The sequence below is a fragment of the Melanerpes formicivorus genome, unplaced genomic scaffold (assembly GCF_026170545.1).
Source record: "Melanerpes formicivorus ecotype bairdi unplaced genomic scaffold, bMelFor1.0.p_v2 SCAF_241, whole genome shotgun sequence".
Lineage (NCBI taxonomy): Eukaryota > Metazoa > Chordata > Aves > Piciformes > Picidae > Melanerpes > Melanerpes formicivorus.
Genome location: NW_027142593.1, coordinates 218,314 through 287,704, shown reverse-complemented (window position 1 = coordinate 287,704; position 69,391 = coordinate 218,314). Strand labels below are relative to the sequence as shown.

Below are 69,391 nucleotides of genomic sequence, written 5' to 3'. Positions count from 1 at the left end.
GGCTGGGCTGGGGCTGGGCGTGGGCTGGGGCTGGGCTGGGGCTGCGGCTGGGCTGTGGGCAGGGATAGGGCTGGGGCTGGGCTGTGGCTGGGGCCGGGGCTGTGACTGGGACTGGGGCAGGGCTGGGGCTGGGCTGGGGCTGGGGGCTGGGATGGGGTAGGACTGGGGCTGGGGCAGGGGCTGGGGCTGGGGACAGGGCTAGGGCCGGAGCTGGGGCAGGGCTGGGGCTGGGCATGGGCTGGGTTCGGGGCATGGTTGGGGCTGGGTCCATGCGTGGTTCTGGGCTGAGGGCAGGGCTGGGCTAGGGCTGGGGCTGGGGCATGGATGGGGCTGGGGCTGGGCTGGGTCCGGGGCTGAGGCTGGGGGTGGGGCTGGGGCTGGGGCTCGGTCCAGGGCTGGGGATGGGGCAGGGATGGGGCAGGACTAGGGCTGGTGCAGGGGCTGGGCTGGGGACGAGGGTGGGGCTGGGGCAGGGGCTGGGGCTGGTGACAGGGCTGGGGGCGGGCTGGGGCTGGGCTAAGGGCAGGGCTGGGCTAGGGCTGTGGCTGGGGCCAGGGCTGGGGCTGTGGACAGGGCTGGGGCTAGGGCTGAGTTAGGGGTAGGGCTGGGGCTGTGCTGGGGCCGGGGCTGGAACCAAGGATTGGGCAGGGATGGGGCTGGGGCTGGGGCTGGGGCTGGGTCCAGGGCTGGGGCTGGGGCTGGGCTGGGGCCGAGGGCGGGGCTGGGACTGGGGCTGGGGCTGGGGCTGGGCTGGGCTGGGGCTGAGGGCAGGGCTGGGCTGGGTTGAGGGCAGGGCTATGCTAGGGGTGGGGCTGGGGCAGGACTGGGGCTGGGGCTGCGTCTGGGGCTGGGTCTGGGTCCAGGGCTGGGGCTGGGCTGCGGCTGGGGATGGGCTGGGGCAGGGCTAGGGCTGGGGGTGAGGCTGGGGTGGGGCTGGGGCTCGTCCCGGGCAGGGGCTGTGCTGGGGCTGGGCGTGGGCTGGGGCTGGGCTGGGGCTGCGGCTGGGCTGTGGGCAGGGATAGGGCTGGGGCTGGGCTGTGGCTGGGGCCGGGGCTGTGACTGGGACTGGGGCAGGGCTGGGGCTGGGCTGGGGCTGGGGGCTGGGATGGGGCAGGACTGGGGCTGGGGCAGGGGCTGGGGCTGGGGACAGGGCTAGGGCCGGAGCTGGGGCAGGGCTGGGGCTGGGCATGGGCTGGGTTCGGGGCATGGTTGGGGCTGGGTCCATGCGTGGTTCTGGGCTGAGGGCAGGGCTGGGCTAGGGCTGGGGCTGGGGCATGGATGGGGCTGGGGCTGGGCTGGGTCCGGGGCTGAGGCTGGGGGTGGGGCTGGGTCCAGGGCTGGGGCTGGGCTGGGGCCGAGGGCAGGGCTGGGGCTGGGGCTGGGGCTGGGTCCAGGGCTGGGGCTGGGCTGGGGCCGAGGGCGGGGCTGGGGCTGGGGCTGGGGCTGAGGGCAGGGCTGGGGCTGGGGCTGGGGCAGGGCTGGGGCTGGGTTGAGGGCAGGGCTATGCTAGGGGTGGGGCTGGGGCAGGACTGGGGCTGGGGCTGCGTCTGGGGCTGGGTCTGGGTCCAGGGCTGGGGCTGGGCTGCGGCTGGGGATGGGCTGGGGCAGGGCTAGGGCTGGGGGTGAGGCTGGGGTGGGGCTGGGGCTCGTCCCAGGCAGGGGCTGGGCTGGGGCTGGGCTTGGGCTGGGCTGGGGCCGGGGCTGGGCTGGGGCTGGGGCTGAGTCCAGGGCTGGGGCTGGGCTGGGGCCGAGGGCGGGGCTGGGGCTGGGGCTGGGGCTGGGGCTGGGGCTGAGGGCAGGGCTGGGCTGGGGCTGGGGCAGGGCTGGGGCTGGGGCTGGAGCTGGGCATGGGCAGGGCTGGGGCCGGGGCTGGGCTGGGGCTGGGGCTGGGTCCAGGGCTGGGGCTGGGCTGGGGCCGAGGGCGGGGCTGGGGCTGGGGCTGGGGCTGGGGCTGAGGGCAGGGCTGGGCTGGGGCTGGGGCAGGGCTGGGGCTGGGTTGAGGGCAGGGCTATGCTAGGGGTGGGGCTGGGGCAGGACTGGGGCTGGGGCTGCGTCTGGGGCTGGGTCTGGGTCCAGGGCTGGGGCTGGGCTGCGGCTGGGGATGGGCTGGGGCAGGGCTAGGGCTGGGGGTGAGGCTGGGGTGGGCTGGGGCTCGTCCCGGGCAGGGGCTGGGCTGGGGCTGGGCGTGGGCTGGGGCTGGGCTGGGGCTGCGGCTGGGCTGTGGGCAGGGATAGGGCTGGGGCTGGGCTGTGGCTGGGGCCGGGGCTGTGACTGGGACTGGGGCAGGGCTAGGGCTGGGCTGGGGCTGGGGGCTGGGATGGGGCAGGACTGGGGCTGGCGCAGGGGCTGGGGCTGGGGACAGGGCTAGGGCCGGAGCTGGGGCAGGGCTGGGGCTGGGCATGGGCTGGGTTCGGGGCATGGTTGGGGCTGGGTCCATGCGTGGTTCTGGGCTGAGGGCAGGGCTGGGCTAGGGCTGGGGCTGGGGTATGGATGGGGCTGGGGCTGGGCTGGGTCCGGGGCTGAGGCTGGGGGTGGGGCTGGGGCTGGGGCTCGGTCCAGGGCTGGGGATGGGGCAGGGATGGGGCAGGACTAGGGCTGGTGCAGGGGCTGGGCTGGGGACGAGGGTGGGGCTGGGGCAGGGGCTGGGGCTGGTGACAGGGCTGGGGGCGGGCTGGGGCTGGGCTAAGGGCAGGGCTGGGCTAGGGCTGTGGCTGGGGCAGGGCTGGGGCTGTGGACAGGGCTGGGGCTAGGGCTGAGTTAGGGGTAGGGCTGGGGCTGTGCTGGGGCCGGGGCTGGAACCAAGGCTTGGGCAGGGATGGGGCTGGGGCTGGGGCTGGGGCTGGGGACAGGGCTGGGGCCGGGGCTGAGGCAGGGCTGGAGCAGGGCTGAGGCTGGGGCTGGGCTGAGGGCAGGGCTTGGGAAGGGCTGGGAATGGGGGCTGTGATGGGGCAGGGCTGTGCTGGGCTGGGGCTGGGTTCGGGGTAGGGCTGGGCCTGGTACCAGGGCTAGGGCTGGACTGAGGGCAGGGCTGGGCTAGGCCTGGGGCTGGGGCAGGGCTAGGTTAGGGCTGGGCTGGGGCCAGGGCTGGGGCTGGGACTGGGGCTGGGACTGGGGCAGGGCTGGGGCTGGGCTGGGGCTGGGCTGGGGCAGGGATAGGGCGGGGGCTGGGCTGGGGCTGGGGCCGGGGCTGTGGCCGCGGCTGGGGCAGGGCTGGTGCCGGGCTGGGGCTGGGGCTGGGCTGAGGGCAGGGCTGGCGCATGGCTGGGGTTTGGGGCGGAGATGGGCAGGACTGGGGCTGGAGCAGGGGCCAGGGATGGTGACAGGGCTAGGGCAGGACCTGTGGCAGGGCTGGGTCCGGGCTGGGTCTGGGTTCGGGGCAGGGCTGGGCTGTGGCTTGGGCTGGGCTGGGGCAGGGCTCGGGCTGGGGCTGGGTCCAGGGCTGGGGCTGGGCTGTGGCTTGGGCTGGGCAGGGGCAGGGCTGGGGCTGGGGCTGGGCTGGGGCTGAGGGCAGGGCTGGGCTGGGGCTGGGGCTGGGGCTGGGGCAGGGCTGGGTCTGGGGCAGGGGCCGAGTCTGGGGACAGGGCTGGGGCTGGGATGTGGCTGGGGATGGGCTGGGGCAGGTCTAGGGCTGGGGCTGAGGCTGGGGTGGGGCTGGGGCTGGGTCCCGGGCAGGGGCTGGGCTGGGGCTGGGGCTGGGCCTGGGCTGGGGCAGGGCTGGGGTTGGGGCTGGGCTGGGGGCCGGGATAGGGCTGGGGCTGGGCTGTGGCTGGGGCCGGGGCTGTGGCTGGGACTGGGGCAGGGCTGGGGCTGGGCTGGGGACAGGGCTGGGCTGAGGGCAGGGTTGGGGCACGGCTGGGGCTGGGGGCTGGGATGGGGCAGGACTGGGGCTGGGGCAGGGGCTGGGGCTGGGGACAGGGCTAGGGCCGGAGCTGGGGCAGGTCAGGGCTGGGCTGGGGCTGGGTTCGGGGCAGGGCTGGGGTTGGGTCCAGGCGTGGGTCTGGGCTGATATGGCCGGTTGACCCTGTCCCCTTAAGAAAGGGAATACGGTGGACGGAAGTTGGTAAACGGAAGGAATAGTCTAAACTAATTTCATTGGAAGAGTGGGGGGAAGCACCTTCTGAACTGGGAGTGAACTGGGAATGAACTGGGCACTCTGGTACTTCTATCTTCAGTCTTGCTTCCGCCTCTTCTTTGTGCTGCAGCTTTTTCTGTGCTGGGCTTTCTGCCAAGGCTTCGGCCTTGAAGCCGATAAGATACTAGGCCTGTATTAACTCCTTTCCAATTAACACAAACTGCTTTTAACTTTTTTTCCTCTCTTTTCTTTCTCTTTCTATCCCACTCTGGGGAAAGGGGGGGGGAGAGAGGGGAGAGCGGAGGTGGGGAACCCCCTCTCTGCCGAGGGGGGTCACTCTCATTTCTGTGTTACTCTGTTGTATATTTTTGTATATATTGTCGATATTGTAAATTTGTAAATATTTCCCTGCAAATCCTACACTGCTTTGTAAATATAGCTCCAACGCTTTGCTAATTCAGCTTGTGAGTTTTTTTTTCCCTTTCCCTTCAATTTTTTTTCCCTTTTACCTTACAAGGGGGAAGGGAGGAGGCTTCTCGGCCTTACCCTTCCACCCCACCACATTTTTTTTTTAATTGGCGCCCAACTTGGGGCAGATAATTAGTTCAATTTATTATTTGATTGATTTAGTGTTTTCCAGCTGAATTAGCAAACATGAAGGTATTGTGGTTTGTGGAGCAATTATTCTTTTCAATTTTTGGGGCTCTGATTTACAGGTATTGTTTGGGTTTGATTTTGGATTACCTGGGTAAATATTTGGTGTGGACAATTTATATGTGGATTATGTATAGAGTTAAATTATGGTATGGAAAATGTATTAATATCTTATGGCCAGTGAGATACAGGAATGTTACCTCCACCACTCTCCCAATTGAGATAAAGGGTTTTAAGATTCCGCCTGAGGAGACAGTAACTTTAGGTGATGCCTGGGATCCAAAAGTGATTTATCTCATGTCTATAATTCTGCTGCTGGTGATAATTATCGTGTATCTCCTGATTTCTTTGCGGCGAGAGAGAAAGGTGTCCAGAGCTTGTTTTGTTATTAAAACTAGATCAAAAAGAAAACGCCGTGGCTCTCGATCAGTCCCAGAATCATCTAGTGACGAGAACTGTGGAGAACCCGTGTCAGTCAAAAAGAAGGCTAAAAAGTTAATTGGTAAGGCAGCTCTAAATGACTTTGCTGATTCTGGCAAGCAGCCAAGGGCATCGGCTGGTATCAACATGGCGCCTACTCCTTCTCCCACTTCTCCTCCTTCTTCTTCTCCGTCGGCCATTAACGGAGCAACATCACTTCCACCTACTCCCTCGGTGGGACCGGAAGTCACTGCCCCCGCAGCTGATTTATCTCAGGACCCGTCAGCTTCCATTAAGGTGGCTGTAAATTCAAACACAGCTCCAGTTAAGGTGGCTCCTTTAAAGACTAGAAGTGGAAAGGCCCAAGATGGAGAAGAAGAGGTGGAGACTGATCCTGGTGAGGGGCCCTCTACTCTAAAAGATCCTGCTCAGGAGGAAGAGAAGGTTTGTTTTAAAGATCTAGCTAACCTAGTGAGATCAAAGCAGGATAGAGATGAAGTTAGGAAAGCAGTTGGCAAAGGTGGTTCTCAGCTTAAAGAGATCCTTAGGAGAATGACAGCAGGATTATACGGGCAAAGAATTCAGGGAGACGAGGAGGAAGATGATATTTCGGACTGTTCTTCACCACGGGAGGAAATGAGAAATGTCCGTAAAGATTTCAGCAGGGCAGATAAGGAGCCAGTTCTAGCTTGGCTTAGTAGGTGTTATGATACAGGTGCTTCAGCTCTAACAGTTGGAGACAAGTCAGCAGCTCAGTTAGGAACTCTCTCAAGGAATAATGGAATAGATAGATATCTAGGCGAAGCTCTCGGTAAGGTTAATCTGTGGATACGCCTTTTAATAGCGGTTGCCCTGAGATACCCTTCCCGAGATGATCTTCCATGGAATCCTAAACCCTGGACTACCATAGATGAGGGAATTAAGCGCTTGAGAGAATTTGCTGTTAGAGAGCTACTCTATGGTGAACATGAAACTCTGAATCCTGATGACATTCCTGTGGGTATTGGTCTTGCTAAAAAGATCATCAAGCTTGCTCCTTCTAATTATGCAAACATTCTGGCAAGCAGAATTGTGTCAAGAAGTTATGGTGGAGCTTCTCCTACGGTTGGCCAATTCAGTGATCAAATGAGACAATTGGAGGATAGCATGACACGTGGTTCTTTGGTTTCGGCCATTAAAACTATGTCTGGTGATATTCAAAATTGCATAAGAGAGTTAAAAGATTCCATATACCAATTGGCACAGAAGGATAATTTCAATTCTTCCTCCAGGTGGGTACAAGTCTCATCTGTGAGGAATACACATCCTCCAAGGAGGTAATTCCAAAACAGGTCATTCCAAAACAGACCACCAAGGCAATCACGTAGAACTATTTGGATAACTCTGCGTGATCAGTTTGGTGAGAACATGAACCGCTGGGATGACCAACCAACTGCTAATCTTTTCAGGAGACTGAGGGAATTGCAAAGTGGCAGAACCCGAGGTAGCAATACCAGAAGGGTAGCTGTTACTTCCACAGTTCCCCAGAACGACTCTTATGGCTCCAACAGTGGCTCCAGTTATAACACGCAAAGTTATAACCCTGCAAACTATGCGCAATGCACATGTGCGCATGTTCCCCATAACTAGGGGTGCCCTGCCTCCCGCCAGGGGGAGGAGAGGGATAACAGAGATAACAGAATCTATTGGGATGTGTACATCCAGTGGCCTGGCACTTCACAATTTCGGAAGTACAGGGCTTTGGTTGACACAGGAGCTCAGTGCACCATAATACCATCAAATTATCAGGGATCGGAGTGTATAACTATTCTGGGAGTCACTGGTGGATCTCAAGAGTTAAGTAAGGTAGAGGTTAATATAAGTTTAACTGGTAAACAATGGAGGAAGCATACAGTTGTGACCGGACCTGACGCACCTTGTATTTTGGGAATTGATTTTCTGAGAGAAGGGCGTTTCAAAGACCCTAGAGGTTACAAATGGGCTTTTGGAGTAGCTTCAATAGAAATTGATGGACAAAAATTGAAGCTGTCTGCTAGACCTGAACTTTCTGTTGAATCTGCAGTTGTGGGACAACATAAGATACAGGACATTAAATTGCCGGTTGCTTCTCAGACTGTGCATCATAGACAATACAGAACCAACCGTGACTCTTTGTTGCCCATTCAGAATCTGATTCGTCAGTTGGAGAGTCAGAAAGTCGTCAGCAAAACTCATTCACCTTTCAACAGTCCAGTGTGGCCTGTGCGGAAGCAGAATGGAGACTGACATCTGACGGTAGACTACCGAGCCCTAAATGAAGTGACACCACCTATGAGTGCAGCAGTACCAGACATGATGGAGCTACAGTATGAGCTGGAATCCAAAGAGGCCAAATGGTATGCTACCATAGACATTGCTAATGCATTTTTCTCTATTCCTATAGCAGAGGAATGCAGGCCTCAATTTGCTTTCACCTGGAGAGGAATCCAGTACACTTTCAACAGGCTGCCAATGGGCTGGATCCACAGCTCAAGCATCTGTCATGCAGTAATCCACAATGCTCTGGAGAAAGGCGGTGCTCCAGAACACATCCAGTTCATCGATGATATCATCATCTGGGGTAAAACTGCTGAGGAAGTCTTCGAGAAAGGTAACAAAATCATTGACATTCTTCTGAATGCAGGTTTTGCCATCAAGCGAGACAAGGTGAAAGGACCTACCACAGAGATTCAGTTTCTGGGAGTGCGGTGGCAGGATGGACGCCGACACATTCCAGTGGATGTGGTAAATAGTCTCTACCATGGCAAGTCCCACAAACAAGCAAGAGACCCTACGTTTCTTGGGGATAGTGGGATTTTGGAGACTTCACATTCCTGGATACAGTCAGATTGTGAAACCTCTGTATGATGTGACTCGAAAGAGAAACCATTTCCACTGGGGACCTGAACAACAAGCAGCCTTTGACCAGATAAAGCAAGAGGTAGTTCAAGCAATGGGTCTGGGACCTGTCCGAGATGGTCCAGACATCTCCAGGTGAGACACGTGGACGACCTCTTGGTTTCTGGAGTCGAGGTTACAGAGGTTCAGAGGCTAATTATACTCCAACAGAGAAAGAAATTTTAGCTGCCTATGAAGGAGTAAAAGCATCTTCTGAAGTGATTGGAACTGAATCACAACTTCTCTTAGCTCCCAGATTACCAGTTTTGAATTGGATGTTCAAAGGCAAAGGCTCCACACCACATCATGCCACAGACTCAACCTGGTCTAAGTGGATGGCTCTGATAACACAGAGAGCTCGAATGGGAAATCTTGAAAGACTTAGTCTAGTGGAGGTGATCTCATGTTGGCCTGAAGGTATCAACTGTGCTAAACCTCCAGAGGAGAAAGTAACTCGTGCTGAGGAAGCTCCTCCTTACAATGACCTTTCTGATGATGCTTTGTTCACAGACGGTTCCTGTCGTCTTGTTGGGAACAAGCAAAGGTGGAAGTCTGCAGTGTGGAGTCCAACACGCCGAGTTGCAGAGGCGAAAGATGGAGAGGGAGAATCCAGTCAGTTCACAGAGGTAAAAGCTGTCCAGCTAGCTCTTGACGTAGCTGAACGTGAGAGATGGCCAAAGCTTTATCTCTACACCGACTCATGGATGGTAGCCAATGCTCTATGGGGTTGGCTAAAGAACTGGAAGAAGAGTGGTTGGCAGAGGAAAGGAAAACCCATTTGGGCAGCCAACCTGTGGCAGGACATTGCTGATCGAATCGAGAGAATTCCAGTGAAAGTGAGACACATCGATGCTCACATTCCTAAGAGCAAAGCTACTGAGGAACAGCAACACAACCATCAGGCAGATCTAGCTGCAAGAGTTTCTCAAGTAGACATGGACTCTAATCTTGATCTCGACTGGAAACACCGAGGTGAGATATTCTTAGCTCAGTGGGCTCATGATTCGTCAGGACATCAAGGCAGAGATGCAACATACCAATGGGCTCGTGACAGATCCATAGACATTTCCGTGGATGCTATCACACAAGTCATCCATGACTGTGACATTTGTGCTGCTATTAAGCAGGCAAAACGACTTAAGCCCTTGTGGTATGGTGACAGATGGTCCAAGTACAAGTATGGTGAAGCTTGGCAGATTGACTACATCACTCTACCACGTTCTCGTTCTGGTAAGCAATATGTGCTTACTATGGTAGAGGCAAGCACTGGATGGTTGGAAACTTATCCAGTTCCACATGCAACTGCACGCAACACCATTCTCGGTCTGGAGAGACAGATCCTGTGGAGACACGGAACTCCAGAGAGGATTGAGTCAGACAACGGAACTCATTTCAAGAACAACCTTGTAAAGAACTGAGCAAAAGAGCACGGTATTGAGTGGATATTCCATATTCCCTACTATGCACCAGCTTCAGGGAAGATTGAATGCTACAATGGTTTGTTGAAGACCACTCTTAAAGCCATGGGGGGTGGGTCTTTGAAAAACTGGGAAAAACATTTAGCACAAGCAACCTGGCTGGTAAATAGTAGAGGTTCAGTGAACCGAGCTGGACCTGCACATTCAGATTTGCTACAGAAAGTGGAAGGTGATAGAGTTCCTGTTGTTAGAGAAAAGAATCTGTTAGGTAAAACTGTTTGGGTATTTTCACCCTCAGGAGAGGCTAAACCTGTCCGAGGGGTGGTTTCAGCTGAAGGTCCGGGTCACACTTATTGGGTAATGCAAGAGAATGGTGAAATTCAGTGTATTCCACAGAGAAATTTAACTTTAGCTGAAAGAGGTTAATTTTGAACTGCTGTACAGCTACATCGCGTCCAAAGAAAGAAATCAACGAGGAATCTACGGTGCACGAACCCTGAGATCCCTGAGAGCCCTGAGTCAACTAAGAGACCCTGAGAATCCCTGTTTCCCTTTTCTTTGCTTCGTCGGCAAAGAAATGAACTGTTTTCCATTTTTCTCATTTTCTGATTTTCTTGGACTTTTGAATCATCTACATCTGAGCATAGCTGGAAGGGACTATGAACTTTACTCACGAACTGTAAATATCGTTGTGGATTGGATGGACAGTATGAACGGCCAATGAAATTGTTTAGAAGGGGTGGACTGTCACCGTTTGAGGCTGTGCCTTTAAGAAAGGGAATATGGTGGACGGAAGTTGATAAACGAAAAGAAGGATCTAAACTAATTTCATTGGTAGAGTGGGAGGAAGCACCTTCTGAACTGGGAGTGCAGGAGGGTATCCTGGGCATTCCGGCACTTTATCTTGAGTCTTCCTTCTGCTTCTCCTTCGGGCAGCAGCTTGCAGCTCCTGGGATTTCGGCCAAGGCTTTGGCCTTGAAAACTGATAAGGCCTGTATTAACTGCTTTCCAATTAACACACAACTGCTTATAATTTTTTTCTTCTTTTCTCTTTCTCTATCTTTCTAACCTGCTCTGGGGAAAAGGGGGAGAGAGGGGAGAGCGGAGGTGGGGAAACCGCCTCAGTGGAGGGGGGAACTCTCATTTCTGTGCTACTCTCTTGTATATCCTTGTATATATTGTAAAGATTGTAAATTTGTATATATTTCCCTGCATATCCTATATCGCTTTGTAAATATACAGCTCCACTGCTTTGCTAATTCAGCTGTGAGTTTTTTTCCCTTTCCCTTCAATTTCCTTTCCCTTTACTTTACAGGGGGGAGGGAGGAGGCTTCTTGGTCTTACCTTTCCAACACTACGACAGGTAATTATGGGACTGAGCTGATCTATTCCTCATGCAGCTCAGGGACAGGGGTTACAGTGAGGCTCAGAGAAGTGTGCCCTAACTTGTCACTGCATTTCCCTCCTTGCACAGGTCTCCATGGCCAGAGGCAGCAGATGTCCAACAGCAGCTCCATCACCCACTTTCTCCTCCTGCCATTCCCAGGCACAAGGCAGCTGCAGCTCCTGCACTTCTGCCTCTTCCTGGCCATCTACCTGGCTGCCCTGCTGGGCAATGGCCTCATCATCACCACCATAGCCTGGGACCACCACCTCCACACCCCCATGTACTTCTTCCTCCTCAACCTCGCCCTCACTGACCTGGGTGCCATCTCCACCACTGTCCCCAAATCCATGACCAATTCCTTGAGGGACACCAAGGACATCTCCTATGCAGGATGTGTTCTCCAGATTTTCTTTTTCATATTCCTAATTGGAGCAGAGATTTCTCTCCTCACCATCATGTCCTACGATTGCTACATTGCCATCTGCAGACCCCTGCACTATGAGACCCTCCTGGGCAGCAGATTTTGTGTCCACGTGGCAGCAGCTGCCTGGGCCTGTGGGGCTCTCAATGCTCTGTTGCACACAGCTAATACATTTTCCCTGCCCCTCTGCCAGGGCAATGCTGTGGATCAGTTCTTCTGTGAAATCCCTCAGATCCTCAAGCTCTCCTGCTCCACATCCTACCTCAGGGAACTTTGGCTTATTTTGGTCAGTGCCTCTTTAGGTTTTCTGTGTTTTGTGTTGATTGTGGTGTCCTATGTGCAGATCTTCAGGGCAGTGCTGAGGATCCCCTCTCAGCAGGGACGCCACAAAGCTTTTGCCACCTGCCTCCCTCACCTGGCTGTGGTCTCCTTGTTTACAAGCACTGGCATCTTTGCCTGCTTCAAGCCCTCCTCCATCTCCTCCCCTTCCCTGGACCTGGTGGCGTCAGTTTTATACTCAGTGGTGCCTCCAGCAGTGAACCCTCTCATCTACAGCTTGAGGAACCAGGAGCTCAAGGCTGCCCTGAGCAAACTGATCCTTGGATACTCTCGGAAGCAATAAACTCCTTGTCTTCTCCTGCAGAGCAGTTCTGATGTCACTCTGCAGGCCCAGCCTCCCTGATCAAGTTCTGGTTGTTGCTGGTGCTGCTCCCCTTGTGAGAATGTTTTTCCCACACAAATGTCTTTCTTCAGACCACTTCTGGTTCAGTGTTGTCCTGCCTGGTGTGACCCAGAGGCTGCAGACATCAGGAGCTGTGCTCCCTGTGTGTTCAACACAATAAAGGACCCTGCAGGGAGTTGTTTCTCTGAGTTCCTTCCTGCAAGGTTTCTGTGGAGCTCCAGGGCAGTGCCTATGTGCAGAGGTGCAGGGGCAGAGTCCCAGCACAGCAGCAGTGCCAGGGAGGCCCAGAGCTTGGGCTGTCCTCAGCTGCTCTTTCTTCCCTTCCACCCTCTCCTGCTTAGCCTCTGTGCTGGGGTATGACCTGAGTGCTCTGGCAGCTTGGGCACTGTGCTGTTGCTTTGAGGAAGTGTTGGGACTGAAGTCAGTCCATGGCTGCTTGTGGGACAGAGCTGTGCTCTAGAGCAGCACTGCCATCAGAACAGGAGGTCTCCTCATATCTTCATCCCCCAACTCCCTCCCATTACAGACTGCACCTACTCAGAGTCCAAACTGGATACCCTGATCCCTGTCCAGTAGAGACTCAGCCAAAACATGGTTCCTGTAACCCCTCCCAGGAAGACTGGGCCCCATCCCAGTACAACCTGAGCCCCCTGGCCACATCCCAGTACAGTCTGGGACTCAGCCCAGTACATACTGGATTCTTTTAAACCCTCCCACCACACGCTGGGCTCTGTCACAGTCACAACTCCATACCCTAATCACACCTGAGTCCAGTCCGGGCCATCTCCCAGTTCAAACTGGGTCCCATTAACATCTCCAAGTACAGCCCAGGCCTTGTTCCAGTACAAACTGATTCCACTCATCCCATTATATGCTGTTTAATATTTTTATCAGTGCTATAGACAGAGGGATGGAGACATCATCAGCAAGTGTGCTGATGACACCAAGATGAGTGGTGCTCTTGACATGACACAGGGAAGGGACAGCATTTGAGAGGGCCCTAGACAAGTTGAAGGGGTGATGCCCAGTTGATCCTCATGAGGTTCAAGAAGAGGAAGAGCAGGGCCCTGCAGCTGGGCTGGAACAATCCTCACTATCAATACAGGCTGGGGGAGGAGGTGATAGAAAGCAGCACTGACATGACTTGGGGGTGCTGGTGGGGGAGAAGCTGGCCAGGAGCAGGCAGTGTGAGCTTGCATCCCAGAAGGCCAAGGGCAGCCTGGGCTGCATCCAGAGCATGGCCAGAGATGGAGAGAGGAGATCCTGGCACTACTCTGCTCTGGTGAGACCTCCCCTGGAGCACTGCATCCAGCTCTGGTCTCAACACAGGAAGGACATGGAGCTGATGGAGATGGTCCAGAGGAGGGTCACAAAAATGACCAGTGGCTTGAAGCAGCTCTGCTATGGGGACAGGCTGAGGGAGTTGGGGTTGATCAGACTGAAGAAGAGAAGGCTCTGGGGAGACCTGGAAGCTTCTTTCCAGTGCCTGAAGTGTACTGGATAGAGAGAGACTGTTTGCAAATCCTGCAGGGCCAGCTCCAGAGGCAGTGGCTTCAAACTAGAGCAGAACAGATTGAGATTGGATGAAGAACAAGTTCTGCACCGTGACGGTGGTGGAACACTGCAACAGGTTGCCCACGGAGGTGTTTGAGGCCCCATCCCTGCAGATATTCAGGGTGAGGCTCAACAGGGCTCTGGGCAACCTGACCTAGTTGAGGATGTCCCTTTCTGTCTGCAAGGGGTTGGACTGGATGACTTTTGGAGGTCCCTTCCAACCCAGACCATTCTATGATTCTATGATCTCAATACAGATTTGGCCTCAATGAAGTAAAACTGGATCCCCTCACCCCCTCCCAGTACTGCCTGGATCTCTCCCAGTGCAAAGTGGATGCTCTGAACCCCTCCCCAGACTGAACTCCCTCTCTGTAGCAATCATAGCAATAAGTGGTGTGAGTAATCTGGCAGTATAGGTTTAGAGCCTGACATGGTGGTAGGCCATGCTCAGCATAAGCACAGAAGTAACTAGCAGTTTAGCAAAACAGTGCTGTGCCTGCAGCATATAACTAAAGCAGGGCACTGGTAGCTATAAACACAGAGAGTTATCTGGGAATAACAGGATAAACATCTGCATAAACAGCCTCGCGTGTCATTAGTAGTTTGACCAATAATCTATAACAGTATGATGTGTGGAACCAATGAAGCTATGCCAACGATGCTCTCTGAATCTGTATAAGCTGTAGAGGTTCCCTTAATAAACGAACAATACTTGATCATATTGGTCATCCATATTGACTCCATCCTCTGTCACTGACATCTGGCGCCTGAACTCATGATGGGATCCTTGGACTGTGATGCTGCTCAACTCAGCATAAGTGGTACGTTCCGAGTTATACGGAAAGCCGCTCAAACCAGCACTGCCCCGGTGCTGAGAAAATAAGCAGCACGCGCTCAGAAAAGGAAGCGAATCTCACCAGGATCTGGTGAAGTAGCCGGGGAGGGTACAGGGACCCACTCCGCAAACAAGAAGAGACTGTGCTAAAAGCCCTCCAAGTTATCCTCTTCATGAGAGGTATTACTTATGATTCTGGGATTTTAAAAGGGCTATTAGCCTGGGCCCGGGATCATGATTTTATCCCCAGAGCAACTGAAGCTTTCACTTCCGAAGCATGGGACAAAATTGGAGCCCAGCTGTGGGATGAGGTGCCTAAAGGCTCAAAAAGTAGCTTTTTGCTATAGCACCGTGTGGCACATTGTCACATACACTGCAATCTATAAAAGCAGAGCAGTCTACTCTCGATTCAGCTGCTGTGATGTTGGTTCTAACCCAGATGAAAAAGGGAGATTCGGAAGGCTCTGCACCCTCCGGCCCCCCTCCCTCCCTGCATCATCTGCCGCTTCATCAGCATCCTTGTCACCATTCCTATTTCAATCACCTGCTATCCCTCCTCCTACACGAATCACAGCTCCCCTATTACCGTCGTGTTCCAAGAAAAAATCTCTTGCCGCTGCATCAGTAGCGACAGAGGCAAATTCTGACCTGCCTGAGGAGATGTTAACAGAAAAAAAGGAGGCCACAACGCATGAAAATTCAACGCAAGAAGATGTCACGCCCTCCATCTTGGCAAACACACTGCATTCACCACACATCAGAGCTGCTGTTTGTCCCAAGCAGAATAAAAGCAATTAAAAGGCAGTGAAACCTGTGGTTCAGTGTCTTCAATCCCCTCCATCAATATCTTCCTCTAATACTGACAGCAACGGTTCAGATTCAGAAGATGAATACAACTACCCTAAGAAATCTAACAGCACCGACTCTGTTTTGCACTTCCGCTTAGGAAAAATGGAGTGCTTGGAGGCTCATGATTATGGCATCTTTATGCCCTGACCCCTCTCACGAGCCCTGGCAGCCCCAGTGGCCCCGACCAAGGCAGCCTGGACCAACACACCACTGACACCGGCAGCACAGACCACGGTGGTGGTCCCCCCAGCGGTGGCCCCCACAGCGGTGACCTCCACAGCAGTAGCCCCCCCAGCGGCTCCAGCTGCACTACGCTCCTTAGATCCCTTAGATCCCAGGCATTATCAGCAGACAATATCACTGTGATGGAGGCTACAATCGAATTATGAGGGGACAATAGTGTAAGGGATCGGCAGGTGGGAGGGACGAGGAACTGCACTGCTGCACTGGTGGAAAGGCATTGTGAGAAATGCAGTAATAGATGGAGAATCTGTAGATTTCCTGTGGTATTAGAAGGTCAACAAAGAATATGGCAATCTCTGGACTGGAAAATGTTAAAAGAAGCTAAACAAGCCATAACTACCTATGGGTCAAAGTCAGGATACACAACTGCTATAACTGATCATTTGTTTTCAGCACACACTTGCTAACATCTGGAGGATTCAGAAAAGTTTGCATTTACTGGGCCATCAATTAACAAGGGAGAACCTGCCCAATGATATCAATGGGTAACCTTGCCTCAAGGCCTGCAAAATTCTCCCACCCTGTGCCACATATATGTGGCTTGGGCTTTGTCCCTATTTAGACAGACTCGTAGTGACTTTCTCACCTATTGTGGTGGGTGGAAGGATAAGGCCAAGAAGCCTCCTCCCTTCCCCCTTGTAAGGTAAAAGGGAAAAAAAAATTGAAGGGAGAGGAAAAAAAACTCACAAGCTGAATTAGCAAAGCAGTGGAGCTATATTTACAAAGCAATGTAGGGTATGCAGGGGAATATTTACAAATTTACAATATCTACAATATATACAAAGATATACAACAGAGTAACACAGAAATGAGAGTGACCCCCCTCAAGGCAGAGGGGGTTCCCCACCTCCGCTCTCCCCTCTCTCCCCCCCCTTTCCCCAGAATGGGATAGAAAGAGAAAGAAGAGAGAGGAAAAAAAAAAGTTAGAAGCAGTTTGTGTTAATTGGAAAGGAGTTAATACAGGCCTGGTATCTGGACTTCAAGGCCGAGGCCTTGGCAGAAAGCCCAGCACAGAGACAGAGCTGCACTGTGGAGGAGCGGAAGCAAGACTGATAGAAAAGTCCTAGAAATACTCAGTTCACTCCCAGTTCAGAAGGTGCTTCCTCCCACTTCACCAATGAAATTAGTTTAGATTATTCCTTCCGTTTACCAACTTCTGTCCACCATATTCCCTTTCTTAAGGGGGCAACGTCAACCGGCCACACCTATCATTATGGAATAGAATGGAATAAACCAGGTTGGAAAAGACCTTTGAGATCATCAAGTCCAACTCATCATCCAACACCATCTAATCAACTAAACCATTGCACCAAGCACCCCATCCAGTCTCTTCCTAAACATCTCCAGTGATGGTGACTCCACCACCTCCCTGGGCAGCACATTCCAATGGCCAATCTCTCTCTCTGGGAAGAACTTGCTCCTCACCTCCAGCCTAAACCTCCCCTGGCACAGCTTGAGACTGTGATGGATGATATGGATGATATTCTAATTGGAAAAAAAGTTAGATCCTAAGACAATTCTCTCTGAGCTTCAACCCATGTTGGAAAGCAGAGGGTTGAAAATAGCACCACAGCAGAGCTTGCAATTTCTAGTCTGCAAATGGTTAAGACCCTAGTGCAGAAACAATTGCAATTAGGGCACAACTAGCCATCCTCCCCCCTCAGCCCCCCGCCCCCCCTCCCTTTTATGGTACGACTCTAGTCTACCAAAGCTCTGTTCTGATTTAAAGCAACAGTGCTAATTTAGTAATTTCTGATTGTAATGTCTTTCAGAGATTTGTTATTTAGAGTTTTGCTAAGTCTTCCTAGTAAGCATAATGAATAGTAAGCATTTGGTATTTACAGGTGCTTAGTATGCAATAATTGCAGTAAGGTGTAAGTACTTAGCAATGAGTTCAGACTGTAAGATTTTCTTTTGGTTCCAACCTGCTTAGTTGTGTGCCATGGCATTTCAAAGGAGCTCCATGTCATATAGTTAAGGTTTGTAATAAATAGGTATTTATTTTTAAAACTATTCCTTAGCTAATGAAATGCCTTTCTATTTCCTTCTTAGACATTGACGAGAAAAAATAAAAAATACAAAAAGAAAAAAGTAAAATTAAAAAACAAAAACCAAACAAAAAAAATTACAAATTAGATAAAAAAATGCCATAAGAAATAAATAAAGGCAAAAAAAATTAGATACAAAAAATAAAGTACAAAACAACAAAATAAACAATAATAATAATAATAATAAAAAGGAATATAATAAAAACAATAAATAATAAATAATCAAACACTTTATTTTGATGCCATTGCCTCTGTCCCTGTCCCTGCAGACATTTGCTGCAGGACTCTGCTCTTGCTCTTGGTGAACCTCATGAGGGTCACCTGGGCACCACCTCTCCAGCTTGTCCAGGGCCCTCTGGATGCCATCCTGTCCATCTGGCATATCAACAGCAGCACTCAGCTTGGTGCCATCTGCACACTTGCTGATGGTGTCTCCATCCCTCTGTGTATAGCGCCGATAAAAATATTAAACAGCACAGGATGGGATGAGTGGAATCAGTTTGTACTGGGACAGGGCTGGGACTGATCTTGGAGATGTTAATGCGAGACAGTTTGAAATAGGAGATGGCCCAGACTGGACTCAGGTGTGATTAGGGTATGGAGTTGTGACTGTGACAGGGCCCAGTCTGCACTGGGAGTGCAGAAAGGGATTTAGGTTTTGCTGAGAAAAGGGCCAATGTACATTTGGAGGGATGAAAGGGATCCTGTTTGGACTGGGACAGGGTGCAGGCTGTAATGGGAGGGCATGAGGGTGTGCAGTTTGTACTGGGATGGATGCAGATGGTACTGGGAAGGGAGCCAGGGCATACATTCTGTGCTGGGATGGGACACAGTCTGTAGAGGAAGAAGACAATATGAGCTAGCTTGTCCTGGGATGAGGCCACATCCGTACTGGGAGGGGATAAAGGAACCATGTTTGGACTGAGTCTATACTGGAAGGGGGTCAGGGTATCCAGTTTGGACTCTGAGTAGGTGCAGTCTGTAATGGGAGGGGGTTGGGGTATGAAGGCATGAGGAGACCTCCTGTTCTGATGGCAGTGCTGCTCTAGAACCCAGCTCTCTCCCACAATCAGCCCTGGCCTGTCCCTGCTGGCAATCCCAGCACTGCCACACAGCAGCGCAGTGCCCAAGCTGCCAGAGCACTTAGGCCTTGCCCCAGCACAGAGGCTCAGCAGGAGAGGGTGGAAGGGCAGAAAGATCATTTGAGGACCGCCCAAGCTCTGGGGCTGCCTGGCACTGCTGCTGTGCTGGGACTCAGCCCCTCCACCTCTGCACACAGGCACTGTCCTGCAGCTCTACAGAAGCCTGTAGGAAGGAACTCAAAGAAACAACTCCCTGCAGGGTCCTTTATTGTGTTGAACACACAGGGAGCACAGCTCCTGATGTCTGCAGCCTCTGGGTCACAGCAGACAGTCCTGAACACTGAACCAGAAATGGTCTGAAGAAAGACATTTGTGTGGGAACAACATTCTCACAAGGGGAACAGCACCACCAACAGCCAGAACTTGAGCAGCCAGGCTGGGCTTGCACTGAGTGACATCAGAACTGCTCTGCGGGAGAAGACAAAGAGTTTATTGCTTCTGAAACCAGCCATGGATCAGTTGGCTCAGGGCAGCCTTGAGCTCCTGGTTCCTCAGGCTGTAGATGAGAGGGTTCACTGCTGGAGGCAACACTGAGTATAGAACTGACATCCCCAGGTCCAGGGAAGGGGAGGAGATGGAGGAGGGTTTCAGGTAGGCAAAGATGGCAGTGCTGATAAACAGGGAGACCACAGCCAGGTGAGGGAGGCAGGTGGAAAAGGCTTTGTGACGTCCCTGCTGAGAGGGGATCCTCAGCACTGCCCTGAAGATCTGCACATAGGACACCACCATGAACACAAAACAGACAAATAATGAACAGGCACTGGCCACAAGAAGCCAAAGTTCCCTGAGGTAGGATGTGGAGCAGGAGAGCTTGATGATCTGGGGCACTTCACAGAAGAACTGGTCCAGAGCATTGCCCTGGCAGAGGGGCAGGGAAAATGTATTGGCTGTGTGCAGCAGAGCATAGAGAAAGCCACAGGCCCAGACAGCTGCTGCCAGGTGGAGACAAACTCTGCTACCCAGGAGGGTCTCATAGTGCAGGGGTCTGCAGATGGCAACATAGCGATCGTAGGACATGGTGGTGAGGAGAAAATACTCTGCATCAATTAGGAACATGAAAAAGAAGAGCTGGAGAACACATCCTGCATAGGAGATGTCCCTGGAGTCCCTCAGAGAACTGATGATGGATTTAGGCACAGTGGTGGAGATGGCACCCAGGTCAGTGAGGGCGAGGTTGAGGAGGAAGAAGTACATGGGGGTGTGGAGGTGGTGGTCCCAGGCTATGGTGGTGATGTTGAGGCCATTGCCCAGCAGGGCAGCCAGGTAGATGGCCAGGAAGAGGCAGAAGTGCAGGAGCTGCAGCTGCCTTGTGCCTGGGAATGGCAGGAGGAGGAAGTGGGTGATGGAGCTGCTGTTGGACATCTGCTGCCTCTGGCCATGGAGACCTGTGCAAGGAGGGAAAGGCAGTGACAAGTTAGGGCACACTTCTCTGAGCCTCACTGTAACCCCTGTCCCTGAGCTGCATGAGGAACGGATCAGCTCAGTCCCATCACTACCAACCCATGGCAGAGTTCATCACAGCTTCAAATGCAGCAGGGACACAGAATTGCCATAAAGAATCCTCTGGTGTCAGAACAGAAAGTGACCAATAGTCCAATCCCAGAGGAAAAGAGTCCCATTGTGGTAGGTTGAAATTTCCCCCCAGCATTAGCTTTGCCAGAGCAGCTCAGAAGCAAATGAAGCTGTATTGACAAGCAAGAGCTACACTCTACAATGGAATGCAATGAACAGGTACAAAACATACAGGAGTGACAACATTAGACAGGTACTTACAATTAGTAAATGACACAAATCCCCCTGGTCAGAGACCAGGGAAGCTGTTCCACTGCCCCTATCCCTTATCCCCCCTGTTCTAAGAGAGAAAGGAGGAGTGGAGAGAGAAAAAAGCAGTGGGTTAGACTTAGCCAAGGGCAGCCAAAGCAGGTGATCTCTCCTGAGCAAAGCAAAACAGCTGAGATCAGAAGAGAAGAGAGAGAATTGTTATGGTACAGCTCCTCTGGTTCCAGATATTTATCCAATCAATTTGTTTAGAATAATCTTTTCTTTTCCTTTTTACACCCAAGAGTGATCTATTTATTTTGTTTCTACTTTTCTGCTCAAAATCTGCAACTAAATTTTAAAGGAATTGTATAAACCCACCACACCCATGGAGAGGTGGAGAAACAGGGAGCAGGCCTGCAGTGCTGCAGAGACAGTGAACAGAAGAGACAAAGGCAGAGGGGCTGGGGGTGAAGCCTTCGCCTTCCCCAGCTCTGCTCACTGCTGCTCACAGGATGGAACTGAAGGGCTTTTGTTCTCCTTCTGTGTGCACACTCCAGGAGCCTTCAGCTGAGCGTCAGCTGCTGAGATGGAGATGCCTCCAGGAGCTACAGCTGCAGTGTCCTTCACGCACAGCCTCACAGTGTCAGTGACTGCAGTGACTTCTCCGCCAGTGAGCTCTCAGTCACCCTCCCAAGTCCTGGCCACCTTAAAGCTCTCTCTGCCTTCCTCATCTCCCTGAGATCCTCTGGCAGTGTCCTCAGCCCTGCTGTGCTGTTCTGCTCCTGGCCAGACCTGTCTCCTGCAGTGCTGCCTGCTTGCTAGCAGTTCCTTCCAGCACAGGAGTCCAGCCCAATAGGGCAGCAAATGACCAGCCCAAGGTGTTTTAATGACTCTTCTGGTGGCTTTTGGTGTCCTGTAACCATCAGGGATTGAGAAGAAGCTGATGAAACCTCTCCAGAAGTCCAAGTCAGAGTCAAACTCTGAAGTTTCTTCTACTGTTAATGGGTCCCAGTGAAGCATACTGGGAAAGGGTCCCCAGGGTCTGGTTAGAGTAGAAGGAGACAGTGGATGCAAGGGAAGCTTCACTGGAGGCACTGAAGCATCTCCAGGCTCTGGTGAGAGCAGAGAACTGAGGCAGTGCTGACAGGTCAGAACAAGCAGCTAAAGGTAGCTCTGCTACTGAGTAAACCTGGAGGGGTTTCATTGATCCAAAGGGCCAAGCCCTGACCCCCAGCCCCTGGCAAGGCAGATCCTGTCCCTCACCTGTGGCTCAGGTCTCTGATTCACTCTGTGAAATCATTTGTATCAGATGCTTTGTGCAATAAAATCCTCTCCAATTAGCTGCAGAAGTCTTAGCAATAATGAGAGGTTCAGCAGTATTTAATGAGCCCCATGGAGTATTTGGGGCTGATTACATCATCCTTAGGTACTGCCAGGAGACTCTGCCAAGGTACTGCCAAGAAGCCGCTCAAGAAGTTCAAGTCAGAAGCAAACTCCAAAGTACCTTGAAGCACTGATTGGCCTCACTGAGGCTTGTTACTGACAAAGGCTCCCCAGGGACTTGTTAGAGCAGCTTGTTAGAGGCCATGATTGCAGGGAGACAAAGGCAAAGTACAGGGCAGAAAAGTATGCCTTTGTTCTATGAAGCATAAAGCCAAACCCTTGGGCTAGAAGAACCTCAAAGCCTCAAAGCCAAGTTTCTCCTCACAGGCCTTGGTGGCAGAGGCAACTGCCAGATCCAAGGGCACAAAGACCTTGGTCCTGTTGGGCCTCTCAGCATTGCCAGAGCCCTTGGCCATCCCTACTGCAGCTTCTCCTACACTGTCCCATGCCTGCAGCTCTTTCCCTTCTGGCTGCTGACACCATTCTTGCTTCCCCAGCCAGCTCTCCCCCTGCCATTTCCATCCCTTCCCTGAGCTGTCTCAGCTCTCCCTGCCATTTCCTGACACCTCTGGATGGCCTCATGCATAGCAGCTCTGTCCTTTGAGGGCTATTTCTTTGGTCTCATCTCCACAATGAACCTTCCAAGATGCTCTGTGTAGCAGTTTTGATCTCTGCCCACTCCCCAGAAGAGCTCCATCCTCTCTGATACCACCCTTCAGCCATGTGCACCCTGCTATGGCAGTGCCCTGAGCCTCCATTCCACAGGCTGAAGCAGCCCAGGTCCCTCAGCCTCCCCACAGAGATGTCAGCTCCCATCCTGGCAGATCTCCTCTGCAGTCTCTGCAGTTCCTCTCCATTCCTTCAGACTGGACATTCCCACACCCAGTCACCAAGCATCCAGATGTGGCCACAGCAGCTCTGAGTCCTCGGGGAGGACAACTCCAGTGTCTGGGTGGCCACACTCCTCCTGCCATAGCCCAGCTGCAGCTGGCCTTCTTCACTGTGTGCAGTGTTTGTCCATCCCAGTTATTTTGAATGGCTCCTCTCAAACCCTGTAGTGCCTTTCTGACTGGGAATGGGACACACCAGAACATCCAGCTCCAAACAACAGGCAGACAGTTTGTAGTGGGATGGGGCCCAATCTGTCATGAAGTGGGAAAGGAAATATAGGTGGTACTGGGAGGAGTCCCAGAGAAGTGGTTAGAAGGCTTCAGGTGGTGTAGCCTCTGCTGGGTGTGGATACAATCTGTACTGGGAAGGAGTCTTGTTATGGTTGTTATTAATATTTAATAATTGGCCACACCAGGGGAGGTTTAGGCTCAGGATGAGGAGAAAGTTCTTCCCAAAAAGAGGAACTGACCAATGCAATGTGCTGCCCAGGGAGGTGGTGGAGTCACCATCCATGGAGGTGTTCAAAAAAAGATTGGATGTGACACTTGGAGCCATGGTTTAGCTGTCAGGGGTGTTTGGTGGTAGGTTGGACTTGATGATCTCTGAGATATTTTCCAACTTGGGTGATTCTGTGTTTCTGTGATTACAAGGTGAAGGGAAAAGCTTGAACACAGCTGGTGACCAAACCACTGTCTGGTGACAAACCCAAGAGATTCCAAAACATGTAGTGAAAGGTGAGGAGAACATCTCCTGCCTAGCTGATGGAATGAGAAACTCAAGAGTCTCAAAAAGGCAACAGAAAGAAGGGAAAAGAACCTCAGGAAAGTCTTGCTCAATATTGCTCTATGAACTGCAGACAGGCCTTAGGCCTGGTCCTTGCAATGGGAGCTTAGGAGAAGACAGAGGCTTAGGGCCTGCTCTTTAAGGTGACCTTTGCCCCAGCTCTTCCCAGAGAGGTCCTTGCTGTCCCCTGTTCTGCTCCCTCAAGCAGACCAGCACTCACACATGCCCTGCACTCTAACAGCCATGCAAACAAAGGGGAACAAGCTCAGGGTTATTGCTCCAACCAACTGCTTGAGACTGAAGCCCAAGGCAGGAATCCACAACCATAGCCAGGCCCAGAGCTCTGAGAAGCCCCAGGTGGTGTCTTCCTTTTGCACTTCATGCAGAATCTGCTTGCTTCCCATATCTCACTGATCATAGAATGGGCTGGGCTGGAAGGGACCTCCAAAGGTTATCTTGTCCAACCTTCCCAGGGACATCCTCAACTAGATCAGGTTGCCCAGAGCCCTGTCAAGCCTCACCTTGAAGATCTCCAGGGATGGGACCCCAACTACCTCCCTGGGCAACATGTTCCAGTGTTCCACTACCCTCATGGTGCATAACTTGTGCTGGCTCCTCCTTCCTGCACAATCCTGCTTTGTTCCCATCTCTCACCCATGTCTATGGATGTCCCTGGATGGATGCACACCCTGAGTGTTTTTCCCACAGAGGTGCCTTGACTTGAAGCAGTCAATGTTTGCTAATCAGTTAGGTTGCATCTCTGGACACATTTGGAATGTCTCTTCTTTGGATCAGGAGCCTCTTCCATCCCCATCTTGTGCTTCTAATTGTGGATTATCCTTAAGGGAAGTGTTCATCCACAAGCTCAACAGGAGCCACCAGTGTGCACTTGCAGCCTAGAGAGCCAATTGCATCCTGGGCTGTATCAAGAGAAATGTGGCCAGCAGGGCCAGGGAGATGATTCTCCCACTCTGCTCCGCCTTGGTGAGACCCCACCTGGAGCTCTGTGTCCAGTTCTGAAGCATCTATTACAAGAAGGATCTGGGGGTGCTGGAAGGTGTCCAGAGAAGGACCATGAGGATGAGCAGAGGTCTGGAGCTGCTCTGCTATGAGGACAGACTGAGGGAGTTGGGGCTGTTCAGTCTGGAGAAGAGAAGGCTCCAAGGAGTCCTTCTTGTGGCCTTCCAGTATCTGAAGGAGGCTACGAGAAAACTGGGGAGGGACTTCCTCGAGTGTTGGGTAGGGATAGGACTGGGGGGAATGGAGCAAAACTTGAAGTGGGGAGATTCAGATTGGATGTTAGGAAGAAATTCTTCCCCATGAGGGTGGAGAGACACTGGCACAGGTTGCCCAGGGAGGTGGTGGAAGGCTCATCCCTGGAGGTTTTGAATGCCAGACTGGATGTGGCTGTGAGCATCCTGATCTGTTGTGACGTGTCCCTGCCCATGGCAGGGGGGTTGGAGCTGGATGATCCTTGAGGTCCTTTCCAACCCTGACAATTCTGTGATTCTCAGTATGTCCAAGAGGTATTATCAGGTATTGGAATTCCAGTGAATGCCCTCCCCCCTCCAGCCCTTCCTTAGGGTTCTCAGGGCTGTTGGTGCACCCCCAGCAGTTGCTCTCATCAGCTCTCTGTGTTGTGTTCTGTATCAATCCAGAATGGACATTTGCTACCAAGGGCTTTCTTTCTAGATTCAGGTGATGAGATTTTCAGTTCCCTTTCTCCTTCTCTTCAGTCTGCTGTTCCTTCTCCTGCACTAGTGCCTGCTGGGACAGGATCCATGTGATTAAGAGGAACCCAGTGGCAATTTCTGGGGAGCCTCAGATTCACTGGAGGTGATCTGCACCATGCAATGTCCAGAGCAATGTGAACCCCACAGCACTCAAGGGAACAAATAGTTAGAGAGCAGCCCCATGGAGGACCTGGGAGTTCTGGTGGGCAGCAAGTTCTGCATGGGACAGCAATGTGCCCTGGTGGCCAAGAAGGCCAATGGGATGCTGGGGTGTATTTGGAAGAGTATGGCCAGCAGATCCAGGGAGGTTCTCCTCCCCCTCTACTCTGCCCTGGGGAGGCCCCACCTGGAATATTGCATCCAGTTCTGGGCTCCCCAGTTCAAGAGGGACAGGGATCTGCTGCAGAGGCTGTGAGGATACTGAAGGGACTGCAGCACTGCCTGATGAGGAGAGGCTGAGAGGCCTGGGGCTGTTTAGTCTGGAAAGGAGAAGGCTGAGAGGGCATCTATCAATATCTGAGGGCTGGGGGTCAGGAAACAAGAGGCAGGGACAGCCTCTGCTCACTTGTGCCCTGGGATAGGACAAGGGGCAATGGATGGAAACTGCAGCACAGGAAGTTCCACTTCAAAAGGAGGAAGAACTTCTTTACTGTATGGGTGACAGAGCCCTGGAGCAGGCTGCCCAGAGAGGTTGTGGAGTCTCCTTCTCTGGAGACTTGCCAGCCCTGTCTGGATGTGTTCCTGTGAGACCTGCACTGGATTCTATGGTCCTGTTCTGGCAGGGGGACTCACAGATCTCCAGAGGTCCCTTCCAACCCCTAACCCTGTGAGTTGTCACAGGGCTCTGAATCCAAAGGAGATCCCAGTAGGAAATACCAAGGTTCCAGCTAGAAATCATGAAGTCTGAGCTTCATCTTCAAGGATCCTTCTGAAGTCACCTTCCACTGCCCCCTTGGGCTCTTCTGGGTTCTCAGCTAATGCATCCATGTGGCAAGTCCAGCTGCCTTCAAAGCAGTGTAAGTTGTTCACAGAAGCTGAGAGGCTCTTTCCATTTTGCTTGGAGGGCTCCTTATTGTCATGGGTTGAGTTGACTCTGCTGCTGTTATCCAGACTATGCTGCAGCCATGCCAGCCTCAGAAATTAAAGTGCTGGCTGGAGCAAAGGATGATGGGGCTTGAAGTTCAGGTTGCAGCATGGGAGGCTCCCTGTTCCAGTTGCTGCTTCTGGGTTCTGGGATTTTTGGGCGTTGGCAGCTGTGCTGGGATGGCAGTGGGACAGGGAGGGGTAGTGGAGCAGCTCCCTGGTTTGGGCATTTGCCTTGCTTGCTGCTGCTTGCTGCTGCTTTCCACTGTGCCTTTTCTGCACACTGGCTGAGGTCACTGTACTTTTGTATTCTGATGATCTGATTTGCTCAGGACACTCTTCTCTCATTTGTTTCTGTGTCAACACAAAAAAGTTTTGTGTGGTGTTCTTTTCCCCTCAGTTCTGTGTTGGGGGAGGCAGAGAGGTTAAGCTGCCCATTCAGGTGAAGCCATTACATTCCTTTTCTGGAGCCCAACATGGGGCAGGAAAGCAGCTACCTTAATGAGGATAGATTTTGGCAAGACTGAGGTAACAAGAGAGAAGAGGAGGATTCAGTTAAGGCTTGAGGCTTGTCAGAAGAGTTTGACAGAAGTTTTCTTTCCTGTGGTGTGTTCACTACGTTGATGGATTTGCTTTTGGGGGCCTGATGAGCTACAGTCCTGTTTGTGCTGCTGGCGGTGCTGACTGTTAGCTTAGGGTGATGGCTCAGAGCTGTGCTGTCCACTGCTGGGCAGCTTGCTCTGGTTTCATCCAGAGCACTACAGGACACTCCCAAGGAAACCACTGTGAGATCTGCCCAGGTGCTGGATACTGAGGAGCAGCAAGGGGTGGGAGAGGGAAGGTGTAAATTCTTAGGCTGGTGGTCACCTCTGGTGCTTTGGAATTTCACCCCTGAGCACGTGCAAAATCCTCTCCAGCTGGGGAAAGGTTTGGGAAAAGTCTGTTGTCAGCCTGGGAGTTCCTGAGAGACAGAAATCACTGCAATGTGCTTGTGCCTGGCCCATGCCTATCGAGCCCTTCTCATCTCTGTGCAGAGGGCTCAGGGGCAAGAGAAGGTCTCTGGACCTACAGACAGTGCCACAGGCATGGCAGCTGTGTCAGAGAGCCAGCCTGTGCCAGGATCAGCTGCCCCTCATAGCGAGTGGTGCTTATGACCAGGATTGTGTCCCAAATATTACCAGAACATGCTTCTGTGTGTGTGACTCAAACCCCCTTTGTCCCCCCTCCCTTCTGGAGTTGGGGGGGGGGACCTTGGCACCACTGGGTCCAGGTCAACAATCTGCCTGGGCATGTTTCCACCCCTGTGGCAAACAAGGCCCAGGCTACATGTTTGTTTGCCCTGTTTGTGGCGTGTGCTTATGCTCATTTGGCAAAGTATCAGTAGATTGGTTAATTATTGTGTTAGCAGTGGATGCTGACTGGAGCAGTATTCTTTGGGGCAAATGGTAAATAGGAGTTGTTTGGTAAACAAGTGCCCCCCACGCTGGTGTCCGTGCCTATGCCTGCGTGCGTCTCTGTGCCGCTACGGTCCGCCTCGCCCGGGACTTGAAGCAGCTCCAGAAGGCCTCGCTGCACATTGCCACTGTTGCCCGGCTGGGGGCAGTGCCGTGGAGCGTGGGGTCAAGTGCCGCATGAGCCATCGCCACGGGAGGAAACCATGGTAGCCCCTGTGCACCACCGGTCCTGAAGCGCTACAGCCCCCAGAGCGGGGAACCTTTGCCAGGTGCTGCGCTTCGTGGAGCCAGCGGCAAAAGCCTCTGAAGCTTCCCCTGGGAGGCTCCAGGACCTTTGTGCTCTGGGAGAAGCAGCAACCCCGTGGCACAGCCACGCGGTCGGCGCCGTTCTCTAGTTCCTCATGAGGGCACAGCTGTGCTGCGCTGTCAGGACTCTAAACACATCACCAAGGAAAGATTTCATGAGGTTCTCAACTCCTGAGGAAGCCAAATCTTTGATTTATAGAATTTGGGTTCAGGTAGTGCTGAAACTGTCCTGGGTTGAGGGTTTGCTGGTCACTGACAAACCCCTCCCCCACTGCTTTTCCAATCAGTTTCAACTCTAAATTCTATAACTCATTTGGTTCGTCTGAAGTGCCCAGGCACAAACGTTCTGTAGAGGTGGTTCCACCAATACTGCTGCCTGTGAATAGAAACTAAATCCCCTGCTGCATAGTTTGTATATCAATAGACTACCAATATATCTATTCATTTGATATCCTTGCTGCTCATTCCTCAGGGCACATCTATAACACTCCTGTAGGGATAAAGAAGCCTATAAGAAAGCAGCTGATCCTGTAAAGGACCAGGAGGGATCAGGGTTCCCATGGGAACAAGAGAGAGAGCCAAGGCTGCTGGCTTGGTTCTTATCTCTGGTTTTGGAAGATGACCAAGGACAAAGAGTGGATGAAACAAGCAGCAGGCCCCAGCAAGGCAAAGGAAATCTCTGCTCCTCTTGTCTCAGCCTGTGTCGCAGCTGTGAGGGAACTGTCCCAGAAGGTTCCATCAGCTCCAGAAGAAGCTTTTATTCCCCACCTGTACAGTCCTGTGTTTCAGCCATGAGGAGCAGCTGCTCCCCTGTTCAAGGGACAGAATCTGGGAGGCACACAGCACAGCACACCCTCTGCTTTACTTGTGTGACCATGGGGAGGACGTGACCAAGTGGAAGGGAAAACCCAATCCAGTCCTGGCTGCAGGAGTCTGTGACTTACAGGGGAATTGTCCCCCCAGAGATGCTGCCTCAGTTTCCAGTGGGAAATGACCTAAGAAGAGCAGGGAAGCTGAAACTGCTTCTGGTCCTCCTGAAGGGACTCCCAAAGCATCTTCACAAGATGCAAGGGACCCAAGGCAGAATTAGAGGGGCTCTGCCTCCAACCAGATGGAAGGGAGAGACAAATTGGTTTGTTGGACCACACAGAACCAATGTCCTGGCAAGTTGAAGCCATGAGAGGATAAAGCTTTAGTAGATACAGGTGCCCAGAGTGCTCTGACACCATCAAAGCACAAGTGGTTGAACACATTTGTGTTTCTGGTGTGACAGGAGGATTCCCACACCTGGATGTGTGGGAAGCTGAGTACTGGGATGCAAGCCACAGTTTGCTTTCACTTGGAGGCATGGAAAGAGTCACTGGACTCAATTGCCAAAGAGCTGGAAACACAGCCCCAGCATTTGCAGCATTTGGACTGGGCATGGACTGATCCAGAATGTGCTGGAGCAGAGTGGAGCTGCAGAGCACCTGCAGTGAGCAGCCCTCTGGGTACTGCAAAGCAACCTCCTGTGGAGTGAGAATGGACAGTGCCTGAGGTGTGCTGCTGATTGCTGCTGGGCATGGTGCAGGTGGCACAGAATGAGGGCTTGGGAATATCAAAGGTTAAGCTGGAAATTTGCTGCCATTACTCCACACCATCTTGCCTCATGCCACCTTCACAGGGACAGTGCTGGCTGGAGCAAAGTACTACAGGGCTTGAAATTCAGATGGCAACATGAGAGGCTTCCTGTTCTGGTTGCTGCTGTTGTGTTCTGGCTATCAGGTGCTGGCTCTTTGCTGATGGGGAGGGCTGCAGGGGTTTAACTCCTGGCTGCTGCTGCTCACTGCTGTGCTTCTTTCTGCAAACAGCCTCAGGTTAGTGTGCATTATGGGATCTCATTTGGATTCTGCTCTGTTGATGTTGTCTCAAGTCCGTATCTCAAGCCAGAGGTTTTTTTTTTGTTCCTCTGTGTGTTATTTTTCCCTCACTTCTGCTTTGGGGGGGGGGAACAGGCAGCTTAACCTCTTCTCAGCTCTTCAACCTGTTCCAGCCCCAGAGTGGAAAGCCAACAGAAGCTTTCTGAGTTCTTCCAAAGATCTCCATAAGCTTCTCCCTATACCCTCCAAAGATCCCAAGAGTCAGTCCTAGGACCATCCAAATCCCAAACACCTAAGATCGCCTGAAAGCCCCCGCAGAATGCCTCTGAGATGCTCCTCAAGACTCCTCTGAGAACCTCATTTCCCCCTCCCTCAACTGGGCACACAGCTCCACCCCATCCCTTGGGAGCAAATGCCCCCAAAATTCAGGCATTGAGGCAGGGATATCTTAACCCCCTCAGGTGGCTCAGTTGGTAGTGCATCAGACCCTTAATGGGAAGGTTGTGAGTTCAAGCCTGCAGTGGGTAGTAGTGTCCTCCCTACTCTAGTCACGAGGTCTGTGGTGACAGGTTGGACTTGATGATCTTTGAGGTCCCTTCCAACCTTAGGAATACTGAATACTGAAATAAAAGCAAACAGACAGGATTTGGGTAACTTTTAGGTTTTATTGACACAATTGGTCAATGGACAGAGGATTTCTTACCCCAGGGAGACACAAAGCATTGGGGAAGAACCAGACAGACCCTGGCAAAGCCCTGCCCAGCTCCACTGGGAGCTCCAGCTGTGCTGACTCAGCACTGTAATTGTTCTCATTAGTAATAATTGGTGTTCAGAAGGGCAAGAGGTGTTTGTTGCTGCTGGTGTCCCCAGTCCCTGAGAAGTGCAAAGGAAAAAGGGATGATTTTGGTGCTGGAAAGGCCCTCTCAGAGGGGTCAGGATTACCCAATCGATTCTAGGTGGTTTTATGCCTCCCCTCCAGTGCAGGCAGCTCTCTGGTGTGGGTGCAGTGGTGCTTCTTGAGGGAACCCCTCCGGGTGAAGCACTTCCCGCAGTCAGCACAGGTGAACGGTTTCTCACCGGTGTGGGTGCGGCGGTGGCAACTGAGATTTTGCCTATAGCTAAAGCTCTTCCCACAGTGAGCACAGGTGAAAGGTTTCTCACCAGTATGAGTGCGGCGGTGATGAAAGAGATTGTCCCTGCGGTTGAAGCTCTTGCCACAGTCAGAACAGGTGAAAGACTTCTCACCCGTGTGGGTTTGGTGGTGGTGAATGAGAGTGCTCCTATGGCTGAAGGCCTTGCCGCACTCAGCACAACTGAATGATTTCTCACCAGTGTGCACAGGACGGTGCTGTGTTAGGTGAGACTTCCGGGTGAAGCTCTTGCCGCAGTCAGCACAGCTGTACGGCTTCTCACCACTGTGGATGAGTTGGTGCTGGATGAATTCATTGCTCCTGGTGAAGCTCTTGCCACATGCAGCACAGGGGAACAGATGCTCTCCAGTGTGGATGCGGCGATGGATGGTGAGAGTGGAGACGGTCTTGAACCTCTTGCCGCAGTCCCTGCAGGGCAAGGACTTCTCAGTGATGTGCACACTGAGGTGCTGAGCGAGAGAAGACTTGTGAGTGAAGGTCTTGCCACACTCTGAGCTGTATGGCCTCTGAGTGGTGTGGGTGCAGCAATGCTGGATATGCTCAGAGCTCTTGCTGAACCTCTTGCCACAGTCACCACAGATGAAGTGCCGGGGACCAGGGTAGGGGCAGTGGTGCTTCACCTGCTCTGAGCCAGGTGGGAAGCTCTGCCCACACTCAGGGCACTGATTCAGCTGCCTGGGTGGCACAGAGGGACCTGCTCTGGCTTTATCCTCCTCTGCAAATTCCTTTTCCTCCACTTCCTGGTCACATTCATCTTCATGGTTATCCTCCTCTCCATACTCATCGTCATCATAGTCATCATTCTCCTCAGCATTACCATCCTCCCTCTTGTCCTCTTTCTCCTCCTTCTCTCCCTTCAGGCTGAACTTTGGCTGCTCCAACTTGATCTCTGGGTGCTGCTTCTCCTCCCAGCTTTTGTCTGGGTCCTTCTGTAAGGCCATACTCTGGCAGGAACGGGTTACAGCAGTGAGATTTGGAACATGGAAGCACCTGAGCCCAGGATCAGAAAACCTCAGATCCTGCCTGGGTCATGACACTCCCTGACTCCCAACACCCAGCTGGAGGAAAGAATGCAGAGGGGACCTCAAACTTACAGTTTCTGCCACAGTGTGGGCTCAGACCTCTAATACCTGTACTGAGACCCCAGGTTCCTGTGATCAGTGCCCTGAGGTACCCTGGGACTTACAAGTGGTCTTCTGTTGTCGGACAAGAGGGGACATGGGTCCCAGGAACACCTGCAATTCAGGCCTTGAAGAATTCTCTGTTGATAATATACTGGCAGAGAGGAGATGTGAGAAAGTGCTGATTGCTTGGTATGCTGAAGTCCAGCTGCCCCAGAGATGGGAGGCAAGCAAGATAAGGAGGAGGCGAGATCTGGGAAAGAGAGCAATTAGGCCGGATGGAAGAATTCCACAGAGTTGTGAAAACAATGATGTAACCTTTTAGAGAGCAACCAATAGTATGTTGCCAAGTGGGCATAATTATAGCAAACTGTATATAAGATGTGTCTGATGCTCAATAAAGTGGAATCCGCTGATCAAATTGGTCGTTAAAGCGGCCCCCTTCTTGCAGTAAGTGGCGCTCGAACACGGGACCCTAATGAAGACAAACGTTAGGGTTTAAGAAGTTCTTCGGGACGTTGGGAGATTCGCAGTAAGCCGGGAGGCAAGAAGAAGGCCGGCCCGGGATAGCAGTACCGGAGGCTGCAAGAAAAGGGAAGACAGCCTTGAAGCCGAAGACGCTGTAGAGCCGGAAACTGCTTAAACGAGGACTGTGCGCACAGGTATTAACGTTTAAATACGGACATGGATAGGCAGGCAGCGTATGATTTATTTATATGCTTTTTAGAAAAGCGACAGTGTAAGTTAAATTTTACAAAGGAGTTGGTGCCGCTGTTAAGCTATGCAGAAGAGTTAGGATATTTTAAGGACCCAAATGAGGTGTTTGAAAGATTGCAGTGGAAAAAGTCTGGACAGGACTTGTGGCTGCATGGCTTAGATGATGAAAAACGAGCAAAGGAGTGTGGAAAATGGTGGAAGATGGTTATGACAGCATTGGATCAGCATCGTGCTGAGCAAGTGGCAGCTTATCAAGCCAGGGTACGATTAGATTGTACGGACCCAAATGGAGCAAGTGTTACACATGCTGGGTTGCCTTTGTCAGAAGAGGTTCAGGATTATTTAAGAAAGGAGAAGGCTGCGTGTGTAAAAGGGTTAGGTGGCAGAGTCGAATTACAATCTGTAACACAGGACTCTGCTGAGGAGCCTTCCCCGTATCTTTTAGCTGAGCAAATTGTACAGGAGAAGAAAGTAGGTGAGGGAGAGGAGACAAACAGGGCGATAGATCCTGGAGGTAGTGTTAAAGATCATGCAAGAAAGCACACAGAGTATTGGCGAAAGGTTGCAGAACACTTAAATGCCGAAGGAGATCAGGAAGGGCTTAGCCGGCTGGCTGCTTCACATCAAGCTTTTCCAGTGATGTATACACAGGTCCCTGGGGAGCAAAATGTTTTTCAGGCTGATGTAACCCAATTGCCATGGAAATTGTTATCTCAATTAAGACAGACTGCGAGTCAATTTGGGGTTCAATCTGAACCAGCTAGACAGATGATTGATTTTATTTATATGAACTATAATATGTTACCTAGAGATTCTTATAATGTTATGAAGCTGATCCTAACAGCATCTCAATTTATGACATTTTTGAATGAGTGGGAACACCTAGCTAGACAATCAGCTGGAGTACAAAGACAGCAAAACGACCCACTATTTGATGTAACAGTAGATCAGTTGTGTGGAACGGGACAGTATGAGAGACCAGAGTTACAGGCACTTTTACAGCCGCCTGTTTTGCAAGCATCAGCCCAGATAGTAAGGAGGGCTTTTGACAAGCAGAAGGATGGAAATGCAAATCCTCACTATATGGGAATTAAGCAAGGTAGACAGGAACCTCTTGGTGAATTTGTAGATAAGTTGCTTGCCGCACTTAGAGCAGCAAGCGTAGGAGAAGGTATCCGAGAGGCAATTTTAAGGCAGTGTTTAATGCAGAATGGGAACCAGCAGACACAGCAGCTTATTACATCAGCAGATCCTAGATGGACAGTAGCCGAATTGTTGCAGAGGGCTCAGGACTTGCCAAGCAATCCGATGGCCATGCTGACGGAGGTGATTGATAAGGGATTACAAAAACAGGCTGAGGTGTTGTCAATGACAATGACAAAACAGCTTGAGCATAGTCAACAGGTTATGGCAGCCTTAGTACCTTTGCGCACAGACTCGAAAGGGCAAGGCCGACCCTATAAGCAGTCATCAGACGAAATACAGTGTCATCGAAAAGCGTAAGGCGGAGATATCTTCTAAAGTAATGCCTGGACTTTTGGCCCATAGATCCGCTTTAGGGCATTTCCCTAGCGGAGATAGTTATTTTGATGAAGCTTGTTGGAGAGAATACAGGAACAAGTTGTGGGACTTGGTTATAGATGGTCATAAAACTGCTGTAAAGCTGCAAAAGTCGTGGCGAGAATGCATGAACTGTGTTAAAACCTACGAACTGAAACAGCGAATGGCTGCTGCAGTTAGAGCAACTTTGTCAGGACGAGATGCAGCGCCAGGTGTATCTGAGTTGCAGCTGAAAGATGTGTCTGAGAACTGTCGACCGATCGACCGGGGCCGCCCCCGATACATCTTGCGGCGACCACACCGCGTTTACCAGCCGTCACCACTGCCGTTTGCACATAGCGGGGAACCTTCCTCTGACATCGCCAGCGACGGCTCGGACTCGGAAGATAACACCGGCAGCGAGGAATTCAAACAGCGCCGACTTTGCTTTACGGCCCCTCTTAGAAAAAATGGCGCGCTTGGAGGCTCGCGGTTACAGCATTCCTGCCACCGCACTCCTCCCGCGAGCCCTGCCGGCCCCCGCGGATACCGACGGCTCCGACCAAGGCGGTACCGGCTGACGCACCACCGACACCGACAGCACCGACAGTAGCAGCGGAGCAGCTGCCACGGCAGCAGCCCCCACCCCTTTCCCCCGCAGCGGCTTTAGCCGCACTACTCTGTTTTGATTTAAAGCAACAGTACTCATTTTGTCATTTCTGATTGTAACGTCTTTCAGAGATTTGTTATTTAGAGTTTTGTTAAGTTTTTCTAATAAGCATAATGAATAAGTAAGCATTTGGTATTTATAAGTACTTAGTACATAGTAATTGCAGTAAGGTGTATGCACTTAGTTAAGAGTTCAAATTGTAAGATTTTCTTTTGGTTCGAACCTTCTTAGTTGTCTGCCTAGGCATTTCAAAGGAGCTCCATGTAATATAGTTAAGGAATGTATAAACAGGTTTTAATTTTGGAAAGTGTTTTTTAGTTAATGTAACAATTTTATTTCTTTTTAGACACTGATTTGATGGATTAATTTTAACATAGTTTTTTAAGGTTTTAAGGATTTTTAGTATTAGCATAAGTTAAGGTTTGTAGTAAATAGGTATTAATTTTAACAACTATTCCTTCACTAATGTGCAGAAGAACCAAGACTGAGAGGAAACAGCATTTCCCATGAAGTCGAACATCGATCACAATAACTGTTATGATAATCTGGGGTCAAAAGCATCAATCAAAAAAAAAAAAAAAAAAAAAAAAAAAAAAAAATTTGTCCTGAATGCTGAATTTGAAAATAGGCAGTTTGGGCTGGTAAATACAGAAAACCTATTTTGTGGTGAGAAAAAGGATTTAAATCCCCATGGAAAATTATTGAAAGGGATTGGCATAAGTGGGAAATAAAGACTAGAGAAATTTTAGTTGGGAAATATCAGGAATAATTAAAAGGATTAGTAAAAGGAAAAGTAAGAGACATAAGATTTTGAAGGAAGAGGAATTGAAATAACAAAAGCACAATGGGAAATGGTAAACAAACTAACCAAGGAAATAGAGAAGAGACTCCAAATGGAATTTTGAAGTGGGTTAAGGAGTTAAAAAATCTGTAGGGCTCCTGAAGAATGTAACTGCTGCCGAGAAGAAAATACACCCGGCTGCTGGTTGCACCCCAGCAGGCCGAGGAGGCAGAGTTCACATATACTTGGTGGAGCCTAATTTTGATCCTAACCCTATTTGTACATAAGTAGTCCAATCGAAATCAAAAACCACGTTCCCATGTGTGGAATCTTGATCAGACCGGAGAGAAAAGACTTGAACTTGAAAAAGCAATGGTAAATTTTTCTGCTACAGTTGAAATCATGGTAAATGCAAGCACAGATGCAATAAAAGCGCAGCAAATTGAAATCAATAGTCTCTCGAAAATGTCTACTCAGAATAGATTAGCTTTGGATTTTTTATATGTTAAGGAAGGGGGTGTATGTGTAGTCATACATGTAAGTTGTTGTAGTTATGTTAATCTAGATAAACGAGTGAAAACAGATTTACAGGCGATTGTAAACCACAATCAGATATTACATCAGATTTCTTTAGATGATACTTCTTGTGGATTTAAAGAAATGTGGGATAAATTAACTTTCTGGTTACCAAATCTAAATTGGCTTAAACATTTGTTTGTAATATTGTTGGAATAATTGTAATATTACTATGCATAATACTCTGCAATTGTTGTTACAAAATACTAAGACCTTTAAGTAAGATTGTTTATGCCAATAAGTTACAAGCAAATGGTTATGATCAGAATGTGATCAGAACAGATGAACTTAATTATGATCCAATTAAGAAGGTTCTGAAATATCTGGAAATTTTAACACAAATCAATGGTGACCAAAAAAAAAAAAAAAAAAAAAAAAAAAAAAAAAAAAAAAAGGGGGAATTGTGATGAATCTACTGGTGATTCGTGTTAAAATTGTAAGACTTAGAGTGCACTGGGATTAAGGGTCAGGATCTTGTGAGGCCTGTTTAGAGGATAAAGAGAAAGAAACCTATCTTGCAGACTTGCAAGGACACTGTCTGGTTAATTGGAGACATCACGGCTGAGAAGGAGCTGTCTTAAAGATAAACATTCAGAACTGGGAATTTGTTTTCTTCAGATAAGAAGCCTGCACAATTGAGCATGTGTGAAAGTGGATGCTCTGACCCTTACCACACTGAATGTAGGGAGAAGGGATTTGACCACCTATTCTAAGACTATCATATGCCTCCCTTCTATTTAGCATAAGTTTGCTTATGTAGATGATGAAACTATATAAGATGAAGAAAACTATTGTAAGGTTGCTTTTTGGGTGAAGTTGGTACCAATAAGAGATCAGTATTACTAGGATGACCAAAAACACATTATTATGGGTAATTTTATATTGGGCAAAGCAATGAAGCTCTTTTGCTCTTGCTGATTGCCTGCAAGTTTTCTGTCTGTGAAGCTAGAGCCTGGCCAGATCTACCTTTACAGATTAAAGAAATCTTGCTACCATTAAACAAATTATGATTTTTGACCATCCTAGAGAAAATAAAGATGCAACATAACAGGTAATAATGAATTGATTGAACTTTTTCAGACATGTCTGATAGGGATACCCAGACTTAATGTAAATATGTTTGTTAATTATAGTAGTAAGTTTTAAGGTTCTTAGGTATTATTGTACTCATTTTGATTATTGTTAAACTTGTTTATAATTGTATTATGCAAAGTGTTCAAAGAATAACTTCCAAGGCCTTACTTGCACAAAAGAAAAACGGGGGAATTGTTGTCGGACAAGAGGGGACATGGGTCCCAGGAACACCTGCAATTCAGGCCTTGAAGAATTCTCTGTTGATAATATACTGGCAGAGAGGAGATGTGAGAAAGTGCTGATTGCTTGGTATGCTGAAGTCCAGCTGCCCCAGAGATGGGAGGCAAGCAAGATAAGGAGGAGGCGAGATCTGGGAAAGAGAGCAATTAGGCCGGATGGAAGAATTCCACAGAGTTGTGAAAACAATGATGTAACCTTTTAGAGAGCAACCAATAGTATGTTGCCAAGTGGGCATAATTATAGCAAACTGTATATAAGATGTGTCTGATGCTCAATAAAGTGGAATCCGCTGATCAAATTGGTCGTTAAAGCGGCCCCCTTCTTGCAGTAGTCTTCTCCCACTCTCCTCGAGCCTGGTGGCATTGGCAGGGTGGTTCCTGGCCCAGGCCCTGTCCTTTGATCTCTCCTGGCTCAGGCAATGGAGGCAGCAGCACTGAACAATGAAAGACCAAACCACCTCCAACGTTATCCCACCACCCTCCACGTCCCAAGCCCAAACATCACCTCCTGCCACACACCTGATCCCCACAAACCTGGGGAGTTTCCAAACTCTAACACCTGATGTGCCTCAGAGCCCCTGGAGCAGTGAAATGTGGTGGGTAGGAGGAGGTGCAGGAGGCTGGAAGGTGCCCTGGAACTCTAGGATTCTGGGGGGCTGGGGTCCTGCCGTTGCCCCATTCTGGATTTCTTACCTGCTGGGCTGATCCAAGGGGCAGATCTGCAAACTCTGCTCTTCCACAGCACACAGGGGCAGGGATGATGGAGAGAGAGGGACACAACTCCTGCCACAGAGAAGCAAAGGGCTCAGAGGGGAGCACTGACCTGCAAGGGATGGCTCAGCACTGCCCAGGACCAGGCAGCACAGCTCAGCCTTGCTGGGGGCAGCTCCCAAGCCCAGCAGCACAGCCACAGCACACAGCCAGGACTGATCAAGATGGGAGGGCTCAACAAGTGCAGACTCAGCTCCTTGCCCAGCACACAGCCCCCAGCACACAGCTGCAGGCCAGCACCACAACACAGCTGCCTCCACACAGCCTCTCCCAGGCCTTGCCTAAAGCTTTCTCCCATTGGCTGCCCAGGCCTCTGCTGCCTGCAGCTGCATTTGACAGCAGATCATGCTCTGGCCACAGCTCTTGTCCCTGGCCCTGCCCCCAACACCCCCACTCTGTGCTCAGCTCTGCCCTGAACACACCTCTCTGCTGGCCACTCCCCAAGAGCAGATCACAGCAGCCCTCAGGACACACACAAAGGGAGCTTCATGATCTCTGGAGGTACAGCAAAGGGGGAAGGGACTTGGGCAGCTTCTTGCTAAACCTCTTCAGCCCTCACTGGGATGCTGGAGGAGTCTCTGGCTCCTGCCCAAACCTCACACCTCCAGCACCCTTCACACGCCTGCAGCCTGAAGAGACTCACTGGAAAGGGTTTGGCTTCCTTCTCTCCCTGACCATTTCTCTCAGCTTGCTCTTTGCAGTTCCCTGGAGCTGCCACTCCACATCCCCAAGAGAAAATGAGGTTGGATGGGAGGGCACAGTGCTCATGGGCTGCTGTTCATCTCCCAGCTGACACAGGCAGAGCTGCAGCACAATTCACTCCTTTCAGCTCCTCAAATGCTGCCAGATTCTGCCATTCCCTGCACACACATTTGCCACCTGGGCCCTGGATCCTCTCCCCTTTTTGGGGGGACAAGGCCTAATTCCTGCCTGACCATTCCCAGGCCCTTCCCTCATTCCCAGCCCATCCATGGCCCTGCTGCCTTGGCTGTCCCATGGCCCTGTGTCCCCCACCTCCACTGCTACTGCAGCTGAGGCTGAGGAAGCATCTAAGGAACTGGGCTGGAAGCAGCAGCACAAGAATGGAAGGGGCCTGAGACTAAAGGCTGGGATCAGCTGGAGGGCTGAAAGAACAGCACCTAGCCAAGGGGGGGTTACAGATGAGAGCTGGGGAGGGACCATGCAGACAACTCATGCAGCAGCTATGGCTGGGCTGTGTGGCTAGGAGCCCTGAGGGCCTACTTGGGCTGTGCTGGATGTCAGGAGCGGTCAGGGGACTGTCCTGAGCCAGGCAGGGTTTGGGGCTTGGAGCTTCTGGGGTCAGCTGCTGCCAGCACCATTGGAGGTAGGAGCCAGGCAGAGCCACACAGCTGCTGAACTAAGCCCTCCCACCCCCTGCAGCCTTCACCCTCCATCTCTCCATCCATTGCTCCAGCTCCACTCACTTGCTGCCCTCTCAGAGTCCCCAGGGTCCTACAACGTCACCCGGGCTGATCTACACAGCCAGCAGGGCCCAACAGAAGCCCCTGGACATGAGATGATGGAGGAGAATCCCTGTGGTGGGTGGAAGGCACTGAGATGTCTTACACCAGAGAGTAGAGACCTCCAGAAGGGACAGCAGAGTCCAGAGGGACACCACAAAGTGTGTTGTTGGGGTTTGTTTTGAGTAAGAGGGGACATGGGTCCCAGGAACACCTGTGCAATTCAGGCCTTGAAGAATTCTCTGTTGATAATATAGTGGCAGAGTAGGAGATGTGAGAAAGTGCTGATTGCTTGGTATGCTGAAACCCAGCTGCCCCTGAGATGGGAGGCAAGCAAGATAAGGAGGAGGCGAGATCTGGGAAAGAGAGCAATTAGGCCGGATAGAAGAATTCCACAGAGTTGTGAAAACAATGATGTAACCTTTTAGAGAGCAACCAATAGTATGTTGCCAAGTGGGCATAATTATAGCAAACTGTATATAAGATGTGTCTGATGCTCAATAAAGTGGAATCCGCTGATCAAATTGGTCGAATAAGCGGCCCCCTTCTTGCAGTAAGTGGCGCTCGAACACGGGACCCTAATGAAGACAAACGTTAGGGTTTAAGAAGTTCTTCGGGACGTTGGGAGATTCGTAGTAAGCCGGGAGGCAAGAAGACGGCCGGCCCGGGATAGCAGTACCGGAGGCTGCAAGAAAAGGGAAGACAGCCTTGAAGCCGAAGACGCTGTAGAGCCGGAAACTGCTTAAACGAGGACTGTGCGCACAGGTATTAACGTTTAAATACGGTTATGGATAGGCAGGCAGCGTATGATTTATTTATATGCTTTTTAGAAAAGCGACAGTGTAAGTTAAATTTTACAAAGGAGTTGGTGCCGCTGTTAAGCTATGCAGAAGAGTTAGGATATTTTAAGGACCCAAATGAGGTGTTTGAAAGATTGCAGTGGAAAAAGTTTGGACAAGACTTGTGGCTGCATGGCTTAGATGATGAAAAACGAGCAAAGGAGTGTGGAAAATGGTGGAAGATGGTTATGACAGCATTGGATCAGCATCGTGCTGAGCAAATGGCAGCTTATCAAGCCAGGGTACGATTAGATTATACGGACCCAAATGGAGCAAGTGTTACACATGCTGGGTTGCCTTTGTCAGAAGTTCAGGATTATTTAAGAAAGGAGAAGGCTGCGTGTGTAAAAGGGCTAGGTGGCAGAGTTGAATTACAATCTGTAACACAGGACTCTGCTGAGGAGCCTTCCCCGTCTCTTTTAGCTGAGCAAATTGTACAGGAGAAGAAAGTAGGTGAGGGAGAGGAGACAAACAGGGCGGTAGATCCTGGAGGTGGCGTTAAAGATCATGCAAGAAAGCACACAGAGTATTGGCGAAAGGTTGCAGAGCACTTAAACGCCGAAGGAGATCAGGAAGGGTTTAGCCGGCTGGCTGTTTCACATCAAGCTTTTCCAGTGATGTACACACAGGTCCCTGGGGAGCAGAATGTTGTCCAGGCTGATGTAACCCAATTGCCATGGAAATTGTTATCTCAATTACGACAGACTGCGAGTCAGTTTGGGATTCAATCTGAGCCAGCTAGACAGATGATTGATTTTATTTACATGAACTATAATATGTTACCTACAGATTCTCATAATGTTATGAAGCTGATCCTAACAGCATCTCAATTTATGACATTTTTGAATGAGTGGGAACACCTAGCTAGACAATCAGCTGGAGTACAAAGACAGCAAAACGACCCACTATTTGATGTAACAGTAGATCAGTTGTGTGGAACGGGACAGTATGAGAGACCAGAGTTACAGGCACTTTTACAGCCGCCTGTTTTGCAAGCATCAGCCCAGATAGTAAGGAGGGCTTTTGACAAGCAGAAGGATGGAAATGCAAATCCTCACTATATGGGAATTAAGCAAGGTAGACAGGAACCTCTTGGTGAATTTGTGGATAAGTTGCTTGCCGCACTTAGAGCAGCAAGCGTAGGAGAAGGTATCCGAGAGGCAATTTTAAGGCAGTGTTTAATGCAGAATGGGAACCAGCAGACGCAGCAGCTTATTACATCAGCAGATCCTAGATGGACGGTAGCCGAATTGTTGCAGAGGGCTCAGGACTTGCCAAGCAATCCGATGGCCATGTTGACAGAGGTGATTGGTAAGGGATTACAAAAACAGGCTGAGGCATTGTCAATGACAATGACAAAACAGTTTGAGCATAGTCAGCAGGTTATGGCAGCCTTAGTACCTTTGCGCACAGACTCGAAAGGGCAAGGCCGACCCTATAAGCAGTCATCAGATGAAATACAGTGTCATCGTTGTGGCAAAATGGGACATGTGCGGAGAAAATGTAAAATTCGCTCCGTGTGGTGCCAGAAATGCCAGTCCGACAATCACAACACGGTGGTCTGTCGGAGATCGGGAAACTCCCAGCGGAGCGCGAAAGGCCGCCGCGCTATGACACAAATGGTGACCGGCTCCGAGGGAGGCAACAACAGCAGCCACAGCTCCGACCAGCCACAGGAGGGAGCCTCGGCTTGGACCTGGCGACCGCAGTAGATGTGACACTAACCAGCAAAGAGCCGCAAAGAGTGGCAACAGGGGTTTTTGGACCTATCATGATTAATGGACAGCCGTGTGGGTGTTTATTGATTGGAAGATCGTCAGCCTCTATGGCTGGAATTATTGTATTAACAGGACTGATTGATGCAGACTTTACTGGAGAGATTCAGATTATGATACAGACAATATTTCCGCCTCTTGTTGTCCCATCACAAAGTAAAATAGCACAATTGATTCCATTGCCCCACCTGGCAGCAGGATTGCAGCCCTATAATCGCCAGAGTAGAGGAGATGGGGGTTTTGGATCCTCCACGGCTCCTTTGACTCTTTTCACCGCAGCTATGGACGAAAGGACACAGATAAAAGCACAAGTTGCTTACGGTGACGAAACAATACGTCTTATGGCACTGATGGACACGGGAGCTGATGTGTCGGTAATATCACATTCTTGTTGGCCATCTATGTGGCCTACAACTACTGCAACGGCCTCGTTGGCAGGTGTTGGAGGTGTAAAAGTAGCAGCAACTTCGCCCCCATTACGGGTGACTTGTGATGGGACAACAATGACTGTGGTTTGTTCTGTTTTGCCCTTGCCCTCACCTGTACAAATGCTGCTGGGCAGAGATATTTTGGGTCAACTAGGTGCTGTCTTAACGACAAAAAACGTACAGTAGCGGTCACTGCATGGACTTTCCCGATTGCATTACAATGGCATAATGACAATGCCGTATGGATCGAGCAATGGCCGCTTAAGGAGGAAAGTCTTCGAGCTGCCCACCAGTTGGTTAAAAAACAATTACAACAAGGGCATTTAAAGTGTTCCACTAGCCCATGGAACACTCCTATTTTTGTGATCAAGAAAAAATCTGGGAAATACCGGCTTTTACATGACTTGTGAGCCATCAATAAACAAATATGGGCCATGGGCGCTTTACAACCCGGTTTACCATGTGCATCCATGTTACCAGCCACTTGGAGTTTATTGGTGATTGATTTAAAGGACTGTTTTTTCACCATTAAGTTACACCCACAGGATACTTGTCGATTTGCTTTCACCTTACCATCGATCAATCGACAGGCACCAGCAGCACGATATGAATGGCTGGTGTTACCACAAGGAATGAAAAATCCGCCGACCCTGTGTCAATTATATGTTGCAGCAGCATTACAACCATTGCGCACAGCATGGCCTGACACAATCATATATCACTATATGGACGATATTTTGTTATGCCAGCAACAACAGTTTAGTAACCAACAAATGCAACAACTGCAACAAAGTCTAGAAGCTATGGGCCTATTTATAGCCACAGAAAAGATTCAAAAGACAATGCCTATCAAATATTTAGGGTGGACAATAACGGAACAACAGATTAGCCCACAAAAGTTGCAATTGCACACAGAATTTAAAAAATTAAATGACATACAAAAATTTATGGGAGATATCCAGTGGTTGAGACCTGTGACAGGCATTACTAATGACATGTTGGAACCCTTAAAGCCCTTATTGAAAGGTATTGACCCTGCACAACCAGTTGTGGTATCGACTGATCAACATGATGCAATCCAACAAATTGTTCAACATATTACTAAAGGTTGTGTATCCCGCCGTGATCCTGATGTACCCATAGATGTTACTATACTTCTGGGACGACAACACTTAGTGGGTGCTCTCACTCAAGATTTAAAGAAAACGGGGGAGAGTACTAGGGTTTTGGAATGGATATTTCCGCCTCTGCAACCAAAGAGAACAATACAACAAAAAATTTTAATTTTAGCGGATCTGACAAAGACATGTTGTCTCAGATTGTGTAGCATCTCTGGTTGTGAACCAAGTACCATTTATGTCCCTCTGAAAAAGGAGGACTTAGAATGATTTTTGGGAAACTGTGATGACCTGGCAGCGGCTTGTCTTGCCAATGGAGCAGACATTGTGGCAGCACCACTGAAAAACAAGGTGTTGAACTGGATGTGTAATTATGAATGGATACAGAAACCAAAATTTAGGGAACAGCCAATTAAAAATGCATTAACAGTATTTACAGATGCTGGCAAGAAGTCGATGACAGCGGTAGCAACATGGGAAGAAGAAGGCACATGGAGACAGCAAGTGCTGCCTGCGGAGAAGGGTGACTCTCTACAGACTCTAGAGCTTAAGGCTGTGGTTTGGGTGTTGCGAAACTGGATAAAGCAGCCTGTTAATGTGGTTTCGGACTCGATGTATGTTGTGGGGCTTGTTGCGAGAATTGAGGACTCGACAATCAAAAGAGTTGCCAATGAGAGACTGTGGGAACTGTTATCGGAATTAAGAAGGGTCGTTAAGTTGAGGGCTGAAGAGTATAGCATCATACATATTCGAAGCCATAAGTTTACCCACGGTTTAGGAGAGGGGAATCCAAGAGCAGATAGACTGGTATCTGTGACAGCACCAGTACCAAGATTTATTAGAGCCCGAGAGTCACATGGAATGTTTCATCAGAATGTGAAAGGTTTGGTGAGAGGTTTTCAAATACCTTATGCTGAGGCTAAAGCTATTGTGCAAGCATGTCCAATTTGTAGTCACATAAATAGAGGACTGGGTCTTGGTGTAGGAGTAAATCCCAGAGGTTTGACAAGCAATGAAATATGGCAAATGGATGTTACTCATGTACCTGAATTTGGCAGGCAGAGGTATGTACATGTAACCATAGATACCTTTAGCCATATGATGTGGGCTTCAGCACTAACAGGAGAAAAAGCAAAGGATGTTAGAAAACATCTGATAGCATGTTTTGCCATAATGGGAGTTCCACAAACCATTAAGACAGATAATGGGCCGGCATATGTTAGTAAGAGTTTACAGGAATTTATGCAGTTATGGGACATCAAGCACATTACAGGGATTCCCCATTCTCCAACGGGACAGGCAGTGATAGAAAGAGCAAATCAGACATTAAAACAGTATTTACAAAAGCACAAGGAAGGAGAACCCTCTTCTTGGGTAAATAGGGTGTTGTTTGTGTTGAATCATCTGTGTATCTTTGGATCTGAGGACATACCACCAGTAGTAAAACACCAGCAGCAAGGGGGTTTAAGGTCTATACAGATGAAAGTACTTTATAGGGACCAACAAACAGGGCAGTGGTTAGGACCCGTAGATGTGTTGTTTATTGGTAGAGGTTATTTTTGTGTGTCCACAGCAGAAGGACCTCGTTGGATCCCGAGTCGGTGGATAAGACCAGCCCCAGTAACGGCAGACAATACGATAACGCCCAGTGACGGTAGACAATACAACGACCTGAAAGATGAAGAGGGCAATCATTGTGCTGATAATGGAACTGATAGGATGTGCTGCGATTTATGATATAAATCCTAGAACTAACATGTGGGTGACCTGGGCCAATATGACAGGACAATCAGAGTTTTGTCTATCACTACAGTCAGCTGGGGATCCTTTTAGGACATGCTTAATAGGAATGCCAGGATATGTTAAGAATCAATTTGCAGCATATTCTACAGGGGTTTGTCTAAAGGCTGATAAGGAATCTGAATGTACAGCGAAATTAGTACAAGGCTTAAATACCGCATTGTCTTGGCCCCCTCAAGAGTTGGAGTTATTAGGAGCAATGAAAGTTAAAAATGAGTCTCAGACGTGTGTGTATTTTGGGGGGTTTTATGAGCAACGCAAAAAATTGGAGGGCCAAGCTAATCTGTATTTAACCGCGTTTGGTAATGTACAATCAAGGGATCAGTTTAATCAGATGTTGCAGCAAGCTACAAGCAAGGCTTTTGCACAATATGTTAAATCATTATCAAGTAAAGGCTGGATGGACTTGACACCCAAAGAGTTAGCAGACTAAAATGCTATTGGGGATTTTTGTGGGTTTAGTCAAAGTAAACCACTAGGAGCATATGGGATTAATGGCAAACAGTCCTTATGGAACAACAATACGGCAAAGGCATTACCACCAGGCATATTTTTGATATGTGGAGCACGAGCTTGGCAGGGAGTTCCTGCTAACATATTTGGGGGACCATGTTACTTAGGCCGTTTGACCTTAATGGCTCCGAGCTATCGGCAATGGTTGAACGTTAGCCAAGAAAAACGGACAAAAAGAAGCTTAAAAACCTTAGGTAAAAATTGTAAGGATGAAGTGGAATTATGGTCCAAGCCAGCAAACGCGTTTGCATCGATATTAGCGCCAGGAGTTGCTGCTGCGCAAGCATTAAGACAGATAGAAAAATTAGCTTGTTGGTCTGTCAAGCAAGCCAACGTCACGAATATTGTATTGCAGGAATTACTGATGGACCCAGATAGCATGAGGCATGCATTATTGCAAAATAGAGCAGCTATAGATTTTTTGCTTTTAGCCCAAGGGCATGGTTACGAAGATGTAGAAGGTATGTGTTGCTTTAATTTGTCGGATCATAGTTTGTCAATCCATAAGGAAATAGATTGGTTAAAAGAACATACCAAAAAGATCAAACAAGATGATAATATAATTGATATGTGGTTAAAGGCATTATTGGGTTCTTGGGCGGGTATATTCCTGCCGATTATTAAGGAAGCTGTTAGAATATTGATTATTGTGGTAATTGTTATTATTGTTGTTAAGATTGTTTATAATTGTATTATGAATAGGATTAATAAGTTATCAGGAAGCTTTGTAGTTGTTAAAGAAAACGGGGGAATTATTGTGGAGAAATGGATCGCTCAGAAAGGTCTCGATACAGCAACAGACTTCTCAGAACATGACCTGCAGAAGCATCGAACCCGTGCTCAGACTACCAGAGACTTGATTGAACTAGTGTAACCCTGAAAGCTGAGAATAACCCTTGAGTTGTTTACGACCCTGAGAGCTCTGGAGAGCCCCGAAGAACTGATAAGCAGAAACTTGTGATCAGCTGTGTCAGGATGTGTAAACTGCAAGAGGAGGAGTCGACGCCAGTTATGTGCCAGTAAGATAATGGCTAGTAGGCATAATTAGCTGAAGTTGTACTTAAGCTTGTCTGACGCTCTAATAAGCAAGAGAGAGAGAGAGTATCCCGTAGCAAAAAAAAAAAAAAAAAAAAAAAAAAAAAAGGGGGAGTTTTTAATGGTACCAATAAAAGAATTACTAGGATGAGCAAAAACACATTATTGTGGGTAATTTTTAGATTGAGCAAAGCAATGAAGCTCTTTTGCTCTTGCTGATTGCCTGCAAGTTTTCTGTCTGTGAAGCTAGAGCCTGGCCAGATCTACCTTTACAGATTAAAGAAATCTTGCTACCCTTAAACAAATTATGATTTTTGACCATCCTAGAGAAAATAAAGATGCAACATAACAGGTAATAATGAATTGATTGAACTTTTTCAGACGTGTCTGATAGGGATACCCAGTCTTAATGTAAATATGTTTGTTAATTATAGTAGTAAGTTTTAAGGTTCTTAAGTATTATTGTACTCATTTTGATTATTGTTAAACTTGTTTATAATTGTATTATGCAAAGAGTTCAAAGAATAACTTCCAAGGCCTTACTTGCACAAAAGAAAAACGGGGGAATTGTTGTTGGGGTTTGTTTTGAGTAAGAGGGGACATGGGTCCCAGGAACACCTGTGCAATTCAGGCCTTGAAGAATTCTCTGTTGATAATATAGTGGCAGAGTAGGAGATGTGAGAAAGTGCTGATTGCTTGGCATGCTGAAACCCAGCTGCCCCTGAGATGGGAGGCAAGCAAGATAAGGAGGAGGCGAGATCTGGGAAAGAGAGCAATTAGGCCGGATAGAAGAATTCCACAGAGTTGTGAAAACAATGATGTAACCCTTTAGAGAGCAACCAATAGTATGTTGCCAAGTGGGCATAATTATAGCAAACTGTATATAAGATGTGTCTGATGCTCAATAAAGTTGGAATCCGCTGATCAAATTGGTCGAATAAGCGGCCCCCTTCTTGCAGTAAAAGTGTCATCTATCTTAGCTCATTCCCACAAGGCCTGCACCCACTCTCTACAAAGGAACAGCACAGGCTCTCCAACCTCCTTTGCCCTTCCTCTCTGCTCCCAGCAACATCTTCTGGGATCTCTCTCTGCAGAGGAGCTTTGAGGCCTTGGCAATGATGCCAGCTGCGGCCTGCAGCAGCCTGGCTCACCTGGGAGCTGCCTACCAGACTGTAACTGCAGCTCTTGGGTATGGGGGGAGGAGGGGCAGAGAGGCATGGGGGAGGGGGAAGGCATTTGGGGTTCTGGCCTGCTTTGGTGGAGCTCTGGAGGAAGCTTTGGCCTAGGGAGGTTGCTTGGCTCCCGTGGCCCAGGCGCACTATGGATTGTTGTGGATTTGATGCTTTGCACTGTAGGATGCAGCTCTGAACAGCACAGCCATGGAAACTGCCCAATTCTGTCCAACCCTCTGGGCATAGCTTGGCATCAACTCCTTTCACAAGGCTCAAAGAGAGCCTCTCTGCTTCCTGAAACCTAAGACAATGCCCTGTAGAACAAGTTGGAGGAGCTCAAGGGGATGAGCTGCAGAGGGGGCCCAGGGCAACCTCCTGAGCTTCAACAAGAGCAAGGGCAGGGTCCTGCCCCTGGCCTGGCACAATCCTCACAATCAGGACAGGCTGGGGGAGAAGGGGATAGGAAGCAGCCCTGCAGAAAAGGACTGGGGGCTGCTGCTGGACAAGAAGCTGGACAGGAACAGACAGCGGGAGCCTGCAGCCCACAAGGCCAAGGGCAGCCTGGGCTGCACCAAAAGCAGCAGGGCCACAGATGGACAGAGGCCATCCTGGCACTTGGCTCTGCTCTGCTGAGACTTCACCTGCAGCACTGCAGCCAGCTCTGGAGCCCTCAACACAGGAAGGACATGGACCTGATGGAGAGGGCCCAGAGGAGGGAAACAAAAATGATCAGGGGCTTGGAGCAGCTCTACTACCAGGACAGGCTGAGGGAGCTGGGGGTGATCAGCCTGGAGAGGAGAAGAGAAGGCTCTGGGGAGTGTTAAGAGTGACCTTCTGGTACCTGAAGGGGGCTACAAGAAGGCTGCAGAGAGACTGTTTGCAAAGCCTGCAGGGACAGCACCAGAGGCAATGGCTTCAAACTAGAGCAGAGCAGATTGAGATTGGAGGTGAGGAACAAGTTCTGCACCAGGAGGCTGCTGGAACACTGCAACAGGTTGCTCAGGGGGGGGCTTGAGGTCCCAGCCCTGCAGAGGTTCAAGGTGAGGCTGGACAGGGCTCTGGGCAACCTGAGCTAGTGCAGGATGTCCCTGCTGACTGCAGAGGGGCTTGGACTGCAGCACCTTTGCAGCTCCCTCCCAACCCAAACTACTCCAGGATTCTAGGAGTCTAAGTGCAGCTTCCAGGGAGAGGAGGAAAAAGATGAGGCAGAGGAGGACAAGGAAGAGGACAAGGAGGAGGAGAACCAAAATCCCTTCCTAACTCCTCCAAACCTCTGCCAAATTCCTGGAAAGCTCTTCCAGCTCTGCAGAGTTCATTCTGAAGAGAGCTGAGGGAGTTGCTAGGCTCAGGGATGTCTTGCACACTCTGCACAAATGCTCCAGAAGCTTTCCAAGTGCCCTCAAAACCAGCAGCACAGCTCTGCTGCCACACAATGCCAGGCTGCAAGGGACCCCAAGGCTCAGCTGCTCCAACCTTGCCAGCTGACACTGGACTGGAAAGGAGCTGGCCCAGCCCCCTGCCAAGCTGAGCCTTCCAACTCTGCCCTGCAGGGGAATCCACCACTGCCCTGGGGAGATGATTCCAATGGCTGACTGGCAGGGAAAAGCTTTTGCCTCTGCAGGGCACTGTGCCACTTCAGCTCAACTCTTGCAGCAGCTCTTTGAGATCTGCCTTTGGAGCACCACAAACTCTGAAGCACTGCAGTGCAAAGCAGCTCAGCTTCAACTTCCAACTGGCTGAACTCTCTCATTTTAAATTCAAGGCAGGGGCCAAGCTCACACCCAGCTGAGTAGCTCACACCCAGCTCCTAAACTCAGAACCACTTCCCAAGCTCAGAACCACATCCTAATCTCAGAGCCAGCCCCCAAGCTCAGGCTGAGATCAACAGTGCAGAACCAGATCCCAAGCTCAGATGCAGCCCCCAGGCTCAGAACAACATTGCAAGGTCAGAAGTAGCCCTCAAGATCCAATCCAGCCTCCAAGCTCAGACTCAGATCAAAATGCAGACCCAGATCCCAAGCTCAGACACAGCTACCAACCTCAAGAAAATCGCTCAGAAGCAGCACCCAAGCTCAGACCCACCTCCAAAGTTCACAGCCAGCCCCCAAGCTCACAAGCAGATGAGAAGTGCAGAACCAGATCCCAAGCTCAGATGCAGCTACCAAGCTAAAGAACCAGCAAATAATGTCAGAGCCAGACCCCAAGCTCTAGAACCAGATCCCAAGCTCAAACCCAGAAGTGCAGAACCAGCTCCCAAGCTCAGAGTCAGATCAAAGGTGCAGAGCCAGCCCCTAAGCTCAGAGAGAGATCAAAAGTGCAGAACCAGATCCCAAGCTCAAGAATCAGAACCATTTCCCAAGTTCAGACCCAGCTCCCATGTTCAGAAGCAGCTCCAAAGCTCAGACCAAGCCCTCAAGCTCAGACTCAGATGCCACATTCAGAAGTAGCTCCCAAGCTCAGGCCCAGCCCCAAGCTCACAGACAGATCAGAAGTGCAGAACCAGACCCAAAGCTCAGATGCAGACAGCAAGCTCAAGAATCAGCCACTAAGCTCGGAGCCAGCCCCCAGGCCTGCAGCCAGATCCCAATGCAGACCCAGATCCCAAGCTCAGATGCAGCTCCCAAGCTAAGAACCAGCAAACAACCTCAAACCCAGGCCCCAGGCTCAGAGCCAGTTTCACAACTTTGCTTATTTCAGGTTCCCTTCATTGCACTTCTGCTAAGTGTCCAAATTGAAACACTCAGAGAATGCTTTGCCCTGGAGGGGACCCCAAAGATCAGACAGCTCCAACCCCCTGCCATGCCCACACTCACCTTCCACCACACCAGGCTGCTCAAGCCCTCATCCAACCTCACCCTCAGCACCTCCAGGGAGGGGGCAGCCAGCACCTCCCTGGCCAACCTGCTCCAGGCTCTCACCACCCCCACTCCAAACTATTTCCTCCCAAGCTCCACTCCAAATCTGCCCTCCTCAACCTTCAATCCACTCCCCCTCAGCCCATCACTCCCAGCCCCTCACAAAAGTCCCTCCCCAGCTCTCCTGCAGCCCCCAGCAGCTGCCACAAGGCTGCTCCAACCTCTCCCCACAGCCTTATCCTCTCCACCCTCCATAGAGACAACTCTCACAGCCAACCCCCACAGGGGAGATGCCACAGCCCTCCCACCACCCCCATGGCCTCCTACACACCCCCTCCAACAGCTCAACCTCCTGCCCCTCTTGGGGGCACCACAGCTGCACACAGCACTCCAGCTGGCAGCACACAATGCTGCCAGCACAAAATGCTGCCAGCACAAAAACCATTGCAGCAAAAGCCTCAACCTGTGCTCAGCTGCCAAACCAAAGGGACCTCAACTTGGCCACAAGAGAAAGGACCAAACTGAGCCAAGACACTGATCCAACACCCAAGGCTGCACAAAACAACCAGCAACAGCTTCCAGCAACAGCACACCTGCAGCTGGGCTGCAAAGCTCTGCAGAAGAAAACCACTCCAGAAGGGCTCCAGGGCCCCAGGGATTGCAAAGCCCAGGCTCTCACTCTCCTCCTGCACAAGGAAAGCTTCACTTGCCCACAAGAAGCCAAACACTTCCCCACACCAATCCATCCACACCACTTGACTTTCAACCTCCTTCAAGCCCTTGCCTGGCAGCACCACTTCCTCAGCCCACAGCTCCAGCAACACCACAAGGCCTTGAAGGCTCTCCTGCACTCCACACCTCTCAGACACACCCATACCCCTTGGCCACCCACAACCCAACAAGCTTTCTGCTCACCACTTCTCTTCCCAAGCCTCACCTCCCTTGGGCCCTCTCAGCACACCACCAACTAACCCCAAAAGGCTCCAGCTGACAGCACTGCTTGCAAGAATCCCAGGCACTTCCAAGGGCAGACTATGAGCCCAGAGGCAAAACCCAAACCTTTCCCCTCTCCACAGGACTCTCTCCCATTTCCCATTCTTCCCAGCACCTCCAGCACCTAAGAGGCATTTGCTCTAGGGCAGCTTCCTCACACAGCCACACAATTGCCTGGCCTGCAAAAGACCTCTCTCAGCACTGAGGCCAACTGCCAGCCCCAACACCACCAGGGACACCAAACCATGGCCCCATGGCCACACCTTGCTGCAACACCTCCAGCCATGGCCACTCCACTGCCTCCCTGGGCAGCCTCTGCCAGGCCCTGACCACTCTGGCACCAAACTCATTCCTCCTCCTCTCCAACCTAAGCCTCCCCTGCCACAATTTCAGGACACTTCCTCTCCTACCACCTGAGACTAGGCACAAGAGCCCAACCCCCACCTCACTGCAACCTCCTTGCAGGGAGCTCTAGAAGCCAAGAGGTCTCCCCTCAGCCTCCTCTTCTCCACACTAAACACTCACAGCTCCCTCACCTGCTCCTCTCAGCCCTGCTCTCCAGACCCTTCCCCACCTTTCTTGCCCTTCTCTGCACCTGCTCCAGACCCTCAAAGTCCGTGGAGTCAGGGGCCAAAACTGACCCCAGCATTCCAGGGGTGGCCTCCCCAGGGCCCAGGACAGGAGGACAATCCCTGCCCTGGCCCTGCTGGACACAGCACTGCTGAGACTTGCAGAGCACTGCAATTGCTTTGCTCACTTGCAGCAATCATTTCCTTCCCTTCCCAGCTCATTGCACAGCAAAGAGCAGCAAGGGAATTGCTTTGTCTTCTGCTGAAGCTCCTCCAAGGAAGCTGCAGGACTTCTCACCACCAAAACCATCAAGAACAGGCTGCCCCCAGCCCAAGCCAAACCTTTCAGTCCAAGTCAATGCACTTCCTCAGCCACAAGCAGACACTCAACAGCTCAGCCTCATTTGGTTGCCTGCCAGCAAGCATTTCCCCAGAGGCAGAGCAGCTGCAGCACAGCAGTCTGCTTCTGACCATGCTTCCTGCCAGCACAGCTGACAAAAGCTCTGCACAGCTCTCAGCCTGCAGCCACACAGCAAAAGCTCCTCCTGCCCTGAGCCTTCCTGTGCTCAGGAGGCCTGCAGAGAAACTGAGAACCACTCTGCAACCCTCCAGGGAAAATTTGTGCCTCAAGAGATTGCAGAGCACAGAGGCCTTGGAGGGGTGCTCTGGGCAGGGGGGCTGTGGGTTTGGGGTGATTCTGACACCTCCTTAACCTCTCTGCCCAGCTCTGCAGAAGGCCCAGCACCAGGGGCAGGCATTGTGCTGCCAGCCCAAGGGCTGAGGCAGGAGCACCCCTGGCTGCTGGCCCAGCACAGTCAGATGCAGGCACTGGCAGTCTGGTGGGGGATAAAGCCCTGAACCCCCCAAACAGCCTCCCCCAACTACCTGTGCGATCCCAGGCAGCCCATGCTGCACCCTGCCACAAGCAGGAGGAGCCCAAAATGCCCCCAGGGAAACCAAAACAGCAGACTGAGAGCTAAAATGCCTCCCTGGCACCCTCAGTTACCTCCCTGCACCCCAAAGCTCTCCCAAAGGAACCAACAAGGGTCCCCAACACCCAGGCAGCAGGAAAGGACTCCCCCACCCCCAAGGGACCCAGCACTGGGGGGTGTGGGGGGGGTGTAGAGGGATTCTGGGGGGCTGGGCCCATGGCAGTGCCATTTGGGACCCTGCCTGACCTGGGGGCAAAGAAGACTTGGGGGGCAGCAACATTTGGGGACCCTCCTGTTCTTCCCTCCCCACTCCAGCTGGGCACTCCTCCAGTGCCACCCAAGCTGGGGACCCCACTTCCCTGGGGGTACCCCCCCCACCTCCTGGCCTCTTCTCACCAGTAGCCTTTCTCTCCAAATGGGGGCTCCTGCCCAGGAGGCCACCCCAGCCCCAAGCCCTGGGCTCACAGACAAGGCCAGGCCAGGCTCTGAGGTGCTCTATGGCCAAGCCAAGCTGAGTCCAGCACCAAGCCACTGCTGGACCCCCCTGGACTCTTCCTTGGACCCCCCCAGCAAGGGCAGCGCTCAAGGAGGTGTCCTGCAGCTTGTGCACGGATGAGAGCAGCTGAGGAGAGAGGGGAGAAGGCAAAGAGAGGGCAGAGAATGACCAGCAGAGAGCTCAGCACCACCCCAGGCTCCCATCCAGGCTGCCAAGGCGCTGCTGGGCACCCACCGGGCTTAGCTGGGGGCAGGGCACCACTGCCAGCTGCAAGTAGCCAAAGGGGCAAGCTGGGCACACTGGGCACAGAGGCTTAGCTTCCTGAGGGCAGGGACAAAAGGCAGAGCCCAGCTGGGGGACACAGAGAGGCCTGCAGAGAGATGGACACAGCCCTGTGCCCGAGGGCAGGCAGAGGAACCCCTGGCACAAGGGCACAGCAGAGCCCCACAGGAAGGGGCTGGGGGGCACAGAGGCCTTGGATGCCACCACCCCCAGCACAGCCAAACCGCCCCACAGCTGACACCAGCCCCAGGCGCTCCCAAGCTCAGGCTCAGCACAGCACCCACGCCTGACACCCCCACGGCACCCAGCACACAGCCTGCCCACAGCTCCCCCCCGCGCCTGGCCCTCAGCCCAGCCGCTGCCCTTCAGCACAGCAGCCGCCCGGCACCTGCCAGCACAAAGCCTCCAAACCCCCAGGGCTCCCCCACACACCCCCACAGCAGCCTCTGCTGCAAGCCACACCCCACGCTCACCACCACCTCTCCTGCACACAGCAGCCCCCACAGCGCCGCTGCCACCTCAGCTCTGCTGCCAGCCCAGCCCCCAGCACAGGGACACAGGGACACAGGGCCAGGGACAGCCCCTGCAGCCCACCAATGGCTCCGCCTGCAACACAGCAGCAGCCAAAAGGGGCCTGCAGCTGCCCCCACCAGGGGGAGGCAGCAGCACAGCACCACAAGGAACCCCCAAACACACCCACCCCGACCCAGCCCCACACACAGCTCCACACAACCGCACCCACCCCCTCGCACCACCCCACCACTCCCCACTCCAAGCCTCACCACCCCGACCCACACCACACCCACACACAGCCTCCCCCACCACCACCAACTCCTACCACCAAACCCACACAGCCCCACGGGCTCCTCACCAGCCCCTCACACGCCCCTCTCGGACCCCAAGCCCCCACCCAACCTCACACACGCCCCCACAACTCCACAGCCCCCAACAACCACCCCCCCACAGCCCCACCCACACCAGCCCCACACCTCACCGAGCCCTCCTCAAGCCCAGCTCCACGACACAGCCCTCAGCCGCACCGCATCCCAATGCCAACCCCATGAGCCGCTCCCCCAAGCCCCAAGGGATCCCCACCCCAGTAGCCCCCACTCTGCCCCGCGCCTGCTCACACCTACCCCACAGCCCAGGCCAAAGGGACGCACAGCAGCAGGAAGAGGAAGGACGAAGAGCTCGGAGTAGAGGCAGCTGCCGACTGCCGTCCCCTGCAGCCTCCTGGCAGCCTGGGCGAGCAGAGAGCGATGCAATGGAGGCCCCGAACCGCCCACGTTGCAGCCCAGCCCAGGCGGGGGCTGGGGCCGCAGAGGAAGCCCCGCCCACGGCCGGGCAGCCTTAGCCAATCAGAGGCGGCGGGAGCGCGGCAGCTCCTCCCCCTGGGCGCTGCCGAGGCACAGCCAGGAGCTGCCCCTGCCGGCCGCGGCCGCCATTGTTGCTGCCCCGTGGGGAGCGGCAGCGGGGCCGGAGCGCGGGAGAAGTGCCGGAGGTGCTGGCGGGCGAGCGGCAGCTGCCGGCTGGTGAGCTGCGGCGGGGCGGGCGGGGCTGGGGGGGCCGGGGAGCGCTGAGGGCGGCGGCAGCGCAGCGGGGAAGGCTCTGGCTGCGTGGGGCTGCCGGGGGCGTGTGTGGAGTTGGGGGTCGGGAGGGGCGCGGGGGGCAGGGGGCTCCGTGGGGCTGGGGCAGGCTTGGGGAGTGAGAGGAATTGTTCTGTTTGGCTTGGGCCAGGGGCAGGGGGGTGCCGGCGGTGCTGGGGGCCGCGGGGTTGGCTCCTGAAGCTCTTGGCTGTTTGCAGTCTGTGCTGTGCAGGATGTGCATTGGGACAGCAATGGGGGGGGGCGGTGAGGTGTCAGAGAGCGGCCGGGAGGGACGGGGTCCAGAGTGCAACTCTCATCCCAGCCCTGCTGCCCGCACTCAGCACCAGGCGGGGCTGGCACTGGCACTGGGGGTGGAGCACAGCCCTGGGAGGAGAGGCTGAGGGAGCTCTGGGGTTGCTGAGCTTGGAGAAGAGGAGGCTCAGGGCAGACCTCATTGCTGTCTACAACTCCCTGAAGGGAGGCTGTAGCCAGGTGGGGGTTGGTCTCTTCTCCCAGGCAAGCAGCACCAGAACAAGAGGGCACAGTCTCAAGCTGTGCCAGGGGAGGTTTAGGCTTGGTTTTAGGAAGAAGTTCTTCATAGAGAGAGAGATTGGCCATGGGAATGTGCTGCCCAGGGAGGTGGTGGAGTCTCCATCCCTGGAGGTGCTTAGGAAGAGCCTGGATGAGGCACTTGGTGCCATGGTTTAGTTGATCAGATGGTGTTGGGTGAGAGGTTGGACTTGATGATCTCAAAGGGTTCTTCCAACCTGGTTTATCGTATCCCTCTCCCCCTCCTCTCCCCCTCCTCTCCCCCTCCTCTCCCCCTCCTCTCCCCCTCCTCTCCCCCTCCTCTCCCCCTCCTCTCCCCCTCCTCTCCCCCTCCTCTCCCCCTCCTCTCCCCCTCCTCACCCCCTCCTCTCCCCCTCCTCTCCCCCTCCTCTCCCCCTCCTCTCCCCCTCCTCTCCCCCTCCTCTCCCCCTCCTCTCCCCCTCCTCTCCCCCTCCTCTCCCCTCCTCTCCCCCTCCTCTCCCCCTCCTCTCCCCCTCCTCTCCCCCTCCTCTCCCCCTCCTCTCCCCCTCCTCTCCCCCTCCTCTCCCCCTCCTCTCCCCCTCCTCTCCCCCTCCTCTCCCCCTCCTCTCCCCCTCCTCTCCCCCTCCTCTCCCCCTCCTCTCCCCCTCCTCTCCCCCTCCTCTCCCCCTCCTCTCCCCCCTCCTCTCCCCCTCCTCTCCCCCTCCTCTCCCCCTCCTCTCCCCCTCCTCTCCCCCTCCTCTCCCCCTCCTCTCCCCCTCCTCTCCCCCTCCTCTCCCCCTCCTCTCCCCCTCCTCTCCCCCCTCCTCTCCCCCTCCTCTCCCCCTCCTCTCCCCCTCCTCTCCCCCTCCTCTCCCCCTCCTCTCCCCCTCCTCTCCCCCTCCTCTCCCCCTCCTCTCCCCCTCCTCTCCCCCTCCTCTCCCCCTCCTCTCCCCCTCCTCTCTCCCCCTCCTCTCCCCCTCCTCTCCCCCCTCCTCTCCCCCTCCTCTCCCCCCTCCTCTCCCCCTCCTCTCCCCCTCCTCTCCCCCTCCTCTCCCCCTCCTCTCCCCCTCCTCTCCCCCTCCTCTCCCCTCCTCTCCCCCTCCTCTCCCCCCTCCTCTCCCCCTCCTCTCCCCCTCCTCTCCCCCTCCTCTCCCCCTCCTCTCCCCCTCCTCTCCCCCTCCTCTCCCCCTCCTCTCCCCCTCCTCTCCCCCTCCTCTCCCCCTCCTCTCCCCCTCCTCTCCCCCTCCTCTCCCCCTCCTCTCCCCCTCCTCTCCCCCTCCTCTCCCCCTCCTCTCCCCCTCCTCTCCCCCTCCTCTCCCCCTCCTCTCCCCCTCCTCTCCCCCTCCTCTCCCCCTCCTCTCCCCCCTCCTCTCCCCCTCCTCTCCCCCTCCTCTCCCCCTCCTCTCCCCCTCCTCTCCCCCTCCTCTCCCCCTCCTCTCCCCCTCCTCTCCCCCTCCTCTCCCCCTCCTCTCCCCCTCCTCTCCCCCTCCTCTCCCCCTCCTCTCCCCCTCCTCTCCCCCTCCTCTCCCCCTCCTCTCCCCCTCCTCTCCCCCTCCTCTCCCCCTCCTCTCCCCCTCCTCTCCCCCTCCTCTCCCCCTCCTCTCCCCCTCCTCTCCCCCTCCTCTCCCCCTCCTCTCCCCCTCCTCTCCCCCTCCTCTCCCCCTCCTCTCCCCCTCCTCTCCCCCTCCTCTCCCCCTCCTCTCCCCCTCCTCTCCCCCTCCTCTCCCCCTCCTCTCCCCCTCCTCTCCCCCCTCCTCTCCCCCTCCTCTCCCCCTCCTCTCCCCCTCCTCTCCCCCCTCCAACCAGGAGAGCCAACAGCTGCCACCTGCCCCAGGGAGAGGTGAGGGAGCAGAGGGGAGGAGCTGGCTCTGCATTCTGCTTCCAGGGCAGCTGCAGGGATTATGGGATGGCAGAACAATTCACCATGTCCTGTGACCACCCCTCTGGCCACTGCCCAGCCCCTTGCTGCTCTCTGGCACTGCTGGAGGAATCTTTTCTATGGTCCTCAGCCCACAGCAAAATACTACTGACCAAAGGACCTCCTCAGCTCTGGCACAGTGCCAGGGTCAGGGCATGGCTGACCTGCACCTGAAAGGTCTTCTCCAGCCACAGGCACTCTGTGATTCTTACTCCTTTAGGCTGGGAAGGGCCAGGCCTGGAAAAACATCCAGGTGGCTGTCAAGAAGGTGGTGCCAGGCTCTCTGTAATGGTGTCCTGGGACAGGACAAGGGGCAATAGATGCAAGCTGGGACACAGCAAGCTCCACCTCACCATGAGGAGAAACTTCTTGGCTGGAAGGGTGCTGGAGCCCTGCAGCAGGCTGCCCAGAGAGGCCCTGCAGTGCCCCTTGCCGGAGAGCTTCCAGAGCCATCCGGATGTGTTCCTGTGGGACCTGCCCCAGGGGATCCTGCTCTGGCAGGGGGATTGAACCTCCTCTCCAGAGCTCCTTTCCAGCCCCTACCATCCCAGCAGTCTATGATGCAATGACCCCCAAGCTGTCTGACACCAAGCTGTGTGGTGCAGCAGACAGCTGGAGGGAAGGGAGGCCATCCAGAGGGACCTGGACAGGCTGGAGAGGTGGGCACAAGCCAACCTCAGGAGGTTCAACAAGACCAAGGGCAGGGTCCTGCATCTGGGTCGAGGCAATCCCAGGCACAAATCCAGGCTGGGCAGGGACTGGCTGGAAAGCAGCCCTGAGGAGAGAGACTTGGGGGTGCTGGGGGAGGAGAAGCTCACCAGGAGCTCTCAGTGTGCACTTGCAGCCCGCAAAGCCAATCAGATCCTGGGCTGCATCAGGAGAAGTGTGGCCAGCAGGGCAAGGGAGGTGATCCTCCCCCTCTGCTCAGCTCTGGGGAGACCCCACCTGGAGTACTGTGTCCAGTTCTGGAGCCCCTATTACAAGAGGGATATGGAGGTGCTGGAAGGTGTCCAGAGAAGGGCCACGAGGATGAGCAGAGGGCTGGAGCACCTCTCCTGTGAGGACAGACTGAAGGAGTTGGGGCTGTTAAGTCTGGAGAAGAGAAGGCTCTGAGGTGACCTCATTGTGGCCTTCCAGTATCTGAAGGGGGCTACAGGAAGGCTGGGGAGGGACTGCTCAGGATCTCAGGCAGTGATAGGACTAGGGGGAATGGAATGAAGCTGGAGGTGGGGAGATTCAGGCTGGAGGTGAGGAGGAAGTTCTTCCCCATGAGAGTGGTGAAGCCCTGGAATGGGTTGTGCAGGGAGGTGGTTGGGGCCCTGTCCCTGGAGGTGTTTAAGCCCAGGCTGGCTGAGGCTCTGGCCAGCCTGATCTAGTGTGGGGTGTCCCTGCCCATGGCAGGGGGGCTGGAACTAGATGATCCTTGTGGTCCCTTCCAACCCTGACTGATACTATGATACTATGATGCAATGACCACAGCCATGGGCTGGACCTAGTCAGTGCTGAGCAGCAGATATTTGTCTCCCTCACCTCCCTGCCAAGGCAAAGCACAGAGCTCCCAGAACCGATTCTATGATTGCTCATGGAAACATTTGAAACCCAGGGTGGCTATAACTCAACTGGAGTTTTAATGCTCACCTTAGTGTTTGTTAGGTATGTTCTTGTTGGTTTGGGTTTTTTTTCCCCCTGGTCTGTATTTACTAAGCCTTTCAATGTTCACTAGACAAACCCTGATGGTGGTGGTACTTCAGGTGATTTCTGACTGCATCTTCTGCCACATAAACAGCAAGCAATTACAGAGTGAGCAAGGTGCAGACAACATGAAGTGGGAGTGTTGATCTGCTGCAGGGTAGGAAGACTCTGCAGAGAGGTCTGGAGAGGTTGGACTGCTGGGCTAAGGTCAGTTCCAGAAGGTTTCATAAGGCCAAGCACTGGCTCTTGTGCTAGCATCACAACAACCCCGTGAAGGCTGCAGGCTTGGGGCAGCGTGGCTGGAAACTGCCCAGCAGAAAAGGGCCTGGGGGTGTTGGTAGACAGCCAGCTGAGCATGAGCCAGTGTGTACCCAGGTGGTTAGGAAGACCTCCACCACCCTGGCCTGGATCAGAAGGGCTGTGACCAGCAGGAAGTGATTGTCTCTCTGGCCCCAGCACTGGTGAGACTGCATCTCAAGTGCTGTGTTTGGTTTTGGGCATCACAGTATGAGAAAGTCACTAAGGTGCTGGAGCAGGGAGAGAGAAGGGCAGCAAAGCTGGTGAGGAGATTGGAGAGCAGGTCTGGTGAGGAGAGGCTGAGGGACCTGGGATTGCTTATTGTGAAGAAGAGAAGGATGAGAGGAGACCTCATTGATCTCTACATGGACCTGACAGGAGATCAGAGTGAGGCCAATATTGGCCTCTTCTCCCAAGTAACCAATGACAGGACAAGAGGAAATGCCCTGAAATTGTACCAGGGGAGATTTAGGTTGGAGAGGAGGGAAAATCTCTTTGCTTCAAGAGTGCTCAGGCATTGGAGCAGGCTGCCCAGGGGGGTGGGAGAGTCACTGTCCCTGGATGTATTCAAGACATGAGTAGAGGTGGCACTCTGGGACATGGTCTGGTGGTCATGGAGATGTGGGTAGAAGGTTGGACTTGATGAGCTTGGAGGTCTTTTCCAACCTTAGGGAGTCTGTCTGTGAAACCCTGTGGCAAACCAGCAGCACTCAGGGGCTGAGAACACAACTCCCATTGGGATACATCCCCAGGGCTCAAGTCTCCTCCTAAGGCAGCTCTGAACCCTCAGCTGCAGTTCAAAGGCTCTGCTTCGAGCAGGGCAATGTTCCTCCTGCCCACAGCTGCCAGCTGAATTTGGGGGTTTCCCCAACCCAAACTCTTCTGTGATTGGATCAACTCTGCCAGGAGCAGCAGGTTCCACAGTCCTGATGCTTCACATCTCAACCCCCCCAAATTCTATAGCTGCAGCTCAAGGGAGCTGACAGCTTTGTGCCTCTGGATTCCTGTTTCAGCACTTTGAGAAGATTTTAACATTTTCCAAACTATTAGAACCTCCTAAACCTCCCTAAAGATGCTTTAAAAGCTCTGTTTGAAGACTTGAGGATTTTAAGGAGTTTTCTTGGGCACTCAAAATGCTTTGTAAAAAATGGCTTAAAAATGATCCAAATCTCTCTGAAGATCATTCAAAGGGCCTGAAAAGAATCAAAATCTTGTTAAAAAAAAATCAAATATGGCCAAAAAATAATCAAAATGTCTTCAAAACTCACTAAAAGTACCTGGAATGAATAAAGATACTTCAAAAATCATTGAAAGGGCCTGGGAATAATGAAAATACCTCCGAAATCATTAGAAAAACCCTAAAAATGGTCTAAATATCTCAAAAAAAATCATTAAAAATGCCTGAAAATGATGAAAATGTCTTCAGTAATCATGAAAAAGGAGATGAAAATACTCAAGCTATCTTCAGAAGTCATTCAAAATGCCTGAGGCTAAGCAAAGTCTCCCCAAAACCCATTAAAATCAGCCCAAAATGAGGAAAATAGCTTCAAAAGGAACGAAAAGAGGCTGGAAATAATCCACAGAGCTTCGGGAAATGATTAAAAGTGCCAAAATGAATCCAAACCAATTCCAGAACCTCATCCCCATGGCTGCCAAGCTGCTGCAAACTGATTCTGCAGAGCTCTCAGCCAGGCTCTGGCTTCTTGCAGTCTCCAACATCCTTCCGAAATGCTGCAAAAGGCTGAAAACTGCCGGAAAAGTCCTCAGCACCTGCTGGAAACTCTGGAAGGCGACAGAAAAACTCTTCCCGAGCCGTTCAGATCCCCTGGAGCTGCCCCAAGCCCCCTCGGGAGGCATCGAAATCTCTTTGCAAGAGTTTGGGAGAAGCTGGGAGGAGGTTTTGGGTTCCCAACCCTGCAGAGAATCCTCAGCGAAAAAACTCCTCCGAAGCTCTCCGGAGCTCCTGGAAACCTCTGCGCAACCTTTCCGAGCTGAGCCAAAGCTCCTGGGAGCTGTGCGCAGCTGCTGGGTCAGAGCTGTTGCAGAGCTGCTGTGCCCCAGCCCTGCCCCCGCAGCGCAGCTCAGCCCAGACGGCGCCGCCCTGGCTGAGAGCTGCACCTCCCGGCATGCCCCGCGCGGAGCCAGAGCCGCAGCTCCCCGCTGGGACTTGGAGGCGTGGTTGGGGTAATCCGCGGTCTGTGATTGGCTGCGGCTGCCCGGCCGTGGGCGGGGCTTCCCCTCCGGCCCCAGCCCCCGCCTGGGCTGGGCTGCAACGTGGGCGGTTCGGGGCCTCCATTGCATCGCTCTCTGCTCGCCCAGGCTGCCAGGAGGCTGCAGGGGACGGCAGTCGGCAGCTGCCTCTGCTCCGAGCTCTTCCTCCTTCCTCTTCCTGCTGCTCTGCGCCCCTTTGTCCTGGGCTGTGGAGTAGGTGTGAGCAGGCGCGGGGCAGAGTGGGGGCTGCTGGTGTGGGGATCCCTTGGGGCTTGGGGGAGCGGCTCGTGGGGTTGGCATTGGGCTGCCGTGGGGCTGAGGGCTGTGTCCTGGAGCTGGGCTTAAGGAGGGCTCGGTGAGGTGTGGGGCTGGTGTGGGTGGGGCTGTGGGGGGTGGTTGTTGGGGGCTGTGGAGTTGTGGGGGCGTGTGTGAGGTTGGGTGGGGGCTTGGGGTCGGAGAGGGGCGTGTGAGGGGCTGGTGAGGAGCCCGTGGGGCTGTGTGGGTTTGGTGGTAGGAGTTGTTGGTGGTGGGGGAGGCTGTGTGTGGGTGTGGTGTGGGTCGGGGTGGTGAGGCTTGGAGTGGGGAGTGGTGGGGTGGTGCGAGGGGGTGGGTGCGGTTGTGGGGAGCTGTGTGTGGGTCTGGGTCGGGGTGTGTGGTGTTTGGGGGTTCTTTGTGGTGCTGCCTCCCCCTGGTGGGGCCAGCTGCAGGCCCCCTTTGGCTGCTGCTGTGTTGCAGGCGGAGCCATTGGTGGGCTGCAGGGGCTGTCCCTGGCCCTGTGTCCCTGTGCTGGGGGTTGGGCTGGCAGCAGAGCTGAGGTGGCAGCGGCGCTGTGGGGGCTGCTGTGTGCAGGAGAGGTGGTGGTGAGCGTGGGGTGTGGCTTGCAGCAGAGGCTGCTGTGGGGGTGTGTGGGGGAGCCCTGGGGGTTTGGAGGCTTTGTGCTGGCAGGTGCCGGGCGGCTGCTGTGCTGAAGGGCAGCGGCTGGGCTGAGGGCCAGGCGCGGGGGGGAGCTGTGGGCAGGCTGTGTGCTGGGTGCCGTGGGGGTGTCAGGCGTGGGTGCTGTGCTGAGCCTGAGCTTGGGAGCGCCTGGGGCTGGTGTCAGCTGTGGGGCGGTTTGGCTGTGCTGGGGGTGGTGGCATCCAAGGCCTCTGTGCCCCCCAGCCCCTTCCTGTGGGACTCTGCTGTGCCCTTGTGCCAGGGGTGCCTCTGCCTGCCCTCGGGCACAGGGCTGTGTCCATCTCTCTGCAGGCCTCTCTATGACCCCAGCTGGGCTCTGCCTTTTGTCCCTGCCCTCAGGAAGCTAAGCCTCTGTGCCCAGTGTGCCCAGCTTGCCCCTTTGGCTACTTGCAGCTGGCAGTGGTGCCCTGCCCCCAGCTAAGCCCGGTGGGTGCCCAGCAGCACCTTGGCAGCCTGGATGGGAGCCTGGGGTGGTGCTGAGCTCTCTGCTGGTCATTCTCTGCCCTCTCTTTGCCTTCTCCCCTCTCCCCTCAGCTGCTCTCATCCGTGCACAAGCTGCAGGACACCTCTTTGAGCGCTGCCCTTGCTGGGGGGGTCCAAGGAAGAGTCCAGGGGGGGTCCAGCAGTGGCTTGGTGCTGGACTCAGCTTAGCTTGGCCATAGAGCACCTCAGAGCCTGGCCTGGCCTGGTCTGTGAGCCCAGGGCTTGGGGCTGGGGTGGCCTCCTGGGCAGGAGCCCCCATTTGGAGAGAGGCTACTGGTGAGAGGAGGCCAGGAGGTGGGGGGGGGTACCCCCAGGGCAATGGGGTCCCCAACTTGGGTGGCACTGGAGGAGTGCCCAGCTGGAGTGGGGAGGGAAGAACAGGAGGGTCCCCAAATGTTGCTGCCCCCCAAGTCTTCTTGCCCCCAGGTCAGGCAGGGTCCCAAATGGCACTGCCATGGGCCCAGCCCCCCAGAATCCCTCTACAGTCCCCCCCAGTGCTGGGTCACTTGGGGGTGGGGGAGTCCTTTCCTGCTGCCTGGGTGTTGGGGACCATTGTTGGTTCCTTTGGGATAGCTTTGGGGTGCAGGGAGGTAACTGAGGGTGCCAGGGAGGCATTTTGAGCTCTCAGGCTGCTGTTGTGGTTTCCCTGGGGGCATTTTGGGCTCCTCCTGCTTGTGGCAGGGTGCAGCATGGGCTGCCTGGGGTGGCACAGGGAGCTGGGGGAGGCTGTTTGGGGGGTTCAGGGCTTTATCCCCCCCTAGACTGCCAGTGCCTGCAGCTGGCTGTGCTGGGTCAGCTGCCAGGGGTGTTCCTGCCTCAGCCCTTGGGCTGGCAGCAAAATGCCTGCCCCTGATGCTGGGCCTTCTGCAGAGCTGGGCAGAGAGGTTAAGGAGGTGTCAGAATCACCCCAAACCCACAGCCCCCCTGCCCAGAACACCCCTCCAAGGCCTCTGTGCTCTGCAATCTCCTGAGGCACAAAGATTCCCTGGGGGGTTGCAGAGTGATTCTCAGTTTCTCTGCAGGCCTCCTGAGCACAGAAAGGCTCAGGGCAGGAGGAGCTTTTGCTGTGTGGCTGCAGGCTGAGAGCTGTGCAGAGCTTTTGTCAGCTGTGCTGGCAGGAAGCATGGTCAGAACCAGATGGCTGTGTTTCAGCTGCTCTGCCCCTGGGGAAATGCTTGCTGGCAGGCAGCCAAATGAGGCTGAGCTGTTGAGTGTCTGCTTGTGGCTGAGGAAGTGCATTGACTTGGACTGAAAGGTTTGGCTTGGGCTGCGGGCAGCCTGTTGTTGATGGTTTTGGTGGTTAGAAGTCCTGCAGCTTCCTTGGAGGAGCTTCAGCAGCAGACAAAGCAATTCCCTTGCTGCTGTTTGCTGTGCAATGAGCTGGGGAGGGAAGGAAATGATTGCTGCAAGTGAGCAAAGCAGTTGCAGTGCTCTGCAAGTCTCAGCAGTGCTGTGTCCAGCAGGGCCAGGGCAGGGATTGTCCTCCTGTCCTGGGCCCTGGGGAGGCCACCCCTGGAATGCTGGGGTGAGTTTTGGGCCCCAGACTCCAAGAAGGACTTTGAGGGTCTGCAGCAGGTGCAGAGAAGGGCAAGAAAGGTGTGGAAGGGTCTGGAGAGCAGGGCTGGTGAGGACCAGGTGAGGGAGCTGTGAGTGTTTAGTGTGGAGGAGGCTGAGGGGAGACCTCTTGGCCTCTGGAGCTCCCTGCAAGGAGGCTGCAGTGAGGTGGGGGTTGGGCTCTTCTGCCTAGTCTCAGGTGGTAGGAGAGGAAGTGGCCTGAAATTGTGGCAGGGGAGGCTTAGGTTGAATAGAATATAAAAGAATTGAATAAACCAGGTTGGAAGAGACCTTCAGGATCATCATGTCCAACCTATCATCCAGCACCACCTAATCAACTAACCCATGTAACCAAACACCCCATCAAGTCTCCTCCTGAACACCTCCAATGACGGTGACTCCACCACCTCCCTAGGCAGCCCATCCCAATGGGCAATCACTCTCTCTGTATAGAACTTCCTCCTAACCTCCAGCCTAAACCTCCCCTGGTGCAGCCTGAGACTGTGTCCTCTTGCTCTGGTGCTGGCTGCCTGGGAGAAGAGACCAACCTCTGCCTGTCTACAACCTCCCTTCAGGTAGTTGTAGACAGCAATAAGGTCACCCCTGAGTCACCTCTTCTTCAGGCTAAGCAACCCCAGCTCCCTCAGCCTCTCCTCACAGGACTGTGTTCCAAACCCCTCACCAACTTCATTGCCCTTCTCTGGACACCTTCCAGCAAGTCAACCTCCTTCCTAAACTGAGGGGCCCAGAACTGGATACAGGACTCGAGGTGTGGCCTAACCAGTGCAGTGTACAGGGGCAGAATGACCTCCCTGCTTCTGCTGGCCACACTGTTCTTAATGCAGGCCAGGATGCCATTGGCCCTCTTGGCTGCCTGGGCACACTGCAGGCTCATGTTCAGCCTCCCATCGACCAGCACCCCCAGGTCTTTCTCTGCCTGGCTGCTCTCCAGCCACTCTGACCCCAGCCTGTAGCTCTGCCTGGGGTTGTTGTGGCCAATGTGCAGAACCCGGCGCTTGGATGTGTTCAATCTCCTGCCCTTGGATTCTGCCCATCTGTCCAGCCTGTCAAGGTCCCTCTGCAGAGCCTCTCTACCCTCCAGCAGATCAACTTCTGACCCCAGCTTGGTGTCGTCAGCAAATTTACTGATGATGGACTCAATGCCCTCATCCAGATCATCAATAAAGATGTTGGAGAGGAGGAGGAATGAGTTTGGTGCCAGAGTGGTCAGGGCCTGGCAGAGGCTGCCCAGAGAGGCAGTGGAGTGGCCATGGCTGCAGGTGTTGCAGCAAGGTGTGGCCATGGGGCCATGGTTTGGTGTCCCTGGTGGTGTTGGGGCTGGCAGTTGGCCTGAGTGCTGAGAGAGGTCTTTTGCAGGCCAGGCAATTGTGTGGCTGTGTGAGGAAGCTGCCCCAGAGCAAATGCCTCTTAGGTGCTGGAGGTGCTGGGAAGAATGGGAAATGGGAGAGAGTCCTGTGGAGAGGGGAAAGGTTTGGGTTTTGCCTCTGGGCTCATAGTCTGCCCTTGGAAGTGCCTGGGATTCTTGCAAGCAGTGCTGTCAGCTGGAGCCTTTTGGGGTTAGTTGGTGGTGTGCTGAGAGGGCCCAAGGGAGGTGAGGCTTGGGAAGAGAAGTGGTGAGCAGGAAGCTTGTTGGGTTGTGGGTGGCCAAGGGGTGTGGGTGTGGCTGAGAGGTGTGGAGTGCAGGAGAGCCTTCAAGGCCTTGTGGTGTTGCTGGAGCTGTGGGCTGAGGAAGTGGTGCTGCCAGGCAAGGGCTTGAAGGAGGTTGAAAGTCAAGTGGTGTGGATGGCTTGGTGTGGGGAAGTGTTTGGCTTCTTGTGGGCAAGTCAAGCTTTCCTTGTGCAGGAGGAGAGTGAGAGCCTGGGCTTTGCAATCCGTGGGGCCCTGGAGCCCTTCTGGAGTGGTTTTCTTCTGCAGAGCTTTGCAGCCCAGCTGCAGGTCTGCTGTTGCTGGAAGCTGTTGCTGGTTGTTTTGTGCAGCCTTGGATGTTGGATCAGTGTCTTGGCTGAGTTTGGTCCTTTCTCTTGTGGCCAAGTTGAGGTCCCTTTGGTTTTGGCAGCTGAGCACAGGTTGAGGCTTTTGCTGCAATGGTTTTTGTGCTGGCAGCATTGTGTGCTGCCAGCTGGAGTGCTGTGTGCAGCTGTGGTGCCCCCAGGAGGGGCAGGAGGTTGAGCTGTTGGAGGGGGTGTGCAGGAGGCCCTGGGGGTGGTGGGAGGGCTGTGGCATCTCCCCTGTGTGGGTTGGCTGTGAGAGTTGTGTCTGTGGAGGGTGGAGAGGAGAAGGCTGTGGGGAGAGGTTGGAGCAGCCTTGTGGTAGCTGCTGGGGGCCTGCAGGAGAGCGGTGGAGGGACTTTTGTGAGGGGCTGGGAGTGATGGGCTGAGGGGGAGTGGATTGAAGGTTGAGGAGGGCAGATTTGGAGTGGAGCTTGGGAGGAAATAGTTTGGAGTGGGGGGTGGTGAGAGCCTGGAGCAGGTTGGCCAGGGAGGTGCTGGCTGCCCCCTCCCTGGAGGTGCTGAGGGTGAGGTTGGATGAGGGCTTGAGCAGCCTGGTGTGGTGGAAGGTGAGTGTGGGCATGGCAGGGGGTTGGAGCTGTCTGATCTTTGGGGTCCCTACCAGCCCAAAGCATTCTCTGAATGCTTGAATTTGGACACTTAGCAGAAGTGCAATGAAGGGAACTTGAAATAAGCAAAATTGTGAAACTGGCTCTGAGCCTGGGGGCTGGGTGTGAGCTTGGAAAGGGGTTCTGACCTTAGTTGCTGGCTCTGGGCTTGGGGTGTGGTTCTTGACCTCAGGGCCTGTCTCTGAGGTCAGGGGTTTGTTCTTGAGCTTGGGAAGTGGTGCTGACCTTGCTTGCTTGCTCTTGAGCTTGTGGGGGCTGGCTCTGGAGCTTGCTTCTGACCTTTGTTGTTGGTAATGGAGCTTGGGGGCTGGTTCCTGAGGTTGGAAAGTGGTTCTGACCTTAATTGCTGGCTTGGGAGCTGTTTCTTGAGCTTGCAGAGTCCCCTTTTGCAGAGGGACCTCGACAGACTGGACAGATGGGCAGAGTCCAATGGGATGGCATTCAACAAGTCCAAGTGCCGAGTGCTGCACTTTGGTTACGGCAATCCCATGCAGAGCTACAGGCTGGGGTTGGAGTGGCTGAGAGCTCCCAAAGAGAGAGGGACCTGGGTGTGCTGGTCGATAGCCACCTGAATATGAGCCAGCAGTGTGCCCAGGTGGCCAAGAGGGCCAATAGCATCCTGGCCTGCATTAGGAATAGTGTGGCCAGCAGGAGCAGGGAAGTCATTGTGCCCCTGTACTCTGCTTTGGTTAGGCCACACCTTGAGTCCTGTGTCCAGTTCTGGGCC

General features: G+C 53.0%; 3 protein-coding genes across 4 annotated transcripts; 1 reads left to right on the top strand and 2 right to left on the bottom strand.

Moving 5' to 3' along the window:
* Window positions 1-10,977: 10,977 nt before the first annotated feature.
* On the top strand, window positions 10,978-11,910 carry LOC137458379 (olfactory receptor 14A16-like). The gene has a single exon (XM_068169893.1). It carries the CDS (start codon window positions 10,978-10,980, stop codon window positions 11,908-11,910), a length of 933 nt encoding a protein of 310 aa, XP_068025994.1.
* Window positions 11,911-18,898: 6,988 nt separating this feature from the next.
* LOC137458384 (olfactory receptor 14J1-like) lies at window positions 18,899-19,835 on the bottom strand. The gene has a single exon (XM_068169899.1). The coding sequence runs from the start codon at window positions 19,833-19,835 to the stop codon at window positions 19,071-19,073; it is 765 nt and encodes a 254-aa protein (XP_068026000.1). The 3' UTR covers window positions 18,899-19,070.
* Window positions 19,836-30,674: 10,839 nt separating this feature from the next.
* On the bottom strand, window positions 30,675-56,077 carry LOC137458378 (gastrula zinc finger protein XlCGF26.1-like). 2 transcript variants are annotated; one of them, XM_068169892.1, is made up of 3 exons: window positions 55,958-56,077; window positions 38,456-38,545; window positions 30,675-31,989 (listed from the first exon to the last, which is right to left on the bottom strand). In XM_068169892.1, exon 3 carries the CDS (start codon window positions 31,984-31,986, stop codon window positions 30,847-30,849), a length of 1,140 nt encoding a protein of 379 aa, XP_068025993.1. In that variant the 5' UTR covers window positions 31,987-31,989; window positions 38,456-38,545; window positions 55,958-56,077; the 3' UTR covers window positions 30,675-30,846. The 2 variants fall into 2 exon arrangements, 1 of the variants encoding a protein (XP_068025993.1); XR_010991723.1 differs by lacking the exons at window positions 30,675-31,989; window positions 38,456-38,545 and adding an exon at window positions 41,942-45,845.
* Between the last annotated feature and the right edge of the window lie 13,314 nt (window positions 56,078-69,391).

Coding starts and splice junctions, on each gene's coding strand:
- LOC137458379 (XM_068169893.1), top strand. CDS start 10,978: ATGTCCAACAGCAGCTCCATCACCCACTTTCTCCTCCTGCCATTCCCA.
- LOC137458384 (XM_068169899.1), bottom strand. CDS start 19,835: ATGTACTTCTTCCTCCTCAACCTCGCCCTCACTGACCTGGGTGCCATC.
- LOC137458378 (XM_068169892.1), bottom strand. CDS start 31,986: ATGGCCTTACAGAAGGACCCAGACAAAAGCTGGGAGGAGAAGCAGCAC.